The sequence below is a fragment of the Triticum urartu genome, chromosome 7A (assembly GCF_056163025.1).
Source record: "Triticum urartu cultivar PI428250 chromosome 7A, HENAU_Tu73, whole genome shotgun sequence".
Classification (NCBI taxonomy): Eukaryota; Viridiplantae; Streptophyta; class Magnoliopsida; order Poales; family Poaceae; genus Triticum; species Triticum urartu.
This window is the reverse complement of record NC_141879.1, coordinates 22,610,859-22,671,806: the sequence shown is the minus strand read 5'-3', so window position 1 is coordinate 22,671,806 and position 60,948 is coordinate 22,610,859. Positions and strand designations below refer to the sequence as shown.

Here is a 60,948-nt window from a genome sequence, read left to right as displayed (position 1 = left end):
TGGTCCTTAGATAGGGTTGATTACCATAGGGAGGCGGGAGCAGGAGTAACACATGTTACTGGAAAACACAATTCCTATGGATCACTTCAATTGAGGTATAGGTTCAGATATTGGCTATATGTGAACAATGAGTATCACTAACTTAATGACTTGATGAGCACATGTCCGTGTTTGTTGCAGTGCGATGGACATAATTCTTTATCCAATGTCTTTATAATTTTTTTGTTGACAAAAAACAACACAAGGTCATTTATCTAATCATGATAAACACACATCAAGGTTGTCACTATGTCGGCCAATTGGGCTATGGGTATGTGGTAGCACGGGTGTATAACAGTCCAGGGTGGAGGGCCAAGCGCCCAACCTCTCAATGCGTATCTCAAGGTTGCTGACGACCCTGTTGACACACATTTTTGACCCATAGCTGGGCGCAACGAGAACGCGCTTCAGGCAGCTTCGTTGCTGTTTGGATCTGGTTGCATTGTCATTGGACATTAGTAACCGTCCGTGGGATGAGCTGCTACCATGACTGACAGGTGATCTCCATGTGGCCAGCCTCCCCTATCATGTGTTGCTGTGGGATGCTTCTTCCCCGCTGTATCTTCTATCCAGAGCACATGTGTTGCTTCTCCTGGATGGTCGATCAGGATAGATGCCGCTGGTGTCGAAGTGAACCCATCTTGCTTGGTATGTGAAGCAAATGCAGAATTAGTCGAACAACACTAGCTAGTACAGTTGTGTGTGTGAAGTTGACCTTCTTTTCTCTCTTCATCCTTTTTAGATACTCTTTCTTTTCTTTCGAGGCCAAGGAGTACTTTTTAGATAATCCTTCTTTTCTTTCAAGGCCATGGAGTACCTTGACTGACCTCTCTACAAAATCTCATTGAACAAGAAGACATGGAGGTCAACCAAGGCTGGTTTGTTCAGTGACATGTTTGGCAAGCATGACAGTGGAGGAGATGAAGTGCCGCCATGGGGAATCACGGCAGAGAGCCGTGAACGTCTATTCCAATGGTAGGAGCCTAAACCCACAATATGAAACCGGATTGAAGGTAAACACACTGCCATGCATAGTTTCAGCAAAACAAAAGGGGAGCTAGAAATGTAATTGTATCATCCCTGTTCAACTATCAAAACAATTATGTGTCCCATTTGGTTATATATGTTACGTAGATTAAATGCTCATAGATTTATAGTTTTAATCGATTTAGCAGATCATGGGCTTGTATTTTCTAATTAACGTGGGATGTTCGAGACTATACGTATTTTAAAATAATGCGATGACACGTCCTGGATGCTAATTGATGTCCATATCCTGTTTTTCTATATTCACTAGTTAAATCCTAGAAAACCCTCATTTTCCTTGTAGTAAATAATAGAATTGGTTTACAGATAGATAGATAGATAGATAATTGGAAAAATATCTCCTTTGTTTCTCACATATTGTTGCTCTAATGTGTTGTTTACCTAATAGTTTGAACTCCACTTGTTAGTCCGATCAAGAGAAAAAAATCACGCACGTGTCTCATCATTGAAACGGATGGTTAGATAAGGGGTATACTGAACCAGGATCCAGCCTCTTCAATCCCAATTTTGTAATTGTAGCAGTAGGGTCGTGCAGTCAAATCCCTGTATTGAAGCTTTGTCATGGTCATTTGGGCCTTGGTGCTAGCCGCGGCATTGAGTTCTTCCTGATGCCCATGAGAAAGCTGCGACAGCCCACGGGCAATGCTTTTGGCCAGGAACAACCTAGTCCGAAGCTGGCTTTAGTTTCCTCGACCGAAGAGAAGTTTTGTTACGCTGGTTCCTAGCCAGACACCACAGTTGCTCTCGTTCCTACTGCAACAAGATCCCATCTTTCATAAGATTTTTGGTTTCCGCTTCTCTCAGCCTAGCGTCGGGCGCACTATCGCACTGCTTTATCACCAATTACAGCTCGTTCTGGCTGGACACACCCACGCACCATAGTTTGAGTTGACCTCGAAGTGACTATGACCACTAGTTCAAACAATACTTGCAGTTTCATTTGTGATACCTCCTAACCCTATATTAAACTAGCTTTTGTGGACTCTTTGCACGAGCATGAACAATAGATTATGGGTCCGAATAACTGCCACACGTGTGGCATGGACGGGAACCCGCCCGCACGCCTCGTGTGGCATGGACATGAACTGGCCCGCACGACCACGTCCGCGCGCACAAAAGCACGGCCCGCACGTCCGGTGTGTGGCAACCCCGCCCGCACTGCCCCGTTCGGGCCAGACGACCCGCTGCCCGCACGACCCAGCCGTTCCCGGCCTCCGATCCATCCCTCTCTCGTCTGCCGCCATCGTCCCCCACCTCTCGAACCCCGACCTTCGTCACCGACCATCTCTGGTTGCCATGTCAACCAGGGCAGATCCGTAGGGCGCTCCCACCGCAAACCACACCCCAACCCTCCCCACCCCCAGCCCCCCACTCCAACCCAGCCCTCCAGAGATGATCATCTAAAACCAGGTGAAATCTTCCCGATCTCATCCTTCTTATCCTTAAGGCTGAAAATCTCCCGATCTTGTACTGGGTCCATGCTATAGGGGTAGAACACTGTATGGTTCTGTGTATATTCGCAATTGCCAGGCAGAATACACCAGATCTGCCATGTACTACGTTTGAGATTAACTTAAGTTCATAGTTTAATTGACGCAAGTAGTTGGGTATGAAATGGATGAGTAGGAATCCCTAAAAAAGGGCAGGAAGGACAATTTTTGGAATGAAGGGGGTGGGAAAATTAATTGCCACTTGTGTATAACGACAGTTGCCACCTTTCGTTGTCAGTAGCTGCCACCTATTTTGACATGTTGCTTGCCATCCCTATCTTCTATGTGTAAGCAGCAGAAGAATACAATTCTTGTGGATTGTTGATGCCTTCTTGTTCATCCAGTGATTGAGAACACATCGGAAAGAAGCGAGACACGGAAAGAATAAATCACAAAGATGGCGCTGATGCTTGGGGTTCTCAAAGGCCAGAAACGCCCCCTTGGAATGCATCAGAGTACAGTCAACTCATCTCTGCAGGGCCGTTGCTGCCACTACTAGAACAGTATGCAGGCGTAGGTATGATGCGTGATAACAAAAGAAGAGAACAGTTGCCATCTTCGCAACGATGAAGATGACATTCTACTTATGTCATACACTGTCATTTTTTCGCAGGTTCTTTTGACCAAAACACTGATAGGGGGCCCCGTGGCAAGTTCAGTCATAAGGCGCTAACACTGACAAATGTACGGGCAACCAACTTCAACTAGCTAGTATGGCTAATCAAGGTAATGCAAAACGAAAAAAGAGCACATACTGTTGTGGACATGAAAAATGAACATGCAAAAAAACTGGCAAAAGGACTCACGAGTTATCACGGGTGAAAATGCAGAGCCTTCATGCAGCACGTGGCATCAGGCAGCACCCATGTACCTGCCATCGACGTCATACACAGGTGAGTCCATAAAAAAAGTGAAGTTGCGGATGCTCAATTAGCAGAAGGAGCATAGTTGACAACTACAATTGCCATGACTGGACATCTACAGTTGCCATGAATTAAAAACTACACTTCTCATCCCTGGACAACTGTTGTTGCCATCCCTGGACACCTGCAGTTGCCATGGAGGAACAACTGCAGTTGCCATGCCAATGCAACTACATTTCCCATGCCATGGCAACTGCAGTTGCCATGAAGGAACAACTGCGGGTGCCATACCCATGCAACTACAGTTGCCATGCCAGTAAAACTGCAGTTGCCACATCAGGGGCAACTGCAGTTGCCGTGCTAGCACAAAACTGCATTTGCCATGAATTGACCAACCACTACTATGCTTACAGGTTATTACGCTGGTGGTAACCCGACAAACGTCTCGTGGCAAGCTTCACAAATTGCAGGTGGAGCACGTCATTATGGTGTCACAGACCACATAAGATGGTCAAATGCAGCACAACAAGGTAAGGAAAAAAATTGAAGCACAAAAAACAGCGCTACATTTGTTATTTGTAGTTATTTGTAGGCAAAACAAATAGTTGCCATGTTTGTTGAACAGTAGCTGCCATGACTGGACAACTACAGCTGCCATACATGTCCACGCGCAGACTCACGGCTTGCTGTTTGAAATGATGTCATGCGAAATCACTCAAAGATGGTGTGATCCGTTGCGATACACATGTTATCCAAACAAAAATCTTACTCTCGTACCTGTTTTTTCTATTACAGGGCCTACAACTACACTGAACAGCGGCGCGGGGACATCTACGGCGGGGAGCTCTGAGCGCATGGAAGACGCGTTCCACCAGCCAGCAGACAATCATGCCGCAAACAATTTCGAGTCAGAGTCGGGAATGGCAATCATTCCAGCAATGCCGACAAGCACCCCTTTGAACACAAGCACTGGCAACACTCAAGTAGATGGAACTGCCACCGATACTGAAGTGAATGATGAAACTGACGACGACGCACAAGGGGATGAAGATGGTGGGCAATCAGAGATCGTGGTACCTCAGCCACCGTACATTGGGCAGAGATTTGAATCGTTCGAACAAGCAAATGAATACTACCAGAAATATGCAAAGTTCCATGGATTTGCGGTCAACACCGAGTACCATAGGAAAATTAAGAAAACTAACGAGTACAGCAGAGGTGAGATGAGGTGCCACAAGGCACGGAGGAACAAGAAGGGAAAAGGTGTTGCGCCTGTCGTTCCGGAACGAAAGAGAGGTATCATTCTCAAGACTGGGTGCCCTGTCCGGTGTAAGCTAAACGTAGATGGAGCACAGTGGGTGGTCAATGAATATTTTGACGAGCACAACCACCAACTCATAAAGAAGTTCGACCTGGTAAAATTTCTGACCGCCCACAGAGGGTTCACCCCCGTCGAAAGGCAATTCGTAAAGCTGCTACATGATTGTAACGTCGGTCCATCAAGAATGGTACAGATACTATCTCTCATCCACAGCAAAAAGGGGACTCTGAGTAGCATGCTGTACATACCAGCTGACATCACAAACCTACAGGCCAAGTACCATAGAGAGAGCAAGTTGGCAGACATAGAGGCCACAATGGCCTACTTCGGTGAAAAAGCGAAGGAAGATCCAGATTTCTTCTACAGGATAAGGTTGGACGATGAGGACCGTGTCAGGAACATGTATTGGGTGGATGGTGCTGCAAGGAGAGCCTACAAACATTTCCGAGATTGCATTTCATTCGACGCGACGTACCTCACCAATATGTACAAGATGACATGCGCTCCGTTCATAGGAATAAATAACCACAATCAGTCATTGCAGTTCGGCTGCGGGCTCGTCCGGAACGAAGACACAGATGGGTACGTTTGGCTGTTCAAGACCTTCTTGGAGTGCATGGATGGACTTGCTCCGATGAACATAATAACAGACCAAGATTTCAGCATGCGTGCAGGCATAGAGGAGGTCTTTCCGTTGGCAGTGCACAGGCACTACAGGTGGCACATTATAAAGAAGGCTGAGGAGACGCTAGGACCGTTCTTTGCTGACCGTCCAGAGCTGCACAAGGCATTCGAGCTGTGCGTGGACCACAGCTTGACGGTGGAGGAGTTTGAAAAGAGCTGGATGGCCATGACTGAAACACATCAAGTCCAAGACAACGAGACTCTTGTTAGCCTGTGGGAGAAGCGAATGTACTGGGTGCCGGCCTACTTCATGCAGTGCTTCTTCCCCTTTCTGCAGACTACGCAGCGCAGTGAGGGGTTCAATGCTGTTTTGAAGCGGTAGTTAGCCCTGGCAACTCATTGCTACAGTTTGCCAAGCAGTACACAGCTTTGCAACAAAAAATTTTGGGATCTGAGCTACAGCAAGAAGCGACCACGGCACTAAAGCAGCCAAAATTGCTAACGTATTTACCGATAGAGAGGCAAATGAGCAAGATATACACCAACAAAATCTTTAACAAGTAAGTCAGTTGCGTTACAGTCTTATTTGCAGAAAAGCACCAAGTCAGTAGGTGCCTTATAGAGTGCAATGCAGTTGCCATGATGTGCAGTTGCCATGTTTAATGAAATACTGTTTGCCATGCTTACTCAGCTGCATGTTGCCATGTTCAATGAAAATTCTGTTTTGCCATGCTTGCTCGGGTGCATTTTCCTTGTTGAATAAAGTTCAGTTGCCATGTTTAATGCACTGTGCTTCCATTGGGGCATGTTGGCATGAAAATGCCAATGTCAACTGGAAAAAATGTTATATCGGTGAGACATAGGCCGAAATGCAGTTGCCATGTTTAATAAAATGCATCTGCCATGTTTGTTGAAATGCAATTGACATGTTTACTCAACTGTAGATGCCATGTTTAAATAAAAGGGCAGTTGCCATGTTTTATGCAATGTGTTTCCATTGGGGAATGTTGGTGTGGAAAAATGACGATGTCCGGTTGAAAATGTACTACAGTTGCCATGTCTAATGTACTGCATTTGCCATGTTCAACGTACTATATTTGCCATGTTCAATGAACTATGTTTGCCATCTTCAAACAAAATGTATTTCTATTTCTATGACAACATAAGGTGGTACAAGAAAAGAGCGCACGATAGTTTAACAGAAAACACACAAAACTTGCAGATTCTAGGAAGAAATAAAGCGTGCCAGCATGTTCACGGCTTTCCAGGTGGACGAACATACGTTCAAGGTGTGTTCTATTTTGGGCATGTCAGATTCAGAACCTGAAGACCCGGACAAAGGAAGGAACTACTTCGTCAAAGCCTCGATAGGCGAGGGCGAGTACTACTGCCAATGCTGCAAGTTCGAACGGGGCGGCATTGTGTGCTGTCACATACTAAAAGTAATGGACATGAACGTTGTGACACGGATGCCCCGCCATTTCATAAGGCGGTGACGGACTTGGGACGTTGACGACGCGTTGGCGCCACAGACAACACACGCAGTTCTGGATGTGCATGACGAGAGACCTGAGTCAACCATGGAAGCCGTGAGGCACGTTGTGCTGACAAAGAACTATGCTGAGCTAATTGATGAAGCGTGCAAGAGTGATGAGACAGCGAGAGTCGTAGAAAAACATAGGAAGGCACTGAAAAGAGAGCTTGATGAGATCAAGAAGAGGAAAGCTGAGGAAGCCTTACACCGGTTCCCCCGCACATCAAGCGTGCCTTCATCCATGGGGCCATCATCTGAAAACTCGGAGATAGGATCTGGAACAGCAAGCACACAGACCCAGGTCAGGAACCCACCCCGTTCTATCACAAAGGGTCGTCCAAGAGAGATAAGGTACAAGTCGGGATTGGAGATCCAAGCAAAACACAAGAAAACGAAGAAAGGGGCGGGCAATCCATGAGCAAAAATTGGGGCGATGTGACATGGTCCTTGTGGACATTTTGTTTTGTACCCTAGATGATGAGAATTTTTTTAAAAAAAATTGGGAGAATGACTCTTGAGGGGCATCAGAAGTGGAAGGAAAATTCATTGAATGGATAAATGCAGTTGCCATGTTATGGGTACTTAATCTGCCATGTTATGTGTAGTTAATCTGCCATGTTATGTGTAGTTGGTCTGCCATGCTATTTTATACTAAATATGCCATGCTATTTTATACTAAATATGACATGCTATTTTATACTAAATATGCCATGCTAGTTGTACTGGATCTGCCATTTTAGTTGTACTGGATCTGCCATGTCAGTTGTACTGTATCTGCCATGTTAATTATGCTGGATCTGCCATGTTGTTTGTACTGTATCTGCCATGTTAGCTGTACTTAAAATATGCCATGGTATTTGTAATGACTCTGCATGGCATATATTTCCATGACAATATGACGCGGTTTAGAGACACATAGTGTGTTGTGCGCAAATGTATGGGAAACAAGTTGGAAAAAGCGTAACGTGCATAAACCGCAGCAAAGGTTGTGGCTACATGATCAACCTACCAATGCTAGCCGGTGCAGTTAGCGATGAAAAAGAAGAAGCAAAACAGCCAAAATGAAAAACGACAATGACTTTCACTACCCATGTCTGATGAACTACATTTGCCATCTTTTTTAAAACATCGTAGACGCATTCGAAACAGCAAACCGGTGCTAGAAACGATGAAACCATTGTAATAATGATAAACATAAAAACATATCTGCTGTAACGCCTAAAATAGGTTCACGTCCACACATATATTACAGAAACTATTGAAATGTCGCTCACACACCACCACTACATAGTTAGGCAACGGGGGGTTGCAGTCATAACATAGCACACAAACATAGTTTTCAACGAGAAACAAAGAGATAGTACCTTATATTCCTCGGCAACAGAATGTAAGGTATGCGTCCGGTGTGTAACGCCACATGATCACTTGTACTTCTTGATGACTTTCTTGACAGCTTCCTCCACGAACTCGCGTGCTCCGGACCGCTTGTTGAAATCTTCATTCGTCAACCAGTTCCATGTGTAGATTTTCCGAAGCTCAACAACCGTTGCAGCTGTGATAGGGGGGAGAATTCTGCCTTCCCACTTTGCAAAGTATTCCAGCGCGTGAAAGCCACAGTCCGTCTTGCACGAGGAAAAGAGTCAGGTGAACACGCAAAAAGGACAGTCGTAACAAAAATAGACTTCAATTCAGATGTGACAACAAAAGAGGGGTTGGATTGATGTAAATGGCACATGAAGGAAGGAAGAAATTACGTGTTCCCTTGCTTCGCAGTCGCCACATACTCAGTCGGGAAATGCCTGATCTGGACCTTTGAATGTTCGTAGTGACGGTTCCATGTCTCTTTGAGGTTGTTAATGAAGAATTTGACACGCGTAGTAAGGACTGCATCAGCTTCCGAACGGATTGAATCAAGCACCTCAAAACGTTGGTTCTTCAGGTAAAGACAGATCGCATAGTGGTGACCACACTTGTCGTGTGGGTCATGTGGTGCAAGCTCCTGGAACATGGGGAACATGACCTGCCACTAGTGCAGAACCGGGCAATAGCACCGGTTCGTAAGGCCCTTTAGTGCCGGTTTTGGAACCGTCACTAAAGTTTCGGCACTAAAGGCCCCCCCCCCTTTAGTACCGGTTCAGCATGAACCGGTGCTAAAGGGGAACCGCGTGGCACGAGCCAGCTCCGGGGGCCGGGAGCCCTTTAGTACCGGTTGGTAACACCAACCGGTACTAAATGGTTGTGGGTTTTTGTTTTATTTTGTATTTTTCAATTAAATTTGTGTTATCAATTTAATTTAGGATTGTTTTACGTTATAATGAGTTGTAGTCGTCGTCATCATCATCATCATCATCATCATCGCATATTAATAAATAAATAAACTCTAGCTAGCTAAAAATCATCATAGTCGTCTAATTACCACTATTTAATCATCATAGTCATTACCGCTAGCTATCTAATCATCATCAACGCTGGCTAGCTTAAAGAGGAAACATTCACTTTGTAACAGAAGCAAAGATATCATCAAGTTCAACATAATCATCACCAACATCGAAGTTCAGGACACGGACATGAGACAAGTACTAATTAAGAGCATGAACTAGTAGCTACTGATCCTGCTGCTCCCTCTCAGGTAGAATAGCATAGAACATGTATAGCTCTCCCGATTCATCATACTGGAGCATGCAGATGAATCTGTCTCCTAATCTTGGGTTGCGCTTCTCCTTGCTGCCCCCTAGTACTTCTCTGCGATCGTTAACAATTTTGCTCCAATCTTTCACTATTAAGCATTCTTTGCTTTCAGAAATCCTGAATGCACTCATGTGCAATGTAGGAAATCTTGGTCGTAAGCTAACCATTGACATGCGACCTTTTGTCTCGATCCACTGAGGCACAACTGTCATCGGAAGTCCCTGTTGAAGAACATCGTATAGTAATTAATATACTAAGCAATGAAAGTTTAGCTTCAAAAATAATGTATGCAAAAGATGCACTAATTAAGGACAAATATTTAAAATCTTACCATCTTTCGATTATAGATGTGACCGTAGTTCAATACGATCACCATTGGTCGCACGTTTTGAGTACTAACATTTCTAAGTTTAGGAAAAAATTTGTCTTGACAGTATTAAGATCCTCAAGCCATGAAACATAATGACTTATCTCCTTGCAGTTTAGTTGAGCCCTGGGGCAGTAGTAGGTCCTGTCTACCAAGCGCCGGACATGTTTGCTTGAACCGAAATAAGCTGACAATACAAATCAGTTGTCAACTATTTTTGAATAAACTGTATGAAAGACATAAACATATGCATGCATGGTTGAGAAAAACTCACCAAATGGTGGAACTGGAGGCGTTTGCACGTCGACCCAGATGTCTATATTACCTTCAATATCATCTTCTGGACGAATATCAAAGGTGATAACCATATCAGGCTCAAATGCATAAGCCTTGCATAGTGCTTGCCAAGTTTTGCATTCAAAATGGGTGTATCTATCTCCATTATATAATTTGACGTTGAAAGTACCCATGCTCCGTCTTCAAGTAAACTCTCTTTACCTCCATATCATCTATAGCACTAAAACCTATCTTATCCAAGACAAAAATTCTTGCATGGCAGGGGATGCGCTAGTAGAATAGTGAAAATTTAAAATTATAAGTTGAAGCAAATGAAGCATAAGTTTTGCATTCAAATAGTAATTGACAATGTGACTTTACTGTATCAACTTCGAATGTCTCATCCAGCTTGATGCTGAAGCGCCTACCATCAACAAGGAAATTTTGGTCGCACAGGCCGCGCTGGTCTTCACAGTGTTCGCATATAATGAAATCTTTTTCGTCGTCAGATGACATTTCCTATGTTCATATAGGTGAAACATTAAACACCTATATCTAGCCAAATATATATTCATCTAACATTTGACATTAATATATCTAACTATATTCATCTCTAACAATTGACATTACTATCTATTTAACTTTCTATCGAATTCATCTAACATTCGACATTAATGTAACATTTATATAAACTAAAAATATATAAAAAATTAAATAAACAGAAAAACTCATTAACAAATAATATTTTAATTAGATGATCAAATCTCAGATACCTAAATTTTCTTACTAAAAATAAACTAGTTATATTAATTATTCAACTAGTTCAAATCTCATATACCTAAATAAACTAGTTCGACAATTTTCTTACTAAAAATAAACTAGTTATATTAATTATTCAACTAGTTCAAATCTCATATACCTAATTAATATCTAGCTATATTCATCTCTAACAATTGACATTAATATATATTTAACTTTTCTATCTAATTCATCTAACATTCGACATTAATCTAATATTCGATCATCTAATTAACTTTTCTCAAAAACAGAAAACAGAAAATATGTAAAAAAATGTGTGTGTGTGTATGTATGTGTGTGTGTATACTGCAGTGCCGCCCCGTACGCCGCCGCCCCATACGTACGAGCGGGGACGCCGGCGTACGGGGCGGGGGCGGCGGCATACGTACGGGCCGGTGCGCGCGGCGCGGGTGCGAGAGAGACGTACGGCCGCGGCGATGACGACGGACGGCGGCGGCGTTCGGGGCGGCAGCGCGAGACGACGACGATGACGGGCGGCGGCGGGGACAGCGACGATGACGACGGACGACGGGCGACGGGCGGCGACGACGGGATCGAGCGGCGCGCACAGCGATGTCTCGCGAGAGGTTGGAGACGAAGTGGGGAGATGAAACTGAAATTTTCGTAAGTGCTATATATATATAGGATGGGCCTTTAGTACCGGTTCGTGGCTCCAACCGGTACTAAAGGCCTATTTTCGCCAGGCCAAGCGGCGGGAAACAAAGGCTTTTAGTACCGGTTGGAGCCACCAACTGGTACTAAAGGGGGGGCCTTTAGTACCGGTTGGAGCCACCAACCGGTACTAAAGGCCTTGCGCTGCCACCCCAAAGTTTAGTCCCACCTCGCCTGGCGAAGGGCCGCCGCACTGGTTTATAAACCCAGCTGCGGCTACCTCTTCGAACTCCTCTATATAGCAGGCTTCTCGGCCTAATTAATTAAGGCGCGCTGCCCTGTGAGTCTGCTGGCCCTTCTGGGCCTGCATTTGCACACCCTAGGTCTGGCAGGCCCACTGGGCAGCACGCCAACAAATTTTTTATATAGTTTTTTCTTTTCTGCATTAATTATTTTCTTCTATTTATTTTTCAGTAGTTTTTTATATAGTTTTTTCTCTACTCTTTCGCGCATGCTATGCGGGTGATATGATGATACCATGCCAAGTTTCAACATTTTCAGGATTCATTTTGTAGTGATTTTCAATTTCATGGTCATTTAGCTCTCTAAACAATTAGGTAAATGACCAAAAAACAACAAATGATGTCAGAACATGTTGGAAATTGATGACGTCGCTTTAAATGCTGCATACTGAACACAAAAGAAGTCCGGAGTTCAAATAAGTTTAAAAAACATTGAAGTGGCCATGTAACAGATGAGTTCTCGTCCGAAACCCTGATACTCGGAAAGAGTTTGTCCAGTTTGTACACGAAGTGCGTCCAGTTTTTGCCGTGACCCTCTGTACTCTTTCGCGCATGCTATGCAGGTGATATGATGATACCATGCCAAGTTTCAACATTTTCAGGATTCATTTTGTAGTGATTTTCAATTTCACGGTCATTTAGCTCTCTAAACAATTAGGTAAATGACCGAAAAACAACAAATGATGTCAGAACATGTTGGAAATTGATGACGTCGCTTTAAATGCTGCTTACTGAACACAAAAGAAGTCCGGAGTTCAAATAAGTTATTAAAAATAAAAAAGAGGTGCAATGCTGGTTAATTTGCTTCAAGCCATTCAGAATAGTGTAGACTGCACTGCACATAGCTCAGTGCAATCTATGCTATTCCGCAAGGCTTGAAGCTAATCAACATGTAGGTGAGCATTGCAACTCTTTGTCATTGTCTGTGCACTCACGGCTTATAAACCGCTCATACTGCCTCTCTCTTGGCGAAGATCACAAGATAGTTTGGTTAAATTGCATTACTTGTAAGTCCAGTTAACATGGATGCTTATGATGCAAGAGCAACAGCAAAAATGAAAATTTGGCACAAATAGGTAGTTGTGTAACTAAAATAGGTATGAGGAGAGATAGCTCTTATGTCACAAAAAAGAAGTTGTATCAAACCTTTTATGTCGGATCTAGAACAAACCAATCGGTATCGCCATCATATAGCCCAACCGTGGCTCCTGATGCATATATATGCATATCAAATGCAGGGTTGGACGTATGATGGCGAATCCGAATGATTTGTATTCAGTCGATGAACTGGTAGATGTATGCAGTCGATGAACTGGTAGATGTATGTAGTCGATGAACTGAAAGACTTATGCAGGGAAGGCGAGAGGTGGGCTATATATAGGGTCGTCTGGCTCACAAAGTGATTGTGGTAGTTTCGATCCAACGAATCACATGAGCTAGGAAGAAACACACCCTTGATCCAACGACTCGCAAGAGCTAGAAAGAAACACACGATCCGTGTGATTCTTCCTGATTGGTGGGATGCACATTAGTACCCACTCTGGGCTTCGGTGAAAGTTGTAGAGGGGCTAGGGTTTCGCCATAGAGGGGCTCCGGAGCATCAGGATGGCACGAAAGCTAGGAGTTGGCATACCATGTGTTTAAAAGTGCTCTTAGGATGGTACATGCCAAATATTCACTCACTCCTTATGTAGGGTCTTCACCGGCATCGATTCCTCACTCCGAGTCTAAGTACTTATCGGCTGAAAGTACCATAACCGACAAACATGAGGGAATCTTGTGTAGAGGTGGTTCATGCCATTGTTTTGGGACTTCCTAGGGACCACCCTAACAAAACAAAGCAAAGAGTTGCACATTAGTACCCACTCCGGACTCCGAAACCCTGATACTCGGAAAGAGTTTGTCCAGTTTGTACACGAAGTGCGTCCAGTTTTTGCCGTGACCCTCTCTACTCTTTCGCGCATGCTATGCAGGTGATATGATGATACCATGCCAAGTTTCAACATTTTCAGGATTCATTTTGTAGTGATTTTCAATTTCATGGTCATTTAGCTCTCTAAACAATTAGGTAAATGACCGAAAAACAACAAATGATGTCAGAACATGTTGGAAATTGATGACGTCGCTTTAAATGCTGCATACTGAACACAAAAGAAGTCTGGAGTTTAAATAAGTTATTAAAAATAAAAAAGAGGTGCAATGCTGGTTAATTTGCTTCAAGCCATTCGGAATAGTGTAGACTGCACTGCACATAGCTCAGTGCAATCTATGCTATTCCACAAGGCTTGAAGCTAATCAACATGTAGGTGAGCATTGCAACTCTTCGTCATTGTCTGTGCACTCACGGCTTATAAACCGCTCATACTGCCTCTCTCTTGGTGAGGTGGGACTAAAAACAGCTTGCCATAACCTCATTAGTACCGGTTCATGGTACGAACCGGCACTAAATGGTGATGGTGGGGCCATAGCCTGACCGCAGGCTGACACAGCCTCTTTAGTACCGGTTCGTGGCCTGAACCGGTACTAAAGTTCGCCACGAACCGGTACTATTGATTGCCGCCACGAACCGGCACTAATGTACACATTAGTGCCGGCTCTAATTCAAACCGGCACTAATGTGCTTCACGTTTGACCCTTTTTCTACTAGTGTGCATTTAAAAGTGAAGAAATGAGAAGCAGAGTTCACATAAAGAACAGCAGAGGGACAAAAAAATTAGAATCACGTAGAATGTTTGGTCATGGGTGGGGGTAGTTGAAAGAAAGTTGCCGTCCATGTATGAACAAAATGTGCCGTGTATTTTACTATCAAGTTGCCACATAGTTTGCACGGGATGCAAAAATCAAGAAGTCAGTGTGCACGGCAACTATTGCCACATGAAAACATCTGCCACATAAGCACAAGTGCAGATGATGGCAAAAAACCACACCATGTGAAAAACATTGCAGACAGGGAAGGAGTACTCACATATTTCTTCAGTGTGAGCTTGAATTCACCGTGTTGAGCAAAATTCTTCCTCAGGATTTTGTGGTGGAAGTCACCATCCCATATTTTGCAGGTCACACTGTAATGCATGATTATCTTGTCGGCACGCACATCGGTGTGATTGTTGATGTAGTCGATCCCGCATGCAACTACATTCATCGACATTTTACCGTTTGGCCTCACGGACTCGGCAAGATCACCCAGCTCGACGTACGTCGCTCCGCATTGAATGACTTTGGTTCTGTCCAAACATAAGCTGTATGAAAATGATATGACATGGAAAAATCATGCCTACTAAGTAAAAAATATATATGAAAGAACTAAAACATAAGCGGATCGTGTATAGAAAGTACGAAGAAGATGAATGATAAAAAAGGAGCAAAGCAAAATGAGAGATTATGGGGTGTGGTCATTTACGCTTTCAGCTCCTTCATGTGCTTGCTGCTGGCCCTCGCATTTCCAAACCGCTTGACGATATCGTACAGCTGGGTCTGTTCCTTAGTAACCCTGAATTCGGGCTCGTGGTCTTCCGTGGGAGGTGGGTGAACTACCCTCTGCTGCCTCACAGAATCAGGAGTGGCACTCCTAATGGTATCCTCAGATACCGTATCTGCAGGCACGTTGGAACTTGATTTCCCTTGCCCTCGTGAGGACCTCCTCTGCAATGCTGCCTCCTCAATCATGCGGTAAGCTTCGTCAAGTGACGGTGAAATCTCCCCAGGGGTGGCTGCAATGATAAAAAGAAGTGGGTTAGGATACCTAGAAAATCAAAAACAGATGGATTGTGAGAAGATAGGGTGCATGATGTGAGATGTAGGTAGAAAAAGTGGGGCAGTTGCCATGTGTGGTCCAACTACAGTGGCCATGTCATAGCAACTACAATTGCCATGTAGTTGCACTGTAGTTGCCATCTAGTTGGACTGTAGTTGCCATGTCACAGCAACTACATTTGCCATGTTGTGTCAACTCCACTTGCCATGTGATTGCCGTATGAAAAAATGCAGCATGGAAACAAAAAATGCAGGCGACATGGTGTGGCAAATCCAGTTTCCATGTGTAATGCACTGTATCTGCCATGTGACAGCAACTACAGTTGCCATGTTGAATCAACTTCAGTTGCCACGTGGTTGCCCAAATGTCAAATGCAGCATGGCAGCAAAAAAAATGTAGGTGACATGGTGCATCAAATCCAGTTGCCATGTCATCACATGTCAGTTGCCATCACAAGTGAGAACCCCCAAAATATATGATTGGGACAAAAGTCAAACTACAAAGATGTATACAAGAAAAATCATAAGGACATGACAAGTGTACCTTGCACAATCGGCTCTGCGAACTTGACAGCCTTCCTGCCCTCGACCATTGGCTGCGCCATCATTGTGGGCATGCCTCCTGGGAAAACAAAGGCAACTGGCATAGGATCTTGCACCACCGGTTGATCTTGACTGATGCCAAGGCTGAAGCTCGGTGGGGTAAAGGCCATTGGGTGCCTCTCATTCCTACTGGCCGGACCACGAACGACTTGCGGGGCAGAATCCAAGGGTGAAAGATCGACAAACATATCTGAATCGGCCTTATTTGCAGGGCGGGGCGTGTTGTCAGCGGTATCAGCCGCAGCTTTCATGACAATCTTCTTGTTTGGGCTATAGGGGACACCGACATTGACTGGGAGCCTGGAAGTGCGCAGATTTATGCTGGGGATTTCCACTGCGGGTAAAGGTGTAGTCTGCTCCGGTTTTTCACCTGCGTCACTCGTGCCCGGCTTGACACCTGCATCAGTTGTGCTCCGGTCTTCCGGTTTCTCCATCACATTGCTTTTGGTAGGTGGCGGGAACAGTGTGGACGCAGGAACATAACCAGACTCGTCTCTCCTGCTCCTAGCTACAGCTGGTGCGTTGGGTATGTCTGTTGGTTGCTTGCGGGGGCTACGACGCCTAGGTGGAAGACCAGCACGTGAAACAGTCGCCTTAGCAGTATCTGCACCGACAGGAGCTGGAGCTGTTGTGCCAGGACTCTCACCTGTAGATGGCATATCCTTGTGAACTGCCGCCTCAGCTGCTTCTGTCATGGACACAGGAGTGCCACCACGCACGCGCTTGGAATCAGTGTCAGATGAGCGGAAATCTTCCTTGATTAGGTTCGTCTCGGGAGCATCCACTTCAACGCTTGCTGATGGGGTGGCATGGCTCACAGCAGCATCCTTCATTGCCAGAAGAGTTGGCAATATTTTAGCTGTCCTGGCAGATACCGACTCGTCACTCCCCGATGTACAGATGCCTGTTGTTCTAGCCTGCACATCTGCAGCCGGCGGAGATGGTCGGCCACTTGCATCAGAGTTGGTGGGAGCGATCAACGGTGCAGCAGCAGTATTGTCGCCTGGTGCATCATGTACATCTGAGTTGCCCCCTGTTGACAACTTTGAATGCAGGCGTTCGAGCGGGTCCTTACTGATATGCTTGGCCCCGTGCGTAGTAGTCTTCCTCACCCTGCAAAAAAATAAAGCACATGAAAAAGGTATTAAAAAAATGAACAAAAATATGTTTGCCTTGGTAGAAATCTTAAAAAAATGAAAAACAAGTGGAAAAGCTGGTAGTTGCCATGTAAGGGGAACGTGAGTTGCCATGTGTCATAATTAGCAGTTGCCATCCAGCAGTAGTTGCCATGTTAGCCAAATTGAAGAATGATAAAAATGTCTGATCTGCCATGAATGCAATTTCAAACTGAAGGAAATATGCCCTTGAGGCAATAATAAAGTTATTATTTATTTCCTTATATCATGATAAATGTTTATTATTCATGCTAGAATTGTATTAACCGGAAACATAATACATGTGTGAATACATAGACAAACAGAGTGTCACTAGTATGCCTCTACTTGACTAGCTCGTTAATCAAAGATGGTTATGTTTCCTAACCATGGACAAAGAGTTGTTATTTGATTAACGGGATCACATCATTAGATGAATGATCTGATTGACATGACCCATTCCATTAGCTTAGCACCCGATCGTTTAGTATGTTGCTATTGCTTTCTTCATGACTTATACATGTTCCTATAACTATGAGATTATGCAACTCCCGTTTGCCGGAGGAACACTTTGTGTGCTACCAAACGTCACAACGTAACTGGGTGATTATAAAGGAGCTCTACAGGTGTCTCCAAAGGTACATGTTGGGTTGGCGTATTTCGAGATTAGGATTTGTCACTCCGATTGTCGGAGATGTATCTCTGGGCCCTCTCGGTAATGCACATCATTTAAGCCTTGCAAGCAATGCAACTAATGAGTCTGTTGCGGGATGATGTATTACAGAACGAGTAAAGAGACTTGCCGGTAACGAGATTGAACTAGGTATTGGATACCGACGATCGAATCTCGGGCAAGTAACATACCGATGACAAAGGGAACAACGTATGTTGTTATGCGGTCTGACCGATAAAGATCTTCGTAGAATATGTAGGAGCCAATATGGGCATCCAGGTCCCGCTATTGGTTGTCTACATCGTTCTCGAACCCGTAGGGTCCGCACGCTTAAGGTTTCGATGACAGTTATATTATGAGTTTATGAGTTTTGATGTACCGAAGGAGTTCGGAGTCCCAGATGAGATTCGGGACATGACGAGGAGTCTCGAAATGGTCGAGACATAAAGATCGATATATTGGACGACTATATTCGGACATCGGAAAGGTTCCGAGTGATTCGGGTATTTTTTGGAGTACCGGGTAGTTACGGGAGAAGCAATGGGCCTTGATGGGCTTTAGTGGGAAGAGGAGAAAGGGCCAAGGGGCTGCTGCGCCCCCCCTCCCCTCTGGTCCGAATTGGACTAGGGAAAAGGGGGCCGGCCACCTTTCCTTCTCCTCCACTTCCTTCTCCCTTCCTCCCCTCTTGGTGGACTCCTACTAGCACTTGGAGTCCTAGTAGGACTCCACATCCTGGCCGCACCATTGCCTTGGCCGGCCTCCTCCTCCTCCATCCTTTATATACTGAGACAAGGGGCACCCCTAGGACACACAAGTTGATCTTCGTGATCGTTCCTTAGCCGTGTGCGGTGCCCCCCTCCACCATATTCCACCTCGGTCATATTGCAGCGGTGCTTAGGCGAAGCCCTGCGACGATAGAACATCAAGATCGTCACCACGCCGTCGTGCTGACGGAACTCCTCCCCGACACTTTGCTGGATCGGAGCCCGGGGATCGTCATCAAGCCGAACGTGTGCTAGAACTCGGAGGTGCCGTAGTTTTGGTGCTTGATCGGTCGGGCCGTGGAGACGTACGACTACATCAACCAAACGCTTCCGTTCTTGATCTACAAGGGTACGTAGATCATACTCTCCCCTCTCGCTGCTATGCATCACCATGATCTTGCGTGTGCGTAGGAGAACATCTTGAAATTACTACGTTCCCCTACAGTGGCATCCGAGCCTAGGTTTTATATGTTGATGTTATATGCACGAGCAGAACACAAGTGAGTTGTGGGCGATATAAGTCATACTGCTTACCAGCATGTCATACTTTGGTTCGGCGGTATTGTTGGACGAGACGATCCGGACCGACATTACGCGTACGCTTACGCGAGACCAGTTCTCCCGACGTGATTTGCACATAGGTGGCTTCCGGGCGACAGTCTCTCCAACTTTAGTTGAACCGAGTGTGGCTACGCCCGGTCCTTGCGAAGGTTAAAACAGCACCAACTTGACAAACTATCGTTGTGGTTTTGATGCGTAGGTAAGATTAGTTCTTGCTTAAGCCCATAGCAGCCACGTAAAACTTGCAACAACAAAGTAGAGGACGTCTAACTTGTTTTTGCAGGGCATGTTGTGATGTGATATGGTCAAGACATGATGCTAAATTTTATTGTATGAGATGATCATGTTTTGTAACCGAGTTATCGGCAACTGGCAGGAGCCATATGGTTGTCGCTTTATTGTATGCAATGCAATCGCGCTGTAATGCTTTACTTTATCACTAAGCGGTAGCGATAGTCGTGGAAGCATAAGATTGGCGAGACGACAACGATGCTACGATGGAGATCAAGGTGTCGCGCCGGTGACGATGGTGATCATGACGGTGCTTTGGAGATGGAGATCACAAGCACAAGATGATGATGGCCATATCATATCACTTATATTGATTGCATGTGATGTTTATCTTTTATGCATCTTATCTTGCTTTGATTGATGGTAGCATTATAAGATGATCTCTCACTAATTATCAAGACGTGTTCTCCCTGAGTATGCACCGTTGTGAAAGTTCTTCGTGCTGAGACACCACGTGATGATCGGGTGTGATAGGCTCTACGTTCAAATACAACGGGTGCAAAACAGTTGCACATGCGGAATACTCAGGTTATACTTGATGAGCCAAGCATATACAGATATGGCCTCGGAACACGGAGACCGAAAGGTCGAGCGTGAATCATATGGTAGATATGATCAACATAGTGATGTTCACCAATGAAACTACTCCATCTCACGTGATGATCGGACATGGTTTAGTTGATTTGGATCACGTGATCACTTAGAGGGTTAGAGGGATGTCTATCTAAGTGGGAGTTCTTAAGTAATATGATTAATTGAACTTAAATTTATCATGAACTTAGTCCTGGTAGTATTTTGCAAATCATGTTGTAGATCAATAGCTCGCGTTGTTGCTTCCCTGTGTTTATTTTGATATGTTCCTAGAGAAAATTGTGTTAGTAGCAATGATGCGGATTGGATCCGTGATCTGAGGTTTATCCTCATTGCTGCACAGAAGAATTATGTCCTTGATGCACCGCTAGGTGACAGACCTATTGCAGGAGCAGATGCAGATGTTATGAACGTTTGGCTAGCTCAATATGATGACTACTTGATAGTTTAGTGCACCATGTTTAACAGCTTAGAATCGGGACTTCAAAGACGTTTTTTGAACGTCATGGACCATATGAGATGTTCTAGGAGTTGAAGTTAATATTTCAAGCAAATACCCGAGTTGAGAGATATGAAGTCTCCAACAAGTTCTATAGCTAAAAGATGGAGGAGAATCGCTCAACTAGTGAGCATGTGCTCAGATTGTCTGGGTACTACAATCGCTTGAATCAAGTGGGAGCTAATCTTCCAGATAAAATAGTGATTGACAGAATTCTCTAGTCACCATCACCAAGTTAGTAGAACCTCGTGATGAACTATAATGTGCAAGGGATGACAAAAGTAATTCCCAAGCTCTTCGTGATGCTGAAATCGACGAAGGTAGAAATCAAGAAAAACATCAAGTGTTGATGGTTAACAAGACCAGTAGTTTCAAGAAAAGGGCAAAGGGAAGAAGGAGAATTTCAAGAAGAACGGAAAGCAAGTTGCTGCTCAAGTGAAGAAGCCCAAGTCTGGTCCTAGGCCTGATACTAAGTGCTTCTACTGCAAAGGGACTGGTCACTAGAAGCGGAACTACCCCAAGTGATTGGCGGATAAGAAGGATGGCAAAGTGAACATAAGTATATTTGATATACATCTTATTGATGTGTACTTTACTAGTGTTTATAGCAACCCCTCAGTATTTGATACTAGTTCAGTTGCTAAGATTAGTAACTCGAAATGGGAGTTGCAGAATAAACAGAGACTAGTTAAGGGTGAAGTGACGATGTGTGTTGGAAGTGGTTCCAAGATTGATATGATCATCATCGCACACTCCCTATAATTTCGGGATTAGTGTTGAACCTAAATAAGTGTTATTTGGTGTTTGCGTTGAGCATGAATATGATTTGATCATGTTTATTGTAATACGGTTATTCATTTAAGTAAGAGAATAAATTGTTGTTCTGTTTACATGAATAAAACCTTATATGGTTACACACCCAATGAAAATAGTTCATTGGATCTCGATCGTAGTGATACACATAATCATAATATTGAAACCAAAAGATGCAAAGTTAATAATGATAGTGCAACTTATTTGTGGCACTACCGTTTAGGTCATATTGGTGTAAAGCGCATGAAGAAACTCCATGCTGATGGGCTTTTAGAATCACTTGATTATGAATCAGTTGATGCTTGCGAACCATGCCTCATGGGCAAGATGACTAAGACTCCGTTCTCCGGAGTGAGCAACTGACTTATTGTAAATAATACATACTGATGTATGTGGTCCGATGAATATTGAGGCTCGCGATAGGTATCATTATTTTCTGATCTTCACAGATGATTTGAGCAGATATGAGTATATCTACTTGATGAAACATAAGTCTGAAACATTTGAAAAGTTCAAAGAATTTCAGAGTGAAGTGAAAATCATCGTAACAAGAAAAATAAAGTTTCTGCGATCTGATCGTAGAGAAGAGTATTTGAGTTACGAGTTTGGCCTTCAGTTAAAAACAATGTGAAATAGTTTCACTACTCACGCCACCTAGAACACCACAATGTAATGGTGTGTCCGAACGTCATAACCGTACTTTATTAGATATGGTGCGATCTATGATGTCTCTTACCGATCTACCACTATCGTTTTGAGGTTATGCATTAGAGACAGCTGCATTCACGTTAAATAGGGTACCATCTAGATCCGTTGAGACGACACCTTATGAACTATGGTTTGGCAAAAACCTAAGTTGTCGTTTCTTATAGTTTGAGGTTGCAATGCTTATGTGAAAAAGTTTCAACCTGATAAGCTCAAACCCAAATCGGAGAAATGTGTCTTCATAGTATATCCAAAGGAGACTATTGGATACACCTTCTATCACAGATCCGAAGGCAAGACTTTTGTTGCTAAATTCGGAAACTTTCCAGAGAAGGAGTTTCTCTCGAAAGAAGTGAGTGGGAGGAAAGTAGAAAACTTGATAAGGTAATTGTACCTTCTCCCTTATTGGAAAGTAGTTCATCACAAAAATCTGTTCTTGTGACTACTACACCAATTAGTGAGGAAGCTAATGATGATGATCATGTAACTTCAGATCAAGTTACTACCGAATCTCGTAGGTAAACCAGAGTGAGATCCGCACCAGGGTGGTACGATAATCCTGTTCTGGAGGTCATGTTACTTGACCATGACGAACCTACTATGAGGACGTGATGATGAGCCCAGATTCCGCGAAATGGTTTGAGGCCATGAAATCTAAGATATGATCCATGTATGAGAACAAAGTTTGGACTTTGGTTGACTTGCCCGATGATCGGCAAGCAATTGAGAATAAATGGATCTTCAAGAGGAAGAGGGACGCTAATAGTAGTGTTACTATCTACAAAGCTAGAATTGTCGCAAAAGGTTTTTCGATAAGTTCAAGGTGTTGACTACGATGAGAGCTTCTCACTCGTATCTATGCTTGAGACTGTCCGAATCATGTTAGTAATTGCCGCATTTTAAGAAATCTGGCAAATGGATAAACAAAACTGCATTCCCTAATGGATTTATTAAAGAAGAGTTGTATATGATGCAACCAGAAGGTTTTGTCAATCCGAAAGGTGCTAACAAAATGTGCAAGCTCCAGCGATCCATCTGTGAACTGGTGCAAGCATCTCGGAGTTGGAATATATGCTTTGATGAGTTGATCAAAGCATATAGTTTTATACAGACTTGCGGTGAAGCCTGTATTTACAAGAAAGTGAGTGGGAGCACTACAGCATTTCTGATAAGTATATGTGAATGACATATTGTTGATCGGAAATAATGTAGAATTATTCTGTAAAGCATAAAGGAGTGTTTGAAAGGAGTTTTTCAAAGAAAGACTTCAGTGAAGCTGCTTACATATTGAGCTCCAAGATCTATAGAGATAGATCAAGACGCTTGATAAGTTTTTTCAATGAGTACATACCTTGACAAGATTTTGAAGTAGTTCAAAATGGAGCAGTCAAAGAAAGAGTTCTTGCCTGTATTACAAGGTGTGAAGTTGAGTAAGACTCAAAGCCCGACCACGGCAGAAGATAGAAAGAGAATGAAAGTCATTCCCTATGCCTTGGCCATAGGTTCTATAAAGTATGTCATGCTGTATACCAGATCTATTATATACCCTGCACTGATTTGGCAAGGGAGTACAATAGTGATCTAGGAGTAGATCACCGGACAGCGGTCAGAATTATCCTTAGTGAAATAAGGATATGTTTCTCGATTATGGACGTGACAAAAAGGTTCGTCGTAAAGGGTTACGCCGATGCAAGTTTTGACACTAATCTAGATGACTCTAAGTCTCGGTCTAGATACATATTGAAAGTGGGAGCAATTAGCTAGAGTAGCTCCATGCAGAGCATTGTTGACATAGAAATTTGCAAAATACATGTGGATCTGAATGTGGCAGACCCGTTGACTAAGATTCTCTCACAAGCAAAACATGATCACACCTTAGTACTCTTTGGGTGTTAATCACATAGCGATGTGAACTAGATTACTGAATCTAGTAAACCCTTCGGGTGTTGGTCACATGGCGATGTGAACTATGGGTGTTAATCACATGATGATGTGAACTATCGATGTTAATCACATGGTGATGCGATCTAGATTATTGACTCTAGTGCAAGTGGGAGACTGAAGGAAATATGCCCTAGAGGCAATAATAAAGTTATTATTTATTTCCTTATATCATGATAAATTTTTATTATTCATGCTAGAATTGTATTAACCGGAAACATAATACATGTGTGAATACATAGACAAACAGAGTGTCAATAGTATGCCTCTACTTGACTAGCTCGTTAATCAAAGATGGTTATGTTTCCTAATCATGGACAAAGAGTTGTTATTTGATTAACGGGATCACATCATTAGATGAATGATCTGATTGACATGACCCATTCCATTAGCTTAGCACCCGATCGTTTAGTATGTTGCTATTGCTTTCTTCATGACTTATACATGTTCCTATAACTATGAGATTATGCAACTCCCGTTTGCCGGAGGAACACTTTGTGTGCTACCAAACGTCACAACGTAACTGGGTGATTATAAAGGAGCTCTACAGGTGTCTCCAAAGGTACATGTTGGGTTGGCGTATTTCGAGATTAGGATTTGTCACTCCGATTGTCGGAGAGGTATCTCTGGGCCCTCTCGGTAATGCACATCATTTAAGCCTTGCAAGCAATGCAACTAATGAGTCTGTTGCGGGATGATGTATTACAGAACGAGTAAAGAGACTTGCCGGTAACGAGATTGAACTAGGTATTGGATACCGACGATCGAATCTCGGGCAAGTAACATACCGATGACAAAGGGAACAACGTATGTTGTTATGCGGTCTGACCGATAAAGATCTTCGTAGAATATGTAGGAGCCAATATGGGCATCCAGGTCCCGCTATTGGTTATTGACCGGAGACATGTCTCGGTCATGTCTACATCGTTCTCGAACCCGTAGGGTCCGCACGCTTAAGGTTTCGATGACAGTTATATTATGAGTTTATGAGTTTTGATGTACCGAAGGAGTTCGGAGTCCCAGATGAGATCGGGGACATGACGAGGAGTCTCAAAATGGTCGAGACGTAAAGATCGATATATTGGACGACTATATTCGGACATGGGAAAGGTTCCGAGTGATTCGGGTATTTTTCGGAGTACCGGGTAGTTACGGGAGAAGCAATGGGCCTTGATGGGCTTTAGTGGGAAGAGGAGAAAGGGCCAAGGGGCTGCTGCGCCCCCCCTCCCCTCTGGTCCGAATTGGACTAGGGAAAAGGGGGCCGGCCACCTTTCCTTCTCCTCCACTTCCTTCTCCCTTCCTCCCCTCTTGGTGGACTCCTACTAGGACTTGGAGTCCTAGTAGGACTCCACATCCTGGCCGCACCATTGCCTTGGCCGGCCTCCTCCTCCTCCATCCTTTATATACTGAGGCAAGGGGCACCCCTAGGACACACAAGTTGATCTTCGTGATCGTTCCTTAGCCGTGTGCGGTGCCCCCCTCCACCATATTCCACCTCGGTCATATTGCAGCGGTGCTTAGGTGAAGCCCTGCGACAATAGAACATCAAGATCGTCACCACGCCATCGTGCTGACGGAACTCCTCCCCGACACTTTGCTGGACCGGAGCCCGGGGATCGTCATCGAGCCGAGCGTGTGCTAGAACTCGGAGGTGCCGTAGTTTCGGTGCTTGATCGGTCGGGCCGTGGAGACGTACGACTACATCAACCAAACGCTTCAGTTGTCGATCTACAAGGGTACGTAGATCATACTCTCCCCTCTCGTTGCTATGCATCACCATGATCTTGCGTGTGCGTAGGAGAACATCTTGAAATTACTACGTTCCCCTACAGTCGCATCCGAGCCTAGGTTTTATATGTTGATGTTATATGCACGAGCAGAACACAAGTGAGTTGTGGGCGATATAAGTCATACTACTTACCAGCATGTCATACTTTGGTTCGGTGGTATTGTTGGACGAGACGATCCGGACCGACATTACGCGTACGCTTACGCGAGACCAGTTCTCCCGACGTGCTTTGCACATAGGTGGCTTCCGGGCGACAGTCTCTCCAACTTTAGTTGAACCGAGTGTGGCTACGCCCGGTCCTTGCGAAGGTTAAAACAGCACCAACTTGACAAACTATCGTTGTGGTTTTGATGCGTAGGTAAGATTAGTTCTTGCTTAAGCCCATAGCAGCCACGTAAAACTTGCAACAACAAAGTAGAGGACGTCTAACTTGTTTTTGCAGGGCATGTTGTGATGTGATATGGTCAAGACATGATGCTAAATTTTATTGTATGAGATGATCATGTTTTGTAACCGAGTTATCGGCAACTGGCAGGAGCCATATGGTTGTCGCTTTATTGTATGCAATGCAATCGCGCTGTAATGCTTTACTTTATCACTAAGCGGTAGCGATAGTCGTGGAAGCATAAGATTGGCGAGACGACAACGATGCTACGATGGAGATCAAGGTGTCGCGCCGGTGACGATGGTGATCATGACGGTGCTTTGGAGATGGAGATCACAAGCACAAGATGATGATGGCCATATCATATCACTTATATTGATTGCATGTGATGTTTATCTTTTATGCATCTTATCTTGCTTTGATTGATGGTAGCATTATAAGATGATCTCTCACTAATTATCAAGACGTGTTCTCCCTGAGTATGCACCGTTGCGAAAGTTCTTCGTGCTGAGACACCACGTGATGATCGGGTGTGATAGGCTCTACGTTCAAATACAACGGGTGCAAAACAGTTGCACATGCGGAATACTCAGGTTATACTTGATGAGCCAAGCATATACAGATATGGCCTCGGAACACGGAGACCGAAAGGTCGAGCGTGAATCATATGGTAGATATGATCAACATAGTGATGTTCACCAATGAAACTACTCCATCTCACGTGATGATCGGACATGGTTTAGTTGATTTGGATCACGTGATCACTTAGAGGGTTAGAGGGATGTCTATCTAAGTGGGAGTTCTTAAGTAATATGATTAATTGAACTTAAATTTATCATGAACTTAGTCCTGGTAGTATTTTGCAAATCATGTTGTAGATCAATAGCTCGCGTTGTTGCTTCCCTGTGTTTATTTTGATATGTTCCTAGAGAAAATTGTGTTAGTAGCAATGATGCGGATTGGATCCGTGATCTGAGGTTTATCCTCATTGCTGCACAGAAGAATTATGTCCTTGATGCACCGCTAGGTGACAGACCTATTGCAGGAGCAGATGCAGATGTTATGAACGTTTGGCTAGCTCAATATGATGACTACTTGATAGTTTAGTGCACCATGTTTAACAGCTTAGAATCGGGACTTCAAAGACGTTTTTTGAACGTCATGGACCATATGAGATGTTCTAGGAGTTGAAGTTAATATTTCAAGCAAATACCCGAGTTGAGAGATATGAAGTCTCCAACAAGTTCTATAGCTAAAAGATGGAGGAGAATCGCTCAACTAGTGAGCATGTGCTCAGATTGTCTGGGTACTACAATCGCTTGAATCAAGTGGGAGCTAATCTTCCAGATAAAATAGTGATTGACAGAATTCTCTAGTCACCATCACCAAGTTAGTAGAACCTCGTGATGAACTATAATGTGCAAGGGATGACAAAAGTAATTCCCAAGCTCTTCGTGATGCTGAAATCGACGAAGGTAGAAATCAAGAAAAACATCAAGTGTTGATGGTTAACAAGACCAGTAGTTTCAAGAAAAGGGCAAAGGGAAGAAGGAGAATTTCAAGAAGAACGGCAAGCAAGTTGCTGCTCAAGTGAAGAAGCCCAAGTCTGGTCCTAGGCCTGATACTGAGTGCTTCTACTGCAAAGGGACTGGTCACTAGAAGCGGAACTACCCCAAGTGATTGGCGGATAAGAAGGATGGCAAAGTGAACATAAGTATATTTGATATACATCTTATTGATGTGTACTTTACTAGTGTTTATAGCAACCCCTCAGTATTTGATACTAGTTCAGTTGCTAAGATTAGTAACTCGAAACGGGAGTTGCAGAATAAACAGAGACTAGTTAAGGGTGAAGTGACGATGTGTGTTGGAAGTGGTTCCAAGATTGATATGATCATCATCGCACACTCCCTATAATTTCGGGATTAGTGTTGAACCTAAATAAGTGTTATTTGGTGTTTGCGTTGAGCATGAATATGATTTGATCATGTTTATTGTAATACGGTTATTCATTTAAGTAAGAGAATAAATTGTTGTTCTGTTTACATGAATAAAACCTTATATGGTTACACACCCAATGAAAATAGTTCATTGGATCTCGATCGTAGTGATACACATAATCATAATATTGAAACCAAAAGATGCAAAGTTAATAATGATAGTGCAACTTATTTGTGGCACTACCATTTAGGTCATATTGGTGTAAAGCGCATGAAGAAACTCCATGCTGATGGGCTTTTAGAATCACTTGATTATGAATCAGTTGATGCTTGCGAACCATGCCTCATGGGCAAGATGACTAAGACTCCGTTCTCCGGAGTGAGCAACTGACTTATTGTAAATAATACATACTGATGTATGTGGTCCGATGAATATTGAGGCTCACGATAGGTATCATTATTTTCTGATCTTCACAGATGATTTGAGCAGATATGAGTATATCTACTTGATGAAACATAAGTCTGAAACATTTGAAAAGTTCAAAGAATTTCAGAGTGAAGTGAAAATCATCGTAACAAGAAAAATAAAGTTTCTGCGATCTGATCGTAGAGAAGAGTATTTGAGTTACGAGTTTGGCCTTCAGTTAAAAACAATGTGAAATAGTTTCACTACTCACGCCACCTAGAACACCACAATGTAATGGTGTGTCCGAACGTCATAACCGTACTTTATTAGATATGGTGCAATCTATGATGTCTCTTACCGATCTACCACTATCGTTTTGAGGTTATGCATTAGAGACAGCTGCATTCACGTTAAATAGGGTACCATCTAGATCCGTTGAGACGACACCTTATGAACTATGGTTTGGCAAAAACCTAAGTTGTCGTTTCTTATAGTTTGAGGTTGCAATGCTTATGTGAAAAAGTTTCAACCTGATAAGCTCAAACCCAAATCGGAGAAATGTGTCTTCATAGTATATCCAAAGGAGACTATTGGATACACCTTCTATCACAGATCCAAAGGCAAGACTTTTGTTGCTAAATTCGGAAACTTTCCAGAGAAGGAGTTTCTCTCGAAAGAAGTGAGTGGGAGGAAAGTAGAAAACTTGATAAGGTAATTGTACCTTCTCCCTTATTGGAAAGTAGTTCATCACAAAAATCTGTTCTTGTGACTACTACACCAATTAGTGAGGAAGCTAATGATGATGATCATGTAACTTCAGATCAAGTTACTACCGAATCTCGTAGGTCAACCAGAGTGAGATCCGCACCAGAGTGGTACGATAATCCTGTTCTGGAGGTCATGTTACTTGACCATGACGAACCTACGAACTATGAGGACGCGATGATGAGCCCAGATTCCGCGAAATGGTTTGAGGCCATGAAATCTAAGATATGATCCATGTATGAGAACAAAGTTTGGACTTTGGTTGACTTGCCCGATGATCGGCAAGCAATTGAGAATAAATGGATCTTCAAGAGGAAGAGGGACGCTAATAGTAGTGTTACTATCTACAAAGCTAGAATTGTCGCAAAAGGTTTTTCGATAAGTTCAAGGTGTTGACTACGATGAGAGCTTCTCACTCGTATCTATGCTTGAGACTGTCCGAATCATGTTAGTAATTGCCGCATTTTAAGAAATCTGGCAAATGGATAAACAAAACTGCATTCCCTAATGGATTTATTAAAGAAGAGTTGTATATGATGCAACCAGAAGGTTTTGTCAATCCGAAAGGTGCTAACAAAATGTGCAAGCTCCAGCGATCCATCTGTGAACTGGTGCAAGCATCTCGGAGTTGGAATATATGCTTTGATGAGTTGATCAAAGCATATAGTTTTATACAGACTTGCGGTGAAGCCTGTATTTACAAGAAAGTGAGTGGGAGCACTACAACATTTCTGATAAGTATATGTGAATGACATATTGTTGATCGGAAATAATGTAGAATTATTCTGTAAAGCATAAAGGAGTGTTTGAAAGGAGTTTTTCAAAGAAAGACTTCAGTGAAGCTGCTTACATATTGAGCTCCAAGATCTATAGAGATAGATCAAGACGCTTGATAAGTTTTTTCAATGAGTACATACCTTGACAAGATTTTGAAGTAGTTCAAAATGGAGCAGTCAAAGAAAGAGTTCTTGCCTGTATTACAAGGTGTGAAGTTGAGTAAGACTCAAAGCCCGACCACGGCAGAAGATAGAAAGAGAATGAAAGTCATTCCCTATGCCTTGGCCATAGGTTCTATAAAGTATGTCATGCTGTATACCAGATCTATTATATACCCTGCACTGATTTGGCAAGGGAGTACAATAGTGATCTAGGAGTAGATCACCGGACAGCGGTCAGAATTATCCTTAGTGAAATAAGGATATGTTTCTCGATTATGGACGTGACAAAAAGGTTCGTCGTAAAGGGTTACGCCGATGCAAGTTTTGACACTAATCTAGATGACTCTAAGTCTCGGTCTAGATACATATTGAAAGTGGGAGCAATTAGCTAGAGTAGCTCCATGCAGAGCATTGTTGACATAGAAATTTGCAAAATACATGTGGATCTGAATGTGGCAGACCCGTTGACTAAGATTCTCTCACAAGCAAAACATGATCACACCTTAGTACTCTTTGGGTGTTAATCACATAGCGATGTGAACTAGATTACTGAATCTAGTAAACCCTTCGGGTGTTGGTCACATGGCGATGTGAACTATGGGTGTTAATCACATGATGATGTGAACTATCGATGTTAATCACATGGTGATGCGATCTAGATTATTGACTCTAGTGCAAGTGGGAGACTGAAGGAAATATGCCCTAGAGGCAATAATAAAGTTATTATTTATTTCCTTATATCATGATAAATTTTTATTATTCATGCTAGAATTGTATTAACCGGAAACATAATACATGTGTGAATACATAGACAAACAGAGTGTCAATAGTATGCCTCTACTTGACTAGCTCGTTAATCAAAGATGGTTATGTTTCCTAATCATGGACAAAGAGTTGTTATTTGATTAACGGGATCACATCATTAGATGAATGATCTGATTGACATGACCCATTCCATTAGCTTAGCACCCGATCGTTTAGTATGTTGCTATTGCTTTCTTCATGACTTATACATGTTCCTATAACTATGAGATTATGCAACTCCCGTTTGCCGGAGGAACACTTTGTGTGCTACCAAACGTCACAACGTAACTGGGTGATTATAAAGGAGCTCTACAGGTGTCTCCAAAGGTACATGTTGGGTTGGCGTATTTCGAGATTAGGATTTGTCACTCCGATTGTCGGAGAGGTATCTCTGGGCCCTCTCGGTAATGCACATCATTTAAGCCTTGCAAGCAATGCAACTAATGAGTCTGTTGCGGGATGATGTATTACAGAACGAGTAAAGAGACTTGCCGGTAACGAGATTGAACTAGGTATTGGATACCGACGATCGAATCTCGGGCAAGTAACATACCGATGACAAAGGGAACAACGTATGTTGTTATGCGGTCTGACCGATAAAGATCTTCGTAGAATATGTAGGAGCCAATATGGGCATCCAGGTCCCGCTATTGGTTATTGACCGGAGACATGTCTCGGTCATGTCTACATCGTTCTCGAACCCGTAGGGTCCGCACGCTTAAGGTTTCGATGACAGTTATATTATGAGTTTATGAGTTTTGATGTACCGAAGGAGTTCGGAGTCCCAGATGAGATCGGGGACATGACGAGGAGTCTCAAAATGGTCGAGACGTAAAGATCGATATATTGGACGACTATATTCGGACATGGGAAAGGTTCCGAGTGATTCGGGTATTTTTGGGAGTACCGGGTAGTTACGGGAGAAGCAATGGGCCTTGATGGGCTTTAGTGGGAAGAGGAGAAAGGGCCAAGGGGCTGCTGCGCCCCCCCTCCCCTCTGGTCCGAATTGGACTAGGGAAAAGGGGGCCGGCCACCTTTCCTTCTCCTCCACTTCCTTCTCCCTTCCTCCCCTCTTGGTGGACTCCTACTAGGACTTGGAGTCCTAGTAGGACTCCACATCCTGGCCGCACCATTGCCTTGGCCGGCCTCCTCCTCCTCCATCCTTTATATACTGAGGCAAGGGGCACCCCTAGGACACACAAGTTGATCTTCGTGATCGTTCCTTAGCCGTGTGCGGTGCCCCCCTCCACCATATTCCACCTCGGTCATATTGCAGCGGTGCTTAGGCGAAGCCCTGCGACGATAGAACATCAAGATCGTCACCACGCCATCGTGCTGACGGAACTCCTCCCCGACACTTTGCTGGACCGGAGCCCGGGGATCGTCATCGAGCCGAGCGTGTGCTAGAACTCGGAGGTGCCGTAGTTTCGGTGCTTGATCGGTCGGGCCGTGGAGACGTACGACTACATCAACCAAACGCTTCAGTTGTCGATCTACAAGGGTACGTAGATCATACTCTCCCCTCTCGTTGCTATGCATCACCATGATCTTGCGTGTGCGTAGGAGAACATCTTGAAATTACTACGTTCCCCTACACAAACCTAGGTGTGGGATGAGCTCACAAGCCAACGGTAAAGATGGCAGTTGCCATTAGGTACATTAAAGTTACCATTTGGCCTAGATTCCAGTTGCCATGTAAAAAACAATAGGAGTTGCCATACACTTAAAAAGGAAGGAAAAAATCATTTGGAGAATAGCAGTTGCCACGTGGGGGGCGATGACAGAAGACAATGTGACAAGCTAAACGGATGCATTGGAAAATCAAGAAAATATAGCGCTATGTCAATGAAAGCGGATGAAAAAACCTACTTCTTGACTGCCTTCCTCATGTCTGGCAACACGACAGGATCCCCGGTGTTGGTCGCCGTCGTGCGAGGAGATGACCTGGTGGAAGGGGTGTCACCGGCAATGGGGGCGCCTTTGTTCAACCGAGCAGAAACACGGGTTGGCGTTGGCGCCTGTTTCTTCGTAACTGCTCGTCCACCAGCTGTCGGCTCGCTGCACGTATGAGATGGAGGAAAAAAAGGTGGCAATTGTCAGACAACAAACTCGTTGCCGCTCTTAACAAAAACAGGTGCAAAAAAAGATGAGTCTGTTCGAAGAAAATAGACAAAACAAAAAACTAAAATAAAAGTCGAACCTCTTCCTGGCAGCTACGAGGTCGGTCCTAGACCTCTTGCCAGCAGAACCCTGCCCAACACCCTCTGGAGCCCTCCCCCTCTTTGATGGCAAAACCCCCTCGCCTCTCGCAGCCATGTGTTGTTTGACTTTCTCCAGTTGGGGGACATCTGTTGCATCCTTGCCCTTGTTACCACCTGCGCGAACTTCAGCATGATCATCATGATCGGTGTCCTCTTGCACTTTCTCCATGAGATCGTCGTCATCCTTGCTGAGACCAGCATCTCCACCTAGTTCATCTTGTGTGTCAGCGAGCTCTTGGGAACTGTTGTAGTCATACCGGCCACGGCAACCGGTTGGCTGGTGTGTACGTTCTGGGACAAATGAAGTGAACTGCCTCGCAACCGCGTCGCTGTCAGAGCCACTGAGGGACGTCCACCCCTCAACCAACTTCCCGAGCAAGCCGGTCATTCTAGATGCATACTGCCCTATTAGATGCTCAACAGGTGCCCTCGCTTGTGCACGAAACAAAGAAGCATCAATGACCACCCGTATTGCAATCACTTGCACGACATCAAAAAATACTCCACGGCAAACCATAGATGTAGATCTTTTGATTACCTCGGCAGGGCAAGATGGAGCTGAGTGCACGTCCATCCACTTTCCAAAGTTTTGAGGCCCCCCAAACACACTGTAGTCTATAGTATGCTTGGCCATCAGCTAGAAAGAACAAAAAAAGAAAAAAAAGCTAGGACGTAAGAGAGAGAATGTAAGTTTAAGCACGAATGAAAAGAGTTGCCATGTGAAATGAGACATGGATACAGTACTCAAACAACCATGGATAACAAAGGTAGTCATCTCTTATGATCCACACATGGTTGCCTCATGCCAATTTGTAGGCATGCCGTGTGGGCAAAGAAACCAGAACTAACCTGCACTTTTCCATATGTGGTGTCAGTAGCCTTGTCTGCAGCAAGCACAGCCTTGACAACGTTGATAGTCCACGCAGAAACAGCAAACTTGTGCGTAGGCGGCGGGCCTCCTGTCCTAGTGAAATCCACGGTGGACAGGTCAAGACAGTCGACGTACATGAGCTGATGCAAAACAATTTTAAAAAGAAATAAATATCAGTTGCCATCATGGGTATTGTGTGGAGGAAAACAGGATAATACTCCCTCCATTTTTATTTAGTTCGCATATTAGCTTTGGTCAAAGTCAAGCTTTACAAACTTTGACCAAGTTTATATACAAAAATATTAAGATATACAATAACAAATCAACAACATTAGATTTATTATTAAATGTACTTTCACATTGTATAGATTTATTATGATAAATGTCTATATTGTTTTCTATAAACTTGGTCAAACTTTACAAAGTTTGACTTCAGTCAACTCTAATATGCAGAGTAAATAAAAACGGAGGGAGTATATGTTCCCATGATAATCAAGTTGAGGTGCATGAAAGAAGAGAAGAAAAAGAAGAAGATGCCATCTACATGTGCTAATTGCCATCATAGTGTGATAGCAGTTTCCATGTTGTTATGATGGTAGTTGCCATCATAGTATGATGACAGTTGGCATACTAATATGATGGGAGCTGCCATATTGTCATTATGCCAGTTGCCATATTGTCATTATGGCAGTTGCCATCTTGATATGATCAGGTTGCCATCTTGTTATGATCAGGTTGCCATGCATGAATAAAAGTGTGTTAAAAAACAGTGTTCACAGAAAGAACTGGTAAAAAAATACCATTAAATGTAGTCGACAACCCTTTTGGTACATCTTGCTTGAGAATGCATCGTGCAGGAAGTCGGCAATAAACTTACACCAATTCATGTTCTTCACATTTCCCAGATCCGCCTGCACCACACAAAATTTCAGGACAAAAAAGGTTGCTGCATCAGAAATCAAATGGAAAAAAACATCGGAAAACGCTGGTACTCACTAGCTTTACACATGACATTGGAGCCAAAAGACCAAAGGAAAATAAAATAGTAAACATGGATCATTCACTAGGATGGGGAAGCATTTTTGCTTGGGCGAAGTGAGGTGGTCGGCGCGAAAACAGCTGAGATGAGGTACATGAGTAGCTTCATCTTGAAAACATCTCCATGCGTCGTCATGGCCTGCAGCGAATTTGCCACTGCAGACGTGTTCGGCATGGATTCAGACCCAGGAAACAAACGGGGGAACAGCGCTTCCTCGATCTCATTGTTGACCTCGTACGGGACTTTCATATGTCCACGAGGCACACCCAAAGTGCAGAACACGGATTCCTCGTTCAACGGTAGTCTTCCACGTCCCGGAATCACGAATTCCCTAGAGGCGGGGTCGTAGATCTCACCAAGCCAGTCGCATACAGGGTTGACAAGGTTCGTGCACCGGACATCCATCATAGACTGCATACCAATCTCAGCAGCAGCCCCCTTCTGATCGTCGGTGAATTTGTCAGTCAACGCAGTCAGTCGTTCTTGGGAGGCTCTGTTGTGAATACGTTTCTTCTTCTGCAAAAAACAGACAAAAAGTGATCAGTTGTTGCCATATTTTTGCAAAAAGTGATCAGTTGTTGCCATGTTTTGCAATGTCATGAAATTTTAGTTCGTGTCAGACGACTGCAAGCTCGAGGTGTCAACCAGTAACATAAAGCAGGAGGAATGGGGGATGTGTGAACATTTACCTCATCACCCTCTTTTCTCCGTCCAGTTGCCCGATTACGCTGTGGTGGATCCATGAAATCATCATCATCGTTTTGATGATCGCCACGAGCCATTCTGCTGAGATAGGAACAGACCAAATTGTCATGGTGGAAATGTAAATGCAAGAGGTAAGAAGTTGCCACCTAACAGAAAATGTCAACGAGTGAATGCAGAAAAAATAACATGAACACACACGCACCCCTCCTATGATTGTCGAAAACATAAACGTGGCAAGTAAGCACGTTGGTTGCATTATCAAATAAAAAAAGTGTACATATGGTAAATGCACTTGAAAACAAAAAATGTTGAAGTTTCCATGTTAGCCCAAGATAGTACCATAGAAAGTCACAGAATCCTCCATATTAGAAAAACTAAGATGTGGCAGCTCACACACTGTCCTAAAAATACACCAATCAAATGCCACTTGTTCAGCGGCAGAAATGTGCTAGGGTGAAATTGTCGTGCTGAAATGCAACACATACTACAACAAATCGATGAAACCACATCTAATTTAAGAACCTGAAAAATTGCCACAGTGTGATCAAATATCACAAAGTCGTTGTGGCAAAACAAAAAAAAATGTGCCTATAGTACAATGAATTTGCCATATTGTACTGACTGCGGCATGGCAACAGACATGATGTGGTCAGCCAAAAACTTGCCACATGCAAAGCATATGTATGGCATCTGACACAATTGATATGCAAATTTGGTTGCCACATTATGCAGCCAATTTGCCACACTGTCTTATCTGCAGAATGGCAATAGACAGTGTGTTCACATTCTATTCACCACATGAATATACTATCCAAGTGGCAACAGGCACACTTGATGTGCACATTAGTTGCCGTCCAGTGCAGTTGGCTCCTGAAACTGCATTGACTACCGATTTTGGCAACTATCACATTGTGGTAACTATCACAAATCATTCAGAAAAAATAGATGCCATAATGAAAAAGCATGTTTGTGGCTACTATCACAGTAATTCAGCAAATTTAGTTGCCCCATGGAAGAGCGTGTGTGTGGCAACTATCATAGTCATTCAATAAAAATAGTTGCCCCATGCGAAAGTTTATATGTGGCAACTAACACAGTCATTTCAGTAATTTGTTGCCGCAAGGGGAAACACGTTTGTGGCAACTATCACATTTGTTCAGGGAGTTAGTTGCCACACAATCATGATAGTTAATGAAACTATCAAGTTCGCCTCATACTACAGTTTCAAAACCCAACTAACTAGATCTAGGGTTCAATGGCAACTTCCGCGACTTCAAATTCACCCTCAAAATTCTCCCACGAACTGACTGCAAACACAAATTTGAACCAATGCGCATCAAACAAACCGGGAGACACCTGCCCAATCCATAGGCAAGACTAGTGCGTGCCTCTGAACAGGCATAACCACACCGATGATGCCGCCGTCGCGGCCGCGACGAAACTGCCCAGTGCCACCAAAAACGGCTAGCAGATGACTTCGACGCCGGCGGGAACGCTGACGCATCGCCGAATCGCCTGAATCTCTACGAATCTCGATCGAGGAATCGAACAGGGAGGGAAGGGGGAAAATGCAGGAAGGGATTGCGAGAGTTGTAGCGAGCATTACCTTCAACCCGCAGGCGCTCCGACGAAGCCGCTCCGTTCCGGCGAGCCCCACCGACGGCCGCGAACACCGTCGATTCTTCCGCCACCGCCGTCGCCTTCTCCCCTCGCCTTCTCCTCCAATGGTTTGAAATGCGAGTGGGTTGTGCCAGTAACTACGGTGCGGGTGAGTAAATGGAATCATAAGGGAGAGGGGGCAGAGGTGTGCGACGTGTTTGACGTCAACCGCGATCGGAGCGTGGCGTGCGGGCGCATAGCAGTTCCACCGCACGCCTCCGAGTGGCAACCGCTGACCGCGGGATGGCAACCAACGTGCGGGCGAACTGACTCGCACACCACACACGCGCCTCGTCCTACGTGGCGCAGAAAACCGGCCGGTTTGTTCCAAGATTCGTGCACAAAGTTGCCAACGGAGATGCTTGCGTGTGGTCGGGATGGTGAACGCCCACACGTGTGGGCGTTAACATTTCCGTAGATTATTGTACCTTCAATATGGTAAAATCAGATCATACTGTGGAAACGGATCAAACCAATGTTTATATGGAAGCGTATGCTCTTCGTTGCCTTTTAGGGCATCTCCAGCCGTTGGCCCCCCAGGACGCATAAAAATCACCCCCTGGGGGCGAGCCAGCGATGCACTCGGCGCTGGGGGCGGGTTTGCGCCCAGCCGTCGCCCCTAGCTCGCCCCCAGGCGCCGAAATTGGCCCACTTTGCAGCCCAATTTCGGCGAATAAACGGCCCATATGGGCGAGAATAGGCCCATATTCGGCGTGGTTTCGCCGTGTCTCGGCGTTCAATTATCAACACAATTATTTCTTATCACATATTTCATCACAGAAAAATCAAATACTTCAACAAAATACTACAACAACAAATAATTCAATACAAATTATATTGTTCAACAAATAAAAACTCGTATTTCATCACGAGGCGTCCCCCTTGAGCCTCCATAGGTGCTCAATCAGATCTTTCTGCAGTTGGTTATGCACCTGTGGGTCTCGGATCTCCTGACGCATACTGAGATAGGCAGTCCAAGTTGCCAGTAGCTGGTGATCAACTTCGGCTAGAGGACCCTGCCTGTAGTATGGTTCAGTGTCAATCACTGGGTCTTCTTGCTCGCTCTCGATGATCATGTTGTGCAAGATGACACAGCAAGTCATGATCTCCCACATTTGATCTTTCGACCAGGTCTGAGCGGGGTACCGAACAACAGCGAATCAAGATTGGAGCACACCAAATGCCCGCTCGACATCCTTCCGGCAAGCCTCCTGAACTTTCGCAAACCAGGCGTTCTTGCCTCCTGGCACAGGTTTGAGATCGTCTTCACAAATGTCGACCATCTCGGATAGATGCCGTCAGCTAGATAGTACCCCTTGTTGTATTGGTGCCCATTGATCTCGAAGTTCACCGGAGGAGAATGGCCCTCAACGAGCTTGGCCAAAACAGGAGAGCACTGCAGCACGTTGATGTCATTGTGAGTTCCTAGCATACCAAATAAGGAGTGCCAAATCCAGAGGTCCTGTGTGGCTACCGCCTCAGGCACCACACTGCAACCGCCTTTGGCGCCTTTGTACATCCCCTGCCAACCAAATGGGCAGTTCTTCCATTTCCAATGCATGCAGTCGATGCTTCCAAGCATCCCAGGAAATCCTCTTGCTGCATTCTGGGCTAGGATCCGAGCAGTGTCTTCCGCATTGGGTGTTCTCAAGTATTGTGACCCAAACACTGCCACCACTGCCCGACAGAACTTGTAAAAACACTCTATGCTGGTGGACTCGGCCATGCGCCCATAGTCGTCGAGTGAATCACTTGGAGCTCCATATGCAAGCATCCTCATCGCTGTCGTACACTTCTGGATGGAGGTGAATCCAAGAGCGCCAGTGCAATCCATCTTGCACTTGAAGTAGTTGTCGAACTCCCGGATGGAATTCACAATCCTGAGGAAGAGCTTTCGGCTCATCCGATAACGGCGCCGAAATGTTCTCTCGCCATGAAGTGGAGCATCGGCGAAGTAGTCGGAGTAGAGCATGCAGTAGCCTTGCAGACGATGCCGGTTCTTTGCTTTCACCCGCCCCGGCGCCGAGCCACCTCGCCGCGGCTTTTCACTGCTCGCCAGCAGCTGGGCGAGGGCGGCGAGCACCATGAGATGCTCTTCTTCCTGGACGTCGGCCGTGGCTTCCTCCTCTAGCAGCGCGGCGAGCTCTTCCTCCTCATCCGAGTCCATCGCCGAGGCAGGCAAAACGCCGAACACCTTGCGCTCGGTGGGCGTGTACCCGCCGTTAAACCGCGCCTCCGCGGCCGGAAACGGCGGCCGGAAACGCCCAGCTGCTGTGGGAGGGGCTGCCGCGGTGAAGTGCTGCTATTTTCCGGTGGGGAATAGCTATCTAGCGGGGTAGGGCGGCGGCCGTCGCCGGGATATAGCTAGTGGTGGCCGAGGGCGCGGGGGGTGCGAGGCGAGTCGGGGGAAGAAAACCTTGACTTTTCCCCTGTCGGTGTGGGCCAGGCGTGCTTTTCCCTAGCGCCGGAGCCCCCAACGGCTCCTCAGCGCGCCGGGTTCGGCCTATAACCGCCGGGCGGAAAAAAGGTCCAAATCGGCAATTTTCGGCGTCCTGAGAACACGACTGGGCCGTTTTTTTGGCGCCGGCGTCGAAAAAGTGACCTGGGAGGCCTGTTAGAGACGTGGCTGGAGATGCCCTTATAGAGCTGCCTCCAGAAAGCTGATATTGTTCAATGCGGCGCTGCCTTCACATGTGCACCTATCGCCTGCCTTAGTCCATGTCGCTTTCCTCTATCGCCTGCTGTAGGCAGTCCATGCCCATTCAGATGCTCTCATAATTAATAAGATGGAAATGCAGGTAGGCCACCTACAAGTATGGCTATTGAATCTAGTGATTCGGAAACATGCCTACCCGTCTTAGTTCTAGAGCAGAATTGCTAAAAGTACAGATGTACACGTACACATCTAAATGTCCTACAAATACAAGCCAGCCGAGAGGAGCAAGTAGATGGGGGCCACCATGTTCTTGCAATTTTATGGAAAATCGGATATGCACAAACAAGTGTATCACATATTGAAGGAGAAAGAGCGAGACAGCTCAACGACAATGAAATATTCGTACAATCGCATACGATACACCAACACCTCATCTACCTGACTAATCCATAATGGACTCTACCCCAAATCACTCCACCTCTCTAGCTGCCCACAAAAAGCATCTGCATCTGTACACAGACAGCCTGCAGCCACACAAGCTTTACCTTCCTGCAATGCTGCTAAGAGCATCTTCAATGGTTGTAAGATAGTTGTTGGTAAACTTTGCCACCTAAGATTTTTGATGATGTGTCATACAATAAATGAGGAAAGAGAGGAAGGTTATATGTACATGAACCAACACAACTTGCACAAGCTCTAATATAGAATGAGAGAGCACCTTATTTATTATCTCACATCCTATTGGGCAAACTACATACAACCCATTGAAGTTGTTGTATGTTAAGATATTGGTTGATGACATGACATATTTTATCAACAAGCTAACATATAAACTATTGGAGATGCCCTAACAAGACTTGCCGTACCGCCGGTGTAGCATGACCAAAGATGACCACGTTTATGTGCATTCAATTTTCCCAGATTGTGAGCATAAGAATGGTCATGAAATCCTTGGAGCCCACGTCCGCGAGTAGCGAACCCCATCCGACCAGAGTGTTGTTGGCATTAGGTATCCACTCAATGTGCCCACATGCCGTCAACACATGGTGCCACACCATGCATGCAAAAACGCAACCCCAGAGCTGGTGATCAATGCAATCCGGTAGCTGGCCACATAGTAGGCAAGCCAGTTAATGCTGGAGCACCCAGCGCACCAGCTGATCCGAAGTCGGTCCTTGGAGTCCAGCTAGGCGAAGAATCTATAGTAGAGAGACGTCTTCGAGTTCCACAGAAAACTTGCCAAAGTGATCACCTGTTTTCCCGTAAACAAGCCACTCTCTCACCTATTTAGCCTTAGGCTGGTCATAGTGGGGAGTAACATATACTAGTATCATGCATATGATACTAGTGTATAATACTACATCCATAGTGCATAGTATTATAAAGTAGTATAATAGCTGGTCTCATTTATTGCCATGCATGACACATAGTAGCATAACATTTATTATGTTACGGTATCTACCTATGTTACTATGACCCTCTCTCTCTTCTTTAATTATCTTCCATGTAAGCATGTTTGCGGCTCCCAAGTACATGATACTAGTTATGTTACCCCCATTATGGCAAGCCTTATGAGACCCACTTTTCCAAGGCATAGTTACTCCTCGGGCCCACCTCCATCGTAATTAATTACTAGCATATGTCGACCCTACCACCCTATCTATCCCTCTAGAGGTAGGCCCACCTAATTAAACTCTTCCAGCCACCACATCTCTCTCTTCTTTATTTCATCTGATCAATCGCACAAGACATCGGAGAGATGAGTGAGAAACATTTAGGTGTGAATTCTTATTCTGAATTCTATCTATAGGCTTTAATTTGAGTAGTATTACTGTATGAGCATGCATGCATACTTGATTGTTCGTGTGGCGCAGTGGACATGAGGGCGATGCAACATTCGGTTGATCGTATACTTTGTTGCATTTTTGCAGGGAAAATAAAATGTGTGTCAAATCTTGTCAAAATGTTAATTAATTTCTGTTTCGTCGAGTTGGTGTCACTCAATATGTTCCTTTCTTAGCAAAGGTCATGCCAAAATTTTTAATTCTACATATTCTTAGATCCAATAGTAATCAATTAGTTATGTATGTATGTTGCAGCTTGGCATCGAATGATGGATCGTAGTTGGATGTACTTCATACCACGGGCATCCATAGATTTTGTTAACGGTTCGATGGAGTTCTTAGAGTTTGCGGAGGAAGATGTAAACAAACGGGGTGCAAAGAACATATGTTGTCCGGTGTGTTATTTGTGAGAATGATGTTATGTATACATTTGAACCAGGAGAGTTGCATAAGATACTTGTCGGCTACTTGTTTCGTGTCCAGTTATATGACATGGAAAAGTCATGGTGAGGATGGGATGTCATGTGAAGAAGCGGAACATGATGAAGAACAAGAATGGCTGATGGATGGTGATGCTGAATAGTCCGACAGTGATGAAGAGGACAAGTCGGGTGAAGACTTCGATGAAACTGAGGAGGCCAGAGCTAACAAGGCAGTCATCGTGGCCAAATTGGCCGGAATGGTGCACGAGGAAAACATGAAAGAGCTGATCGTGAAAGAGACTAGCACCGAGACTGCTACTCGTAGAGAGGCTACCAAATTTGCGACTCTCATGAATGACTCAACAACTCCATTGTAAACTAGGTGCCAGACTGAACACACCCAACGAATTGTCATGACGAATCTTTTGGACATTAAGGTGAAAAGCAATAGCACAGACACGTCCCTCGCTATGAACTTGAAATATTGGCATGATGTTCTTCCTGATGGCAACGTATTGCCAAAAAGTATCGATGAGGCAAGGAAGGTATTGTGTCCTCTTGACATGGTGGCCGAAAAAGCAGCCCCTTTCACAATGCTTTGTTGGTTACCTCAAGTGATCTATCCTAGCTAACTAACTATACCAAATAGATATTTTTTAAGCAACTCTAAGGACATCGCCGTGGTCAATTGGTTTATACCTTGTGGAACATCTAGAAGGAGCGCAGCACATGCATTTTCAGTGTGTCTCGCCTAACCCACCTTGAGGAGGCTTTGCTTGCCACGGACGACATTAGACAATGCCAGATTGTTTTTGGTGCAGCCATGCCATCTGAGGGCCTCAGCTAGTTCTTCTTTTTTCCACATGTTTTGGGTTTCTGTCGAGATCCCTTCAAATACGCGCACATATATACAGTTTGTCCTCACTTCTTTCTATCTATATGAATAGCCTGTGCTGCTGCCGTTTTCCGTAAAAAATGGTAAGTCTTCTTTTTGGTCCTCTCAAAAGAGATAACACTTGGACATCAAGCTTCCCAGGTCAATAATACTTTATACTAATAAAATATGTGAAAAATCTTTAGGATTTTTGGTGCACCATAAGTACTTAGAATAATACAGTTTAATCAAAAAATAATCTCATTTTATATCTTATGCTAGATGTAAAAAAAATCCAATCTATTTTTCGCACATTATAGCTGTAATGTCTTTTTTTACATAAGAAGGGTCAAGTCCATGTGTTATTCTATTTTTAAAAAAAGAAAAAATAAACATTACAATCAAGGAGTATACTACCAAGCGGTAAGCGGTCTGCTTGGTAAGCTACTAACAAACATTACAATCAAAGATAAACGAGTATACTGAACCCGAATTTAGCTACACCGTTCGCAATTTTGAAGTTCTACCACTCGGGTTTAGCAAGCAAATCCCTGTATCAAAGTCTTGCCATTGGTTGTTGGCTCTTTCCCCAAATCGTCGAGTTCTTTCTGGTGAGCATGACGAAGCTGCCACAGCCGATGCATTTGGCCGACAACAATCTAGTGTGAAGATGGCTTTGTTTGCATTGGACCCTGCAAAGCTCATCTTAGAAGCTAGAGTACCTAGCTAACTAAAGAAAGCTCAGCCAGATCGATTGATCTCGCCGGGTGGAAATGCACACAAAACACGTAGGCACACAAGACACGGGATACGATCTATGCAACATGCACACGCTCGTAACGTGCCTAGTGTTTTATTTATTCGGATTAAAAGAGGTTAGCTCAATATATCTAGCAGCTAATTAAACGAGCCAGCACTAATAATACTCACTGTATCCTTCGAACTCAGTACTCTCGAAAAGGCCACCACATCATACGTGCACTGGTAGAAAAAGGGTCTGTTGTCCCGGTTCATAAGGGTCTTTAGTCCCGGTTCTGGAACCGGGACTAAAGGGTCGGTACTAATGCCTATCCCTTTAGTCCCGGTTCAATCCAGAACAGGGACTAACGGGCGCGGCCACGTGGAGCTCCACCTTTAGTCTCGGTTGGTAACACCAACCGGGACTAAAGGAAATTTTATGATTTTTTTTTGAATTTTTTTTTGAATTTTTTTTTGAATTTTTTATTTTCAAATTTCTAAATTATTTTAACCTCTAGTCTGTAATCACCACCCCTCATCACTTCACGCTTAACTTCCGGGTTCTATTCTCCCTCGCTCCAAGTCTGCACTTGTTGTTTTCCTGACAATACTAAGATGTCGATCCTATTAACCTTCAGGAATTTTGCTTGAGCATCAAGTGACACATTTCATAGTTTTATTTTGAAACTATTGTTTTAAAAAACAATAATTATTTAGTAACACTAATATTTCTTGAATAATTAGTTTGACCATTGTTTGACCATAGTTTGACCAGATTTGACCAAAATTGAAATAACATAAATAATTATTTAGTAACACTAATATTCTAGAATAATTAGTTTGACCATTGTTTGACCACAGTTTGCCCACTGTTTGAATTTTTTTCGATTTTTTTCACTCCAGATCTTAGAAGCCCCGTAACTTTTTTTCTATTAGGTTTTTTAGGATTTTGAAAATGTTTAACGGGGTTCCCCCGATTAAATTCGGATGTAACTTTTCGAGTAGATGATTTTTCATATAAAAAACTTTTTCATCCGAGTTAGTATGCAAAAGTTATGCCCATTTTTATAAATTTCAGAGAGATTTTGCAAATAAAGTCAAAATTCACATTTGCAAATTTTTCCAACAATTAGACCACATATCACATGGGAAACTTATTTTCTTTTATTTTTTTGACATTTCTATCATTTTCTTTTTTTTTTTAAAACTGAAAAGGCGATCCACGGGGCGGGGGGGGGGGGGGGGGGGTAGAGTTTGAAAATGGGACCTTTAGTACCGGTTCGTGGCACGAACCGGGAAAAGGTCTCAACCCCATTAGTCCCGGTTCGTGCCTCAAACCGGGACTAAAGGTCTAATCTTTAGTCCCGGTTTGAGGCACGAACCGGGACCAATGGTTGTGGGCCATGAGCGAGGCCCATTGGTCCCGGTTCATCCCACCAACTGGGACCAAAAGGTCCAGATGAACCGGGACCAATGGCCCATGTGGCCCGGCCGGCCTCCTGGGCTCACGAACCGGGACCAATGCCCCCATTGGTCCCGGTTCTAGACTGAACCGGGACTAATGGGCTGACCCGGCCTAGACCAAAGCCCTGTTTTCTACTAGTGGTGGTTCACCCCAACATTGCCGTGCATGGTCCTCTGGACGTACGCTCAAGGCGGGGTAGTTCATTGCATGAGTTGCAGTAGCAGCCGTTGGCCGACCATGATGGGCGATAGCTGCGATACACAGCTTGGTTGTAGTTGCTACGGCATGCTCAAATCCTTCTACAATAGCCTAGTCAAGAACTTTCACTGAAGTGATAGGTACAACAACATCTTTCAGCATAATGACATCAATGATGTTGCCAACCAAATGCCACAGACCAAGCGATGACCTTCGAACGAGTGTGACTTGTAGGTCAAATAAGACATGTCCTCTTATTTCCGATACCTCCTAACCCTAGATTGAACCGTCTTGGGTTGTCTTTTAGGTATGAGCTTAGACGATATATGAATGTGACACAACAATGCATTCAAAAATTTGATGATTTTGCAAAACCTCGTTCTATGGACGTGTAAATTGATACGAAGGGTCTTCGTTGCTTTTTATGGAACATGGGGATGTCTTTGATTGGTCACTGCCTCCCCATGTGCCCTACAGTTTCCGACAGCTCATGTAGGCCCTGCATTTAGAAAAACGACGTAGGCCCTCACCCAAATGGGAGGAAAAGTGCACGGGGCCGCCTTGCATGTATGGCCCTTAAATCAATGATGAAACTCGCCGACCCCTATGCTGGTGTAGCACGTCAGTCATGGTCAAGGTTCTTGATTTGTTCGGAATCGTGTTGCTTCCGTTTGTAATCCATTCGGCTGGAATACAGGACAATTGGTGGACTCTTAATAACACATAATTTAGCGGAGGAGCTTAGGTTGGGCTAGTGATGAGCTCGTTGGTACTAGCTGCCTTGGCTTGTCCAGGGTGACAACTGTCAAACTTAATATTGTTTCCGGGAACGTCCAAGACCAACGCACTCAACAACCTCTTACAACTTGGTTCACTGTAATTTCAGCTCTAAATCCAAACGAGCAAAACTCAAGCTTAATCTAAAATCTCGAAAAATTCGGCAAAGCTGAACACATAGCGTAGTAGGTGGTCAAGCTCACTTCCCTCACAACTATCATATTCCTAGGTCATGGGCCTATTATTCTTTGAATATCTATATCTATATCTATATCTATACCTAATATTAAAAGACGGTGGCTTTCATAGTTCTTCATACGTCACCCCCTTTTATATCCGTTGATGTTATGTTAATCATAAGACTTGATGGCTAAGATTTATAGTAGATGTACATCCATTTGGAAAAAACAACTCTCACCTGGATTATTTTCTATCTTCTATTGTAGCCGCACGTTATGTTTGGTACGGAAAAAAATTCCATGCAGACCGGTTGTAAACTAGCTCCCGTGCGTACCTGAGGGGATCTGCTGCCACGTGTCCTTCCGACGCATCGCACGTCAATCGTTCGCCCACTCCTGACTGCCTCCCTCGGCTCGTTTTTATCTCCACGCTCGGCTCCAAAGCATGCGACTTGACGACTTGTACTTCGGCGGCCATAGCGGACGAACCATCTCCTAATGAGATCATGCTGCCATGGCAGACGATCCATCCGCTCTCCAACACTCAACCATCTCCGCCGCCGGTGTATCCAGGTCCAGCCGACACACCCACGCCTCCCTTTGCCTCCTCCCCGGCGTTGGACAAGTCAGCGCATACACATACATCATACGCAGAGACAAAAATGCACGCATCAAGCAAGCATTACAAGATCAATCAGGCATCAGTTTTACATAAGACACGTCACACGCGTTATAATCATCAAATTCGATAATACAATACAAACTGTTAAATTACTCGTCACATACAGCCATACATCCACCCTTCCTTCAACAAAAATCCATACATATGTACGTCCACACGCCAGTCGCCGCCGGTGGCGTCGATGCATTCGATCAGGGCAGATTGTTCGTCTGCATAGGGTTGCCAAGCATGCCGGCTGGAGTCTTCCAGCTCCCCCGTGTGATGATGTGCGCCAAATCCACGCGATCTATAGTCTTTCCTGGCGACATCTTGCAGCCGACGGTGACAGTGGGTAGGCCGTGTCGACGGCGGAGGCCACGTAGCAGACGCGGACGGAGGGATGGAGGAAAGTGCCGCCACCGCCGCCACTCTGCTCGCCACATCCGTTGTGATCCGTGGGCTTCCTGAGCCGAGGGGAAAGAGCTGGGAACATTACGATCGGGAGCCGAGCAACCACTTTCGAGCCGACGAAAGAAGCGCCTGGAGTGCGCCGTCTGATTTTCTAGTTGGACACTGTTAGCAGCAAGCCATGCCATGTGTGCGTGCGTGTGTGGCACGGTGGCGTGCGTGTGTGTGTGTGTGTCGCGATGGCGCGTGAGCCAGGCTCATGTTCGAGCAAGGTTGTCAGGATCGCGATTCTGTTATACGATTCTACGACTTTACAATCCAAACTAATCCCTCTGATTCTACGATTTTAGTTAATAGAATCTACGTTTTTACGATCCTGATAGTGAAGATTCCACGATTTGCGATCCTACCATCAGAGCTCCGATCCGATTCAAAATCGCGATTCTGACAACCTTGTGTTCGAGTCCACCGTGCAGGTTAGGTTGTTGGCGAGAGTAGCGGGGTGCTCATGCTCAGTCCGTTGGGAGGCAGCCGCGTCGTGTGTAGGTGCGTGTCGTGCGCGCGGCCGGAGCATGCGGATCGAACGGCAGAGCGAGCTGGGCAGCGTACGTGCGCGAGCAAGGTAGGGTACGTGCCTACACTTGTGCTGTGCCCAGGTATAAAACCGTGTATTGATCGTTGTAACAGCCGGCCGGGCTGAGTTCGTGCTCAGGAGAAAAGGTGTCCATGCGCCTGAAAACTTGCCGTGTCCTTGTTCTTCCTTCTCCTTCCTCCTTCTTCTTCTATTGATCTAGTTCAGAGAAAGAGAGAGAGGTGCAGCGTGAGAGAGAGAGGTAGAGCCAGGGCTAGCCAGGGTTCCAACAGACACGTGGCAGCTGATGGCTCCGGGTACGCATGGATGGAGGTTTACAACTGGTCTCCACGGAATTTTTTTTTCCGTTTGCTACCCGTAGGCCACCTCTGCTTCGTTGATTGTCTCTCACACGAAGAGGAAAAAAAGCCCACGCAGATCACCGTCTCCCACACGACGCAGCCACCGTCTCCCACATGAACACGACCAAAAAACAACTCACCGTTGATTTCTCTCATCCGTGACTGCGCTCCTCCTGGTCACCTTGCGATGCAAATTGAAGGGAGAGAGAGGATGACCGCTCTGTTCAAGGAGGGGCGCGACTAGGTGAGATTCTTGCTTTCAATTGAATTGAAGGGGGGAGAAGGGCAGGATGGGGGAGGTGACGTGGGGGTCTTGTGGTGCTGATCGAGGACGCAGGCAGGAGGTGGCCGGCGGCCATGACAGTGCAAAGAGGCGAGCTCAATGGGGCGGCCATAGCAGAGGAGGGGCCGAGGGGTGCTGGCGTGGAAGCAGAGGAACGACGCGGTTGGAGGCGGCAACGAACTGCTCGTGGCTGAGGCGCGCCGATGGAGGTGCGGAAGAGGACGCGTCGGAGGAGGTGGCCGACGGGGAAGCCGATGGAGGTGCAGAAGAGGACGTGCGCGGGGAAGTGGACAAGGGCAACGAGGTGCGGCCCGATGGCCTCGCTCGGCGGGGAGAAAGCAGCAGCGGCGGCTGCGGAAGGAGCGGCCATGGGGATGGGGCGTGAGGAGCTTCCTCTCCCTGGCACGATGCGTGCGTGCGTGTGTGAGAAAAGCAATTCTCCCATGCATGGGAGGTCCCGTGCATGAGCGAGCCCTTGGATATAGATGGAGATTTGGATGCATGCACTCTTCTTCAAGCTGTATTTCACCCATCTAGTCATGTCATATCACTTAATTACATGGTCCATGCACCTACTATCTCACATGAAACCCACCACACACCCATGATTTTTCTTGTGATTTCAAAGTCTGAAATCATTTTATCTTATGAATCGAAAGACCGATTTAACTTTCATTTACGTATTTATATTCCTGGTGACGAGGACTTTTAAACAAGATCACTCTTGAATATATTTTGATAATTTTTAAATTTTGATTTTTGAAACATGATGAAACCATACAAAAGATGGTGAGACTCCATGAAACATGGCCCGAAACTCTATGATTGTTTGCGAAACTCGTTCCATGTAAATGTTGTAGTTTGATGGGTTTTATATTCTATGGTTTCATCAAGTTTCAAAATTAATATTCAAAAAGTTGTGGAAATATATTCATGATTGATCTTGTTTAAAAGATCTTCTTACCAAGATCCCAAATATGTTAACAGAACAGAAATCAAAATTTTCATTCAAAGGATACATGGTTTTAAAATTTCTGACTCAACTTAAAATGCATGGGTTAACATGAGAAGAGAAAGACTCTAGGTAGGGCCATATGGTGTAGTAAGTCATAAATAGTGGGGCCTAAAAACACTATTCATGCATGGGAAATCCCGTGCATGGTAGAAAAACCATTCTCGTGCGTGTGTGTGTCGCTGGCGGTGGCGAATAGTGCGAGCGAGAAAGGTGAGATCGGGGGTCAGCTGGGCTAGGGTTTAGGTGGGCCTTGGGCCGTGGTGGTTAGCTAGTGACTGGGCTGTGCACCGCTGGGAGCTGCCCATATCTGCTGGAAAAAAAAAGCTACCCATCTTTGTTTTGAGCATCAGTACAGACACAAGCGCTCATATACACGCGCATACACTCACCCCTATGAACGCACACACGCACACCCTACCCCTATGAGCACCTGCGAGAAACTGAGCCGGCATATCATCTTGAGATTTACGAAGTCACCGTAGGCGCCTCGTCGTCGACGGGAACGTCTCCTCCCACTGAAAGCGTATCGCCGGAAATCCTGAAATAAATCCAGGAATAATGCGAGCACCAGGATTTGAACCCTGGTGGGTTGGGGATACCACTGTCCACCTAACCAACTCAACCACAGGTTGATTCGCAGCTGCCCATCTTTCTCTTTACAGCTGAGCCACCCTTGCACACCTGACGGCCATGTACTTGTTTCTCAAAAAAAAAAACTAGGCATGTACTTGGGTCCAAGTGCTACTGTTATCCAGGATATCAAAAAGAAGTTTGAAGAATTTTAGTTCGTAACCTTCGAGCATGAAAATAGAGCTATGAATTGGGAGGCTCATGATCTAGCTAGAGCCTCCACTTCATTAGATTGTGGCCGCCATGCTTATTAATCCCCCTGAATTCTTATGTATTGAACGATCAGTTGTGATTGACTAAAATGGAGTGATTAATCCGCAAAAAAAACCTTTATCTCTACCGGAAAAAAATAGGTAGAAGACCTTAGATGAGGTATAGTAGCTGACGAAACTTATTATTTTATTTTGTAATCATATTTGTGTTGTACTGTTTAACGTATTTTCTTTTTCAAAGATTTGCCCTTTCAGATTTTGTTCTGATAGCTAATTGTCTTTTTGTGGGTCTTTTAATTGATATATGATCAGCGGTCAAACTGTTCGAATTTAAAAATCTTTCGAATATTTCAATCATTGGGTTCTATATGGACAACTAGATATGTAATTAATGTCTACTTATTTTCTAGACTGTTCAATATTTTTGATATATACTTCTTCAGGTGGTGTCCAAATAAAGAACAAACCTTATGAGTTAGAATAACCTGGTAGTCTTCTAGCAAGGTAGTTATCTAGCCATGCAATTCTCCTGTTGCATAGTGATTTTGTAGGGGGCATGTAAAATGCACAGTACCTCTTAGAGTACTAGATTATTATTGGGGTCATTATATGCTTCACTTTTTTTACATTTATTAATGCATGACACATCTATTACGGTTATAGGAGCTATATATTGTTGCCAATTTTTTTTACATACTAAAAAGTTATGGCATCCATGGTACTTTGTTGAATGTTGAAGATATGTCATCTAAGAGGAGTTTGAGTACCTTTATGCTCATTCCAAATGTATGGAGGCTATACTAGAGAAACTCGGTAAGAAAACTGCTTTGAAGCTCAGGTCTTGGTAGTGAGCCGGATACAAGGAAGATAATATCTAAGAATAAGTAAATAAAAAAAACTGAAAGTAGTATATAATGACCAGTAGGGAATTTTTTAATTGCAACATTACTATTTGGGAATTCATGTTTTTTCGAGGGCCGACGCATTTACCAGATGTAGGTGACATGTTGGTGATGCCCATCATTATTACAAGTAATTACGACCACTTGCCGAGAGAGCTTGTTACCCCCGAGGAGGAGCGACAACACGGATGAGTCTTTGACTGGGCGGCAAGTGTGTGGGGATGCTGCATGCACCAAATGTAGATGAGACATGGATGGTGTCCGCCATAATTACAAGTACTCTCAATTACATGTTGGTGAACCGAGAGGCTTGCGAAAGTGATGTGTTTATATGATGAGCAAGATCATCGCATTGAGATTGATCACATTTATATTAAGTGGTTGTTTGGATAGAGAATATTAGCGCCGAGTTTTAGGAAAACAAGTTTTAAGCAGATTTTTTGGTAAACCGGTATTATTTATTTTTTGGTGTATAATCTGTTTAACGAAAACTTTGTTTGGGTTATGGAAGGTGTAAAACCAGCGTACGCAGATCCTTGTTTGGAGACCGCTCGCCTATGGCTATTCCCTGGCTTCTAGAAAAAAAAGTATTTTCTATTCTCCTACCCCTGAACTCGTGGCCTTCCCAAAGCTGGCCACTTTCCCCAAATTGGCCGGACGGCAGCCTCCAAATCGCCGATTCGTCGTCGCCATTGCCTCCTGCCACCACCACCACTTCTCGGCAGCTCGGCCTCTTTGTGTCAAGTTAATCACTGCTCGTCCCCAGCTCGTCCAAGCCACAGCTCGCCTCTGCTCTCCCATGGACGACACGGCGCACGCGCGACGCCGGCGGTCGATTTCCCTCGATGGCTAGATCGCCGCCTCTACCTCCACATCGTCGGCTCCTCCATAGGCTTTGTACGGATTTGGTAGTCAGCCCGCCGGAGCCCAAGAAGAAGCACAGGGACATCGGTCTCACCTGAGTCGTCGTCAAGCGCAAGCTCGTGGTGGATGCTCCGCGCCGTCCTTGGCGCCTTCGTCCTCATTGATGTCTCTATCAGCATCAGCGTACTCCATGGCCCGCCATCAGTCAAGTACATCGACGCTGTCAACAAGGTGCTCCAATTCTTCAACTACAGAAATGTGAGTACTACTTCACTTCACAGAGCCAAAAAGATACCTGATTGCGTATGAATGATCTATTATCTTTGCACATTCAGGCGCATATAGGCTAGTCAATTGATTCATTCTTTAGCTTAGCCCAACACATGGACGTTCACGCGCATTTGTACGTTTTGATCTCACCAGAAATTATGTGCACAGAGTAGTTATCTATTTCAGATTTACAAGTTCATTTTTCAGATTGTTACTACCTTTACAAGGTTAGTAGCTTAGTCTTGTCCATTTAGTTCATCAATCTCACAAACTAGAGAAGGCATACAGAGCTTTTACTGATTGCTTCATTAGGTGATTGGCATAGAATTATTATTTCAGCAGTGCTATCATCTGTAGCTGTAGAGACAGAGTGTGCTTGAATATAAATAGAATAGAAAGTTCCTGGGCCTACTAAGGAATGAAAAGATATAATGATAACTATGCAGTGTATATGCATATAAAGATCGCAATAAAATATTGCAGTGTTTAATCATCATCATCTTCTTCTTCTTCTTGTGTGGTACGTCGTTGATGATTAGTCCACAACTGTTGAGCGATGCCTGCACGTAATCGCTCACCAGCAACTCGATCATCTTCTTGTAAATTTGCGTGCCCTCTACCTTGTTGGTCACCTGTGTCAACATTTCCTTCTATACCCTCTTGTTCGAAAAGCTGAAACAACTCATCATCCCTATCAACCTTCCTAATGAAGTTATGGATGATGCAACAAGCCATAACAATTTGGACCTGTTTTTTGTAAGGATAAGGGATTCCTCCATTCCTGGTTAATATTGGAAATCGGGCTTTTAGAACACCAAAAGTGCGTTCTACAACATTCCGCAGTTGTGCATGTAGATGGTTGAACAGATCTTTCTCACTACTATACCGACGATTAGTTCCACGGAAAGAACCAATGTGATAGCGATCTCCACGGTAGGGGGCAATAAATCTTGGAGTATTTGCGTATCCCGAGTCAACAAGATAAAATTTACCTGCATGTAAAGTTTGATATCACACTCAAATTTTCTATCATATAATCATATGTTTGAGACAATGAAGATAAACTTTACTTGCATGCATGTAAAATTCATGTATTTAAAATTTTACCTTCTGGAACAACAAAGCCACCATCAGTAACAGCCCACCGTAAAACGGCCTGATCCGATGCAGAACCTTCCCATCCAGCAGCCACATATAAAAATGACATGTCAAATGACACTACCGCCATAACATTTTGAGATGGATAACCATGCCTATTTCTGTATGGAGTTTGCTTATCAAGCTTGATCTTTGCATTAATATGTGTCCCATCAATTGCTCCGATGCAGTCCTGTTGGGAAAATTGTGAATTAGAATGTAAGTTTTAAACCATTATGCAAGTCATTTGGAAAAGGAACATGTTCTTGAGATAGGATATATACCTTGAAGTATGGGTAGTACCTTTCATCGGCCAATATTTTGGTTGGAACTTCATTGGCCGGATCAGTTATGCAAACATCACGCAAACCATTTATGGCTTTTAAAACTCTCTTGAAGTGTCGACTAATTGTTTCTCCTGAATGTTGAAATCTATCCTGGAGAACACGATTCCTAACATTATGCCCAATTGTATGTAGAAATATCACTAGTTGTTCATCCACATCCATCCGTTTTGTATCCTTAAGTAAATTCCTCTCGCACAATGCATCTCGCAGTAAGTAGAAGGTGTGCTTATCAATGCGAAGTTGTTCATAAAATCTAACTGGATGCCCTTCTAACCACTCTTTAGTTTTCTGAGCACCAGTTAATTTGGAAGTACTACGTGGTGTTTTGAATAGTCTTCCAAATAGCACATATCGAAACAGTGACACTGCCGAAATGTTATGAACAACCATCTGCTCAGAATCAGAATATTCTTCATTTGCCATATCTTCCATCACTCTCCTTTAACTGATCGATAGACTTTCTGTTAAATGGCAGGACAAAAATCATGTAATGAGCGAGAGAACACCATTGCATCATTGTTGTGTCAAACCAATCAACGTAAAGGAAATATATGCCATCAATTTTATATATTCGGTTCTTTATTGATCTGAACAACATAAATATATATAACTCCAAATATCAAGAGTAGAAATTTATAATTGGATCTTATAATTAGCAAGCAACAACAACCAAATAAATATATAAAATTGCAACTGCCATTGATTGTTTGAACACAAAATTACAGAAGGATTAATGAAAAATTGCAAATATGACTTAATCTCAAAGCTCAACGGTACATTACAAGAAAACAAAACTACGCATTGTCAACCCAAAGAGATCGAGTCTCTTCATCCATCTCCACGAAAATCGCCCTTTTATTGGCTTGTTCAAATGCTTCTGCAGCTTTCAATTTTTTATTTGCCTCAAGTCCAGGCATGCTATTTAATATCTTCATACATGCTTTCACTGAGTAAGCTTCTATCTGTTGTGCTGCATTTTTCTTTGATTCAGCGATGAGGAGTGATGCGTCCGCTAGGCGATCAATTGCGTTTATAGCATCATCGGCTGATCGCTTCTGTCCCTTTGGAGGTTCTTATGATACACTTGCATTGCACTTCTTCTTTTTCTCTGCCTTGGTGCTATTAGGCTTTTTAGGACAAACAATAGTGGGATCATTTATTTCATCGGATTCTAGTTCTACCACCTCATTCAGATCAATTTGTGCTTTAGTTGTTTCACCTTTCCCTTTGCTAGATACAGCACCGAGTCCGGATGCAGTAGAGCTCGCACATATGTCTTGCAGGTCTATCCAACTAGGCCACACTTTATCTCGGTATTCTTGAATATTCTTATCCTTCTGCGGTTTGTAAGTTCATTGTTAGTCTATTGGTCAAGTGTATGATATGGCAATTATATAAAAGTTACTATTCTTAAACTTACCAAAATGAGTTCTGCCCATTTTTCTTCTGGAGCTTTGATCATTTTGTCATCGTCATCCCAACCAAATCCTGTGTGCTTTAGAAGTCTGTCCATGGTAGCATAACAATTCCTGTAGTACTTATGGCGATTTTTTATTTGTTGCAACTCAAGTTTGTCTACCTTGGACTCATTGAACTTTTCTAGGATTTCACGCCATGCTTTTTTTGTGTATCCTGTTCCTTCCTTCCCTCCATTTAAAGTTTGATCTTTTAGTATGTTCAGCAATACTTTGTCCTCTGAAGATTTCCATGTGTGGCGCTTTGTGACCTGCTTATCGGTCTTTTCCTTCTTAATGCTTTTGATTTGGTCATCCATATTTTCCTAAAGGGAAATAAAGCAACAAAACGATTACTAGTTAAATCATTTAAGTTACACAAATACTGCAATCTTTGTTACCTTTGGCACCAATTATGATCTAAGGAAATTATCATGAAGGGTATTCCATCTACAAGGATTGCCTATATTGTAGTAAAAACTAAGACCTGACAATTTACATATGTGACTAATCTATAGGGAATAATTGTCTATTCATCACTCAAGTAAACACACAGCTGCTACAGATTTAAATTTCAATTTCGTAGTTGCATTCATGTCCTGAAAGCATGAACCTTCTTCCTACAGATTTGAGTATGCTGATCAGTTTCTGATTATGGACCTTACCTGTAGGATGACGAATCTGCAGATTGATCTCTGGTGATGGAAACAAGTTGGGGAAGAGAGATCCCTTCTCTTCCCAGCAACGGCCAGTTGCCAGTAATTGGTGATCCCAGCCTAACACCGGCGGCCAGGGAATTGGCGATCACAGCAGGGGTTAGCGGCTAGCCATTGAACTAGGTTTCCAGATCTTTTTTTGCTGATGTTTGTTGTGCTGCCGTCCAGTTTATATAGATGCGATGGAAAAAATGGCGCCTAGAACTGGCTGCGGGAGGGAAGAATTGGCGCCAATAAGTTTGTTGAGGAAGGAGCGGAGAGGAAAATGAGAGTTTTATGTAATCTTGTTTTCTCAAAAACGAGTATTAGTCGTTTTTGATAAAACGTAGTTTCCTGGCTTTGTGGAAACAGAATTTAAGTTATCCACGGTTTTGTTGGAGGGCCCAAACATGGTTTTAGTTTGTTGGGCGGTTATATGGGTCCACGGAAAACTAGTTTGGCTAATCCATCGTATCCAAACAAGGCCTAAGTAGGTGAAGAACTTGACTACTATCGACGACTGTGATGAAGAGTGAGAATACATATGGGTCATTTGAATACTGCAAAAGGTTTGTTTTTCCCGTTGCAACGCACGGGCATATTTGCTAGTCAGACTAAAACTCCTAGCCCGATTAGCATGGAATGGTCATCTTTGATACGAATTCGAATGACCAGCAGGGTTCTTAGAGGGAATAACTAGTTGGCGGGTAACCCCCCAGTCCCCCACCCTCATTGTATATCAGTGGGAGTTAATCAACTAATTCATTCATAGGCTGCAACTTATTCCACTCTAAAACATGTACTCATATTTCTATTGCAGCACATAGCTAGGTACCTCTTCAGTGTGTAGCTGCAGATTTGGAGCCGCATGACCAGAAAAAAAGAAACAACGAAGCAACAAGCCCATCAATGGAATATGCAGGTATGGCCCAGTGATTGTTCGAATTAACCTTGTTGAATAAGTCTTTATCATGTTTACTCCATCCGTTCCTAAATATAGGTCTTTTTACAGATTCCACAATGGATTACATATAAAGTAAAATGAGTGAATCTACACTGTAAAATATATATGTAGTTTGTAGTGTAATCTCCAAAAAGACTTATATTTAAAAACGGAGGGAGTAAGTCCTCGGAAAAAAACTTAAGTTTTTTCCTCTATGCATTTAGTTAGGTCGTCCAAGCTAGTAGTGTGTTAGCTGATTTGAAGTAAGTCATGCAGATTAGAGAGTATTATGTATGGCAAAATTTGTCGTGCCAAGTTGTGAGTGTCGCATGACACCATGCATGTGTAGCAATGGTAATAGTGTGTGTTCTGTTTCGGTTGTTCCGATCTGCATGGATGTGGTAATGGCGCGAACCAGTGCTGCGTGGAGTCCAATCAGCGAGTCAGAGAGGATATTGACGTGGAAATATAAGCGGGCGCAGTCAGTTGTGGCATCTGCCGAGTGATCTGATCTCCAGGGACATGTAATTGACTCAAGCTGGAGGTAATATCATCGGTGGTATTATTTCTGGACATTGAAATACGGTTTGCGCTATGGCTAGGACTCAGGTGCTTTTCATCTCAACAAAAAAAAGGACTCAGGTGCTTTTCTGCAGCGATGTCCAGAGGTCAGGTGCTTGCTACAACGTGACAACCAACGCCAAGGCCTCTACAACAGGACCAAGACCCAAGGTCAACACAAACCAACGTACCGCCAGAAATTTGCGCCAGCAAGAAGTCTGCAAAGTGAACGGTAGGGCCCGGGCGAACCAAGGGAAAGTGCCATCGAGAGAACACCGTAGATGACGTACATTGTGCATAGGAGGCCCACACCCGGAGCAGCTATTGTTATTGACTCGAGCCGCACCATCGAGACTCCTCAAGCAACAAGAGGACGCCTTCAAGAAAGTAATGATGCCATAACGTTGTCACCGCCCGGTCCGGAGGCCGGACCTAGTGCTTCCCCCGAGCTTGAGAAAGGGAGTCCGACCAGGTCCAACACAAAGCCTCCAAGGAGGGAACAGCGCCCGCGGGCGTCTCCGTTGTTAGCCTCATCTCGAACCAAGGATTTCTCCCAACCCAGATTGAAGAACTCATCGCCCATCGCAGCAGCAAGAGCAAATCAACAACCGCAACCGGAAGAGTCGCCGCATCACAGTCGCGGGCTCCAGGAGAGTAGATGGGTGTGGCCAGGGGCTACTTAAGCTGTTTCATCAGGTTGCTTTTAGAACGCCGGGAAGAGCCGAGTGTAAGCCATGTAGCCATTTTAAAGAAGAAAAGATTGGGGGCATTTGAGCGCCCCTGGCGGCGTTCGTCGCCGGCTAGAAAATCTTGTGTCCACTGTTCTTCTTTTTCCACGTCTGTTCAAGTGAGAAGAGAGGTAGCTAGAGGACTGCGGTTCCAACATCAGCCTTATCTCGAACCGAGGATTTCTCCCAACCCAGATTGAAGAACACATCGCCCATCGCAGCAGCAAGAGCAGATCAACAACCGCAACCGGAAGAGTCGCCGCATGCCCGCATCACAGTAGCTCCACCACTACGCCGGCCAGATCTGCTCGGTTCGAGCTCGGAGCCCCTCCACCACGCCCTGAGGACTTCCACGCCAGCGCACCTCCATCACATCCACCAGCCACCACCTCCGCCACATCCATCAGCCACCACCTCCACTCATCCCCCACCACGCCGATTGGACCCATCTCAGACCGCTCGAGAAGCACGCGCCACCGGAGCAGGCCAGCAAGGCACCGGCGGCGGGATGTCGGCTCCAGATCTGGCTCGCCCCATGCCACCGCGAGGCTACAACCCAGCTCCATCCAGGGACTGCCCTGCGGCGCGAGGGACGCCGCCCCGCGAGCAGCACGGGCTGCCTGACGCCAGACAGCCGCCCCCCACCAGAACTGTCGTCCGCTGCGCCCCACCAGGACCATAATCCGCCGCGAGCTCCGCCCAAGTCCACCCGGACAGAGAGAGAAATTGCCCCGTCGCCACCTTCCCAGGGCACGCCCGGCTTCGCCGGCGCCCCCTCCGGTGGCGGCGCAGCGGGGGAGGAGGTTGAGACTACCCCGGCGAGGCGGCAAGGGTTTCTCCCCGTGTCGCTAGAGGAGGGCGACGCCACTACAACAAAAATGCCATGTAGAGGCGCTAAATGTAGGTGTTAAAGACGCACTAAATCATCTCTAGCAGATTTTAGAGTCGCTCATTAAAGCGTCCTACGAGCGTCTCCTCACGCACCGTCTCAAAGACCATTGAGACGCGGAGGTAGCGTGTCTACATGGCAATGAGACGGTTTAAGAGCGTCCTTATAGAGCGTGTCAACATGGATATGAGACGTTTTAAGATGTCCTAATAAAGCGTGTCAATATGGATACGAGACATTTTGAGAGCATCTTTATACCCCTAGGGACGCTTTGGTAAATTCATGCTAGATGCAACTGCATATATTCTCTTCCTATTGTATAAAGTGTTTTTTAATCAATTGCACTTAATATAGTTACTTGCTCATATGAAATAATTCGACTCTTTTTTACATATCATAAAATATTCAAAACTTGTATGGCATGGCGCGAGATAATAACATTGTATTACTCAGAGTAGTAGTAGTTTACAAACTCAATTGTACACATCTCCTATTAACAATTACATGCGCAAACTAGGTGAAACATATCTATATGATTTTTAGTTTCTACATGTTGATAATGGAACAATGGCTCCTTGTTTTCTCTGCTTCTCTAGCTTATCCTTGTGGCAACTGCCTTCAAATTCCGCACATAGAAGATTTTCTGCGAAGAAAGCCCAATGAGATATAAATAAATTTATTCGAACTTCTATCAGTAAGTTTTTGTTTGCTGAACATACAGCTATAAGAACAGAGAAGAACGGTATTACATATACCACATCGAGTAAACATGCACTGCAGAAGTTCAATCTTGCCGTGTAGATTTCATGTGCCCATATGAAGTATAGATACATACTGTAAAAAGAAGAAAAATCATTATGTCATCGATAGATTGGCTAAGGTGAGAATGCTTCAAGTGTATTTCTTAGAAAAAATAACAACTAACTAAGTATTCACCATACAAAGTGTATATATGTAAAGAAATAGCAGCAGTTTAACATACATGGACTGAA

At 44.4% G+C, this 60,948-nt stretch overlaps 1 protein-coding gene across 1 annotated transcript; it reads left to right on the top strand.

Annotated features, from left to right (window-relative positions):
• Positions 1-3,348: 3,348 nt before the first annotated feature.
• On the top strand, positions 3,349-5,766 carry LOC147957108 (protein FAR1-RELATED SEQUENCE 5-like). The gene is made up of 3 exons (XM_087531586.1): positions 3,349-3,469; positions 3,853-3,969; positions 4,235-5,766. Exons 1-3 carry the CDS (start codon positions 3,349-3,351, stop codon positions 5,764-5,766), a joined length of 1,770 nt encoding a protein of 589 aa, XP_087387712.1.
• Positions 5,767-60,948: the final 55,182 nt, after the last annotated feature.

Bases quoted from the DNA above. Each gene is read 5' to 3' on its own strand.
- LOC147957108 (XM_087531586.1), top strand. From the start codon at position 3,349: ATGAACATGCAAAAAAACTGGCAAAAGGACTCACGAGTTATCACGGGT. The intron at 3,470-3,852 runs GTGAGTCCATAA...CTATGCTTACAG, and splicing joins GCCATCGACGTCATACACAG to GTTATTACGCTGGTGGTAAC. The intron at 3,970-4,234 runs GTAAGGAAAAAA...TTTCTATTACAG, and splicing joins GTCAAATGCAGCACAACAAG to GGCCTACAACTACACTGAAC.